General features: G+C 45.8%; 3 protein-coding genes, 1 long non-coding RNA gene and 3 pseudogenes across 6 annotated transcripts; 5 read left to right on the top strand and 2 right to left on the bottom strand.

The window, feature by feature from the left end:
* Positions 1 to 15,628: 15,628 nt before the first annotated feature.
* LOC136496442 (eIF-2-alpha kinase GCN2) lies at positions 15,629 to 36,614 on the top strand. Of its 3 annotated transcripts, XR_010769053.1 has the most exons (31): positions 15,630 to 15,897; positions 16,804 to 16,875; positions 16,963 to 17,022; positions 17,113 to 17,218; positions 17,900 to 18,004; positions 18,210 to 18,668; positions 19,318 to 19,449; positions 19,530 to 19,616; positions 19,710 to 19,796; positions 19,906 to 20,002; positions 20,938 to 21,055; positions 27,298 to 27,352; positions 27,453 to 27,619; positions 28,109 to 28,296; positions 29,628 to 29,776; positions 30,104 to 30,353; positions 30,872 to 31,127; positions 31,579 to 31,675; positions 32,177 to 32,257; positions 32,382 to 32,438; positions 32,638 to 32,769; positions 32,854 to 32,940; positions 33,358 to 33,466; positions 33,548 to 33,687; positions 34,081 to 34,185; positions 34,465 to 34,565; positions 34,673 to 34,775; positions 34,859 to 34,981; positions 35,548 to 35,697; positions 35,989 to 36,031; positions 36,146 to 36,614. XR_010769053.1 is itself a non-coding variant. In XM_066492112.1 (30 exons), exons 1-29 carry the CDS (start codon positions 15,779 to 15,781, stop codon positions 35,656 to 35,658), a joined length of 3,753 nt encoding a protein of 1,250 aa, XP_066348209.1. In that variant the 5' UTR covers positions 15,630 to 15,778; the 3' UTR covers positions 35,659 to 35,697; positions 36,146 to 36,612. The 3 variants fall into 3 exon arrangements, 1 of the variants encoding a protein (XP_066348209.1); XM_066492112.1 differs by lacking the exon at positions 35,989 to 36,031 and having other exon boundaries at positions 36,146 to 36,612; XR_010769054.1 differs by lacking the exons at positions 34,859 to 34,981; positions 35,548 to 35,697; positions 35,989 to 36,031; positions 36,146 to 36,614 and having other exon boundaries at positions 15,629 to 15,897; positions 34,481 to 34,565.
* LOC136495266 (uncharacterized mitochondrial protein AtMg00810-like) lies at positions 25,329 to 26,846 on the top strand (annotated as a pseudogene).
* Positions 36,615 to 38,792: 2,178 nt separating the features above from the next.
* Positions 38,793 to 39,861, top strand: LOC136497235 (probable calcium-binding protein CML17). The gene has a single exon (XM_066493026.1). The coding sequence runs from the start codon at positions 38,799 to 38,801 to the stop codon at positions 39,627 to 39,629; it is 831 nt and encodes a 276-aa protein (XP_066349123.1). The 5' UTR covers positions 38,793 to 38,798; the 3' UTR covers positions 39,630 to 39,861.
* A 10,832-nt stretch (positions 39,862 to 50,693) lies between these two features.
* LOC136498286 (uncharacterized CRM domain-containing protein At3g25440, chloroplastic-like) lies at positions 50,694 to 52,782 on the top strand (annotated as a pseudogene).
* A 2,225-nt stretch (positions 52,783 to 55,007) lies between these two features.
* On the bottom strand, positions 55,008 to 55,486 carry LOC136495278 (uncharacterized). Its single transcript, XR_010768958.1, has 2 exons — positions 55,291 to 55,486; positions 55,008 to 55,186 (listed from the first exon to the last, which is right to left on the bottom strand). It is a non-coding gene; the product is annotated as an uncharacterized lncRNA (long non-coding RNA).
* Positions 55,487 to 60,345: 4,859 nt separating this feature from the next.
* On the bottom strand, positions 60,346 to 62,114 carry LOC136496412 (B-box zinc finger protein 24-like). Its single transcript, XM_066492074.1, has 2 exons — positions 60,855 to 62,114; positions 60,346 to 60,745 (listed from the first exon to the last, which is right to left on the bottom strand). Exons 1-2 carry the CDS (start codon positions 61,407 to 61,409, stop codon positions 60,509 to 60,511), a joined length of 792 nt encoding a protein of 263 aa, XP_066348171.1. The 5' UTR covers positions 61,410 to 62,114; the 3' UTR covers positions 60,346 to 60,508.
* A 2,286-nt stretch (positions 62,115 to 64,400) lies between these two features.
* LOC136495909 (uncharacterized) lies at positions 64,401 to 70,273 on the top strand (annotated as a pseudogene).
* Positions 70,274 to 70,947: the final 674 nt, after the last annotated feature.

The raw sequence follows: 70,947 nt of genomic DNA on the forward strand, positions 1-70,947 counted from the left end.
TTCCTAAGTGTGTAAGGACGTACCGAACGAGCATGCATCATGTTAAATTACCATTCACATAACTACATGGTTCCTCCCCTTATAAAATTCTTACTCGGTTATGTAACTCTTATCCATTATGGCATTGTCTCACAAAAGGGTACATGTTGATGGTGCAGATGGCACGCACCAAGCAGACTGCTCGCAAGTCCACCGGAGGCAGAGCTCCTAGCCGTCAGCTTGCTCCACGTACCCGTCAACGTCACACGTTCCTTGGAGAGTTTGAGATGCCTACACTCTTGTGGAGAGTGCTCAGCTATGTAGGCTATCCTGATGAAATGGAACCCCGCTACTTCTGGGCGAATGAGCAGTTGGGAGAAGGTCTCTTAGTTACTGTGGAGGCCGTTGTTCGTCCCCGAGATGACGATTCTAAGTGGACAGGTTGGTGTTATGAGTCGACTGGCAGGACTGCTGAAGAAGCAGCTGGTAGGGCAGCCTTTGGGATCCTGAGGGATATCATGGATCGTTTTCCTCAGGAGCTGGTAGCCGCTTTGGTTGGAGTCTTTCCAAGAGGTAATCCCTCCACTGACTCATGGCAGCAGGCAAGGGGAAGATCTTTGGAGATTGGTGCCGCGGAAGGGCAGAACAGCGATAACCCTGCCATGAGCGCCATGTTCGCAATGATGAGAGTGTTAGATGGAGTTGAAGGTAGCCTCAGACGTGTGTCTAGTGCTCTTGGTCATGCCCGCGAAGACCGACATCAGCTTTAGAGGGAGCACGACGCTGAGATTGAGAGGCTCACCGAAGAGATGACTCGGTTAACTCACTAGCGAAACGTAGCTTGGTCCAGGGAAGATGTCCTGAGAGCTCGATAGTTTGAGTTGGGACAGCAGCTGGCCAATGCAGAAGAATACAATGATAATCTGCATGAAGAGGTTCATCTACTGAACAATCAGCTCCACCCTTATGTCCCACCTAGAGCCGCATAAATGGATCTAGAAGTGGCACCTAAGGAAGAAGTAGAACCTGAGGAAGGAGACGATTCTGCATCTGACCTCGATAGTGATCATAAGGAGGATTAGATCGCTTAGCACTTAGTGGAAGGATTAATGTATCACCTTTATTCATGTAATGGACCTATAGTTTGAAGTTGGCATTTATAACCAGACTATCATGTAATGTTGATTAATTGCACATTTGGATGAACATCAATGCAATTTCAATCCTTTGTCGGTGATCCCGCTTTAAATTGCATGCGTTATGAGCATGATAAGTGGTTAAATTGGCGATGTCATGTTGCGAGAATGAATTATTATGTCTCTGTTTTTATTGTGCTTTTGAGAAATTTCTCTAGTAATTCAGTTTGGCATGAGTACCTAATTCATCTGCAATCTCTTGGCATCACCCAATAATCGCTTATTGTGGCAACTTCGTAGATGATGCGCACCCATGCTGGAGCTGGTGGCAGCCAGGATGGCAACCAGGATGACTTGCCACCCCCACCGCCACCGTCTGCTCAGGAATTCTTTACCCAGTTCCTAGGGAGCCAAAGGACAATGGAAGAAGCTTTGCGCCTTATCGCGCAAAACACTGCTCGTGGCCACCCACAGCAACCGGGGGCCGAGCCAAATCAGCACAGTTCATTCAAGGAGTTTCTGGACACGAAGCCTCCGATCTTCAAGGTGGCTGAGGAACCACTGCAGGCCGATGAGTGGCTAAATACCATCGAGCAGAAATTTCGTCTGCTAAGGGTCACAGAGCACCTGAAAGCAGAATATGCCTCTCATCAATTGCAAGGACTAGCAGGAATCTGGTGGACGCACTTCCTGTCGTCTCTGCCTGCTAATGCGAGAGTGACCTAGGATCAATTCAAGCTGGCTTTTAGGGGACACCATATTCCCCCGGGCCTGATGCGCATGAAAGCAGCCGAATTTATGAGGCTCACTCAGGGAACAAAGTCACTCACAGAATATATGCACGCATTCAACAACTTGTCAAGATATGCTCCAAGTTTCGTGGATACTGAAGAGAAAAAGATTGAGAGTTTCAAGCGAGGGTTGGGTACCAAATTAATGAAGACTATGGCAAATTCTAGATGTGCCACGTATAATGAGTTTATTAGTGATGCCTTGACCCAAGAAAACCACAACAACATGCATGCAGTTGCTAAAGGTCGCAAGAGGGCATATGAGGCCGGTGCATCCGGATCTTTCTAGTCGAAAGCGCCTATCACAGCTAGGCCATAATTTCATCCACCTGCACCCAAGTTTAGGCCTCCACCACCGAAAGCTCTGAATAATAGGCCATAGAAACCATTCCATAAGGCGTTCACTATTGCCTTACCAAAAGGAAATGGCAATCAGGACAGCTCCACCGGATTCAGAAGTAATCAACCTTGTTTCAACTGCAACCAACTGGGTCATTGGTCTAAAGAGTGCCCCCACCCCAAAAGGAATAGCAACCCAAATCAGAACAATCAGAGGCAGGTGAATGCCAGGGCACGTCAGAGACAAGTGCATTATACCGCTGTGGAGGAAGTGCCCACCGGAGAAGTTGTCACGGCTGGTATGTTTCTCGTCAACAAGCATCTCACTGTTGTTTTATTTGACTCTGGAGCTTCTCATTCATTTATGAGTCAAGCATTTGCATCTAGACATGATCAAGAAATTATAGAAGTAAGTAAAGGGGGTTTTAACATAAGTTCAGCAGGGGGAACTATTACTACCAAAAAGATAGTAAAAAATGTACTTATTTTGATACAAGGGAGGGAGTACACAACAGATTTGATAATATTGCCGGGGTTGTCGATAAGTGTAATCTTAGGCATGAATTGGATGAAGGATCATGGTGTTCTTATTGACACTAGCACCCACACTATTATGTTGAGAGAACCCACGGGAGGGAATGCTTTTCTAGTCCCACTCTCCCGTGATTCCGAACCCCAACATTTAGCCTGTGCTATTCAAACCACCACCATATGTGATATCCCCGTGGTTTGTGAGTTTCCAGATGTATTTCCAGAGGAATTACTAGGTCTACCACCGGATAGGGACGTGGAATTTAAGATTGAATTAGTGCCAGGTACCGCACCCATATCCAGAAGGCCATATAGAATGCCACCCAATGAGTTAGCAGAACTTAAAGTTCAATTGCAAGATCTATTGGACAAAGGTCTTATCCAACGTAGCTCATCTCCGTGGGGATGCCCAGCATTGTTTGTGAAAAAGAACGATAAGTCACTGAGAATGTGTGTAGATTACAGACCACTCAATGCTATGACCATCAAGAACAAATATCCATTGCCCCGCATTGACATCTTGTTCGATCAGCTAGCGAAGGCAAAGGTATTCTCTAAAATTGACTTGAGATCAAGTTACCATCAGATAAAGATCAGACCGGAGAATATACCTAAAACCGCTTTCTCTACTAGGTACGGCTTATACGAGTATTTGGTTATGTCTTTCAGACTAACAAATGCCCCAGCCTATTTCATGTACCTAATGAACTCGGTATTCATGCCCGAACTGTATAAGTTCGTGGTCGTGTTTATCGATGACATATTGATTTATTTAGAAAATGAGTCAGATCATGAAGAGCATCTGAGGATTGTCCTATCCAGATTGAGGGAGCATAAGCTATATGCCAAGTTTAGCAAATGTGAATTTTGGATGAGCAAAGTACCTTTCTTAGGTCACATTTTATCAAGAGATGGAATCTCAGTAGACCCATCAAAAGCACAAGAGGTCATGGATTGGAAAGTCCCAACTTCGGTTCATGAAGTTCGGAGTTTTCTCGGGTTAGCAGGATACTATCGTCGGTTTATTCCAGATTTCTCAAAAATAGCTAAGCCTATGACCAGACTACTTTAGAAAGATAAGAAATACAAATGGACACCAGAATGTGAAATAACTTTTCACACCCTCAGAACTTTGTTGACTACAGCACCTGTGCTAGCACAACCAGACATTGAAAAGCCTTTTGATGTATTTTGTGATGCATCAGGAATAGGTTTGGGATGTGTGCTTATGCAAGAAGGGAGAGTAATTGCATATGCCTCTCGGCAATTGAGGAAACATGAAGTCAACTACCCTACACATGATTTGGAACTGGCAGCCGTTGTCCATGCATTAAAGATATGGAGACATTACTTGTTGGGCAATGTATGTCATATCTATACTGATCATAAAAGCCTCAAGTATATTTTTATCCAGCCAGAACTAAACATGAGACAACGTAGATGGTTGGAATTGATTAAGGACTATAATTTGGAAGTGCATTACCATCCGGGTAAAGCTAATGTAGTAGCCGATGCACTTAGTCGGAAGTCCTATTGCAACACTATGGAAGCACTATTGGAAGATGGATTCAACTTGCTACATCCTGCCGTACTCCACAATATCACAATCAGTTGTTCGCTTGAGGGCAAAATCATAGAGCTACAGCAGACAGATGTAGGAATAAGTCACATCAAGAGAAAAATGTAAGAGCAAGAAACCAAACAATTTAGATTGGACGAAAGAGGTGTATTATGGTTTGAGGACCGGCTAGTGGTCCCAAAAGACCGTGAGCTCAGGAATCAAATCTTAGAGAAAGCTCACTCGTCCAAATTGTCTATCCATCCGGGTAGTAGTAAAATGTATCAAGATCTAAGAACCCGTTTTTGGTGGACTAAGATGAAGAAAAAGATCACAGCCTATGTTGTTAGGTGTGATAACTGCAGTAGAGTGAAAGCCGTCCATATGAAAACCGCTGGATTACTTCAGCCATTACCTATTCTAGGACGGAAATGGGAGGAAATCAGTATGGATTTTATTACAGGCCTTCCAACAACGCCACAAGGTCACGATTCAATCTGGGTCATTGTTGATCGTCTTACCAAGTTAGCACACTTTATACCCGTGAATACACGGTATATAGTTGGGAAGTATGCTGAGATATATGTGTCCCAGATCATGAGATTGCATGGAGTACCCAGGACCATAATCTCAGATAGAGGACCACAGTTCATAGCTCGTTTTGGGAGCACTTACACCAAGCCTTGGGAACCAAGCTAATCAGAAGTTCAGCTTATCATCCGTAAACTTTAGGACAGACAGAGCGAGTAAACCAAATCCTAGAAGATTTACTTAGAGCTTGTGTTATATCTTCAAAAGGATCATGGGAGAAATGGTTACCTTTAGCTGAATTCTCCTATAACAACAGTTATCAAGCGAGTATCAAAATGGCTCCATTTGAAGCCTTGTATGGCAGAAAGTGCAGAACTCCATTGAATTGGATTGAGCCTGGTGAATGGAGATACTTTGGTATTGATTTTGTCAATGAAGCCGAAGAACAAGTACGTATCATCCAACAACACATGAAGGCAGCTCAATCAAGACAGAAGAGTTATGCCGATAGAAGAAGAAGATCGTTTTCGCTGAGAAGCTACGGATTAGCAGTTAAAGGAGTGTCAAAACTTGTCGTCAGGCTCGGCCATCGCGTTTCTGACTAACTGAATCGACCGGCACAGTGGCCGACCAGTGCAGAGCATTGCCGCGCGCGTGGCGTGGGAAACGGCAGCGCGTCGCCGCCGGTCTGTCCACGCAGGCCACGACGCGCCCGAGCGCGCCTTCTTCACGCCAGCACCCGCCCGCACTCAGCCACACTCTGTTTTTGCGTTGCCTCGGCTTTTCTTCCTTGCAGCAGCAGCCGCCGAGCGCCCATAGCTCCGCCGTCGCCATAGCCACGCACAGCTCGCGCCCAGCCACTCCCGCACCACCGCGATAGCTCCACCATCTCCCCAGCACCCCATTGTTTCTCCCCGTGCCCGCTGACAGAGCCTAGTAAGCCACCACAGCACGTGTAAGCTCGCCGGAGTTCCGTCGTGAGCCCCGTCGTCGTGGCCACGCCGCCACAGTCCTCCTCCCGCTCCGTTAGCTAGCGCGCTAGGTCCCCCAGCATTCATAGATGCTTGTCCGCACCTTAGGTCGAGCCGCTGTGGCCTCCTCCGACATGTCACCGTCGTTCCGCCCCGCCGTGCCGCCATTGTAGCCACTGTAGTCGCTAGCTCCGACAAGAAGGCCACCCACGTAGCTCAATCAATGCGCTAGGTCACCTAGGTCATGCCGTGATGATGTCACCGCCGGCGAGTTCGCCGTCGGTGAGCTCTGGCCACGCCAGCACTGTGCAGCGCCGCTGCCCTGTTTCGTGTCACTGACGCGTGGGGTCCCCTGACCACTGGGTCCCACCGGTCAGCGACAGCAGTGTTGAGAGCTAGTTCAAATATTCCAAATTTTGATTTGTTTGGTGAATTTTGTATCTTCAGTTTGGTAGCTCCAAAAATTGTGAAATAAATATGATTGTGTTGCTTAGGAAGTGTAGTATTTAAGAAAAATATGTTCTTGGTTTCAACAGTAGAAATTTCTGGAGATTTAAATAAGGATTTGAAATGTGCTTTTGAATGCATTCAAATTTGTTTATTTTATATCTAGAGTTGCTGTGCTTCAAAAATTATGAAATTTTTGTGGTAAGCTAGTCTTAGCATATGTGAACTCTGGTAAAAATTTGAGGACCAGTGCATGTGTAGATCTATAGTTATAGATTTTTCTTTTATAAATAGTTAATCCTTGCATGAATTTTTATAAATTAATTATGAGTCCAAAATTCATGAAATTTATTGGAGGTAATACTAGTACCATATGGATGTTAAGAAAAATAAGAAATCTATTGCTTGACACTTTTCAATAGGATTTTCCATTTATGCTATTTCAAGCCTTGCTTCCTTGTCATTTTTGTATAGGATGTTCTACTTGGTAAAATGACATGAAATTTTTATAGTAGTCCTTTGATAGCATTAGTAAGGCACTGTAAATTTTTGAGAATTTATGAAGTACATCTGATATATGTTTATTATTTAACCTAGATATCTAAATAAAATAATAAAGGCATTTAAATAAATAGTTTGGACTTCACCATTATATTATCTTAAATGTATTTGGTATGCTTAAACTGTTGGTAGATTCTATGTTGTCAAATTTCGAATGATTACATGAAGTAGAAGTATTCTTACTTTATATTGCATGTTAAATAGTTTCCGGACTGATTCTAGAGTGTGATGAGTTGCATGTTGAAACTGATGTGTACTGTAAAAATGGTTAATAACAAAGTTGTAGAGAATTTGATAAGCTTTCCAGAAAGTCCTGGATCACTGATTTTGGATTTGTAGAACTCCAGTTATGAGTGAATCAAGTAGCTACTATTTGTGGCATAATCGATGCATTGTAGAAGTAGTTAAGTAATAATCGAGAAGAGATATGCACCTACTCAAACAACGTGATGCACTTGTTAACATATATGCATTCGTAATACTTATACCATACTCATACATCTAGGATCGGAGGAAGAGATCAGGTTGCTGGAATTCGAAGAAGCAGAGGAAGGGAACCCGCAGGAGGATCCGCAAGCCGCAGCTCCCGAAGGCGTGGAGCAGAACCCTGAAGAGCTTCCGGAGTGTCCTGACCACCGCCCTACTTCCTTTCTGCGAGGCAAGCCCCGGAGCATTATAAGTCTCCCAGTAATTTACAAATGTTTACTTACGTATTTATGATTGATGTATTAGGTTATAAGAGTTGAATGAAACCACTTGATGCATGTACATTCCTTGTCCAGATATTAACCCTTTAACCGGTATAGGTCCAGGATCGAATATATGCTTAGCCATGCTTAGACCGGTAGAAGTCGGGTGATGTCCTGTCACCTGCGAGATATAGGTGGATACCGGAGCACGGTTGGCTATATCTGCTATTGTGGAACAGAACCATGTGGTAAAAGTAAATCGAGACCGGACGGAAAGTCGATAGAGAAGCAACAAGACATGGAGGTCTTGGGTGTGGACTTATCCCCGTTTGTGTCAATTAAGGACCATACCGTTGTTGGCACTTCTGATAAGATTGAACGCATGCCTCTCACTTAGCTGGCCGGATAACTCGTTCCGACCGCGAAGCCGAGTAATTCAACTCAGGCCGGGAACCGTTCTGTTATGCGCTCCTTCCGGGGAACGATCAGACTAAGCCTAAGGGCAGGCTTGGCCTAAGCATCCTGGCATCTGGTGTTCTAGATTGTGCGGCGCGGTACAGACCCATGAAATGTCTACCTGAGTTGTACCAAAGGTGACCTAAGACTATCGTGGCTGTTAGATCTGGGTTTGTGTTAGGAATAAATTCCCAGCTGGTTGAAATCAATTCGAATCGCCGTCTCTCCCGGATAGTGAGAAACTTGGCTAGTCCCAACATTGTAGCAACTATATTATGAAACATGATGGTTCAGATAAATATAGAACTACAATACCTGCTATGATTACTATTGGATGCTTCTAAATGATATACCATATGTTTGGCACATGATAGTTGCTAATCTAGAAATGGATAGTTATAATTAACTTGATAGAAGAATCATAATTGTACAACGGGTAATTGCTTTTACGCAAAATGTTGTCAAGTTACGCCCACTTATACAGCCTTGCATAATCCTTGGAGTCATTTTATTTCTAGTTCATGACGGGTAAGTCTAGCTGAGTACCTTCTCGTACTCAGGGTTTATTTTTCCCATTGTTGCAGATGGCACTGTGTATCATGGTTATTGCAAGAGTTGCTTCTATCCCGCTGTGGATGAGGAGTAAGCCTTGGGCAGGCTTCTTTAGTAATTCCTATCTTTGCTTTTATGGACCGTGATCTGGCTTGGCACTGTATCAAACTATGTTGGAAACCTTATCTTCGAACTTATTTGCTTCCGCTTTATTTATCAAACTAGGTTTGTAATAACTTTTATTCGTACTCTGATGATGAAAAGTATCTGTGAACTTTATGTAATATGTGGCATGTATGTTGAATCCTGTACGATCTTGGTTGTTGTAAATCGTTTATCGAGACCCGTCGTGGTACTCGATGGACTACCGGGTTTATATGGGTTCAAGTATGACAGTGCGACCACTTACGGATTGCCATTGTACTTGTATTCTTATAAATTGGTCGGTTCTACGACACCTACCAACTACTTAGGTTGTGGACAAGGAAAAACAAGGCACTCAACTCTCAAGCGTCTTACCACGGTCTTATAAGTGTTCTTACCAAAATAACAAGCGGTGTAATCGGTCGGTGTGGGGGTATGACCCCCAAGACATGGGCCACACCATCAGAGGTGGCCAGACCCACAAGATCAAGGCATACACAGCGCTGCTCGGCGTGCATCGCAAGACATTGTATAGTACCAAATATGATTCTTTACTTATAACTCTGTCCCTCCAGACTATATAAGGAGAGGTAGGGGTCTCCTAGTGGACATGATCCATCTAGATCTATCTACTACATCTTAATACAATACACCAAAGACATAGGACGTAGGGTATTACATCGATCAGACGGCTCGAATCTGTCTAAATCGCTATCTCTGCGCCTTGTGTCACAATCCAGTTCCTGATTACGCGCACCCCCACTAACAAATCTACCATCGTGGGATACCTCTCGGTGGACTGCCGAGCATATTCTGTCGATAGTTGGTGCACTAGGTAGGGGAGTGCGCTTGATCCATGGTGAGCCAAATGGACCTCAAATCAACAACACGTTCTCGTCATCAATCTTGTGGAGATCCATGCCGGTCCACGATGATGATTCATCGCTGGCTACACCAGCCCCCGCGACAGTAGATTTGATCTCGGAACCACCTCTGAGGTCACCTTTATCAACAACTCACCGCCCACTTCCTCGCTACCAGAGGAGGCAGATCAACAACGACGATCTGATCGTATCCATCGATCGGGTCAGTCTAAAGCTCGCCGATTGCCTCTCCATCGCCGAATCATCTCTGGACACTCTGGTTCAGCGCCGACCACCCTCTGATCCAGATCTATTGAAGGCTGCTCGAGAAACTCCAGGGGTTACGGCCCTACCCTTCGGGTTCGCCAATGCTGCCGCCGCTTACAAACATGCCCTAAGGGGCAAATTCATCAACCAGATTGAAGACGTCCATCCTCTCACCGACCAGATAGTGCCATACGCCGTCGACTAGACGCTCCATCTAAAGCTAAGTCATGCTTTAATATTCTTCTAAATATTCTCCGATCTTCGTATATCGCCATATTGTTTCTCTGAACTATTTTCTCCATATTTGCTCTCCAAATGATTTTCCAAACCCTCGAACAGTCACGTTGATGCTCGGACGCCTCTAGAGACGACCCTATCTTTGGCTCCTCCCTACACGTGCTACGGGCTCTACGCTCTGTGTTATGGGTGGTCGGCAGTGGCTCCTTGGTCATGTCTGTTCCTCCTACACGTGCACGTGCACGGGCTCCATGCTCGACGTTATGGACTATGGGCTAGCTAGGGCTGGAGACTCAGCTACACACTAACTGTTCGGGCGGTTTATATTAAACATAAATATATTTTCACACTAACTAATCACCGAGCTATTTAGATCGTTTCATCACCATTGCTGATTTTTCTTCGAAGTTTATTTATTTGTGCGTAATGTACTACCCCTTCTACATGTTTGCATTGCAGGATCATCGTCCAGGTGATCAAATCACCTGGTGCTTGGGCTTCCCCACCGATCAACTAGTCAGACTGCTCGGTTCATGGACTCCATCGCCGACCAGTTGATCGGACTGTTCGCCGCTCGTGCTTCATCGCCAGCTACGCCGGTTACTCCTTGACGTACGGATACTTTATGCTCGAGGACTAAGTGGGCACACTTCACCGCACAGACGTCATCAGCTATGTCGGTGCTCGGACCTCACCGCCTACACCAGGGACTCCTCGGTGCTTGGACCTTGTCACCTACGCCGAGGACTCCTCGGTGCTCGGACATCGCCAGCGACGCCGGGGACTCCTCGGTGCTCAGTCATCGCCGGCGACGCCGGGGACTCCTCGCTCCTCAGTGCTCGTACATCGCCAGCGACACCGAGGACTCCTAGCTCCTTGGTGCTCAAACCTCGCCAGCTTCGTCGGGGACTCCTCGGCGCTCGGACATTGCCAGCGTCACCGAGGACTCCTCGGTGCTCGGACATCGCCGCCTACGCTGGGGACTCCTCGGTGCCCGGTCATCACCGACAACACCGAGGACTCCTCGCCCCTCGGTGCTCGTACATCACCAGCGACACTAGGGATTCCTCGGTGCTCGGACATCGCCGGCGACGCTAGGGACTCCTCGCTCCTTGATGCTCGGACATCGCTAGCGACGTCGATGACTCCTCGCTCCTTAGTGCTCGAACATCGCCAGTGACATCGGGGACTTCTCGCTCTTTGGTGCTCGATCATCGCTAGCAACGCCGAGTACTCCTCACTCCTCGATGCTCGGACATCACTACCTACGCCAGGGACTCCTCGCTCCTCGGTGCTTGATCATCGCCAGGGACGCGGGGGACTCCTCGGTGCTCGGTCATCGCCTGCGACGCCGGGGACTCTTCGCTCCTCGGTGCTCGGAAATCGCCAGCTTCATCGGGGACTCCTCGGTGCTCGGTCATCGCCAGCGACGCCAGGGACTCCTCGCTCCTCGGTGCTCGATCATTGCCGCCTATGCCGGGGACTCCTCGCTCCTCGCTCCTCGGTGCTCGGTCATCGTCGCCTACGCCGGGGACTCCTCGCTCCTCCCTTCTCGGTGCTCGGTCATTGCCAGCGACACCGATGACTCCTCGCTCCTCGGTCATCGTCAGCAATGCTGGGGACTCCTCGGTGCTTGGACATCGCCGCCTATGCCAGGGACTCCTTGGTGCTCGGTCATCACCGGCGACGTCGGGGACTCCTCGCTCCTCGGCGCTCGTACATCGCCAGGGACTCCTCGCTCCTCGACGCTCGAATATCGCCAACGACGCTAGGGACTCCTCACTCCTCGGTGCTCGGACATCGCCAACGACGCTGAGGACTCCTCGCTCCTCAGTGCTTGGACATCGCCAGCGACGCTGGGGACTCCTCGCTCTTCGGTGCTTGGTCATCGTCAGCGACATCGAGGACTCCTCGCTCCTCGATGCTCGGACATCGCCAACAACGCCGGAGACTCCTCGCTCTTCGGTGCTCGGTCATCGCCAGTGACGCCGAGGACTCCTCACTCCTCAGATCTTGCTACGTCTCGTCGGTGTGCTATCAAGCTGCTCCATGCTGTTCGGATCAGGGTGCTGATTTTAGGCAGCACGTCTAGGGTCTTGATACACGCATGACAGACGATGTCGGTAAGCTTTCAAACTTCTTTGACCCTGCTACAAGATTTATTCTTCATCTTCTAGCAGGCTCGGGGTCTAAGTGGGCACACTTCACCTTGCGGTGAATGTGCTTGTTCTCATCTCGAGGCTACGCCCGGGAACTGGCTGCCTGCTCGGCTGGTTTTCTACTTTATGACCCTAACACCACATGACTACGTCACCTACTGTTAGGCTCAGAGACTAGCTGTGGGGGTATGGCCCCAAGACATGGGCCACACCATCAAAGGTAGCATAGCCCACAAGATCAAGGCATACACGGCGCTGCTCGGTATGCACCGCAAGACATTGTATAGTACCAAATAAGATACTTTACTTATAACCCTATCCCTCCAGACTATATAAGGAGAGGTAGTGGTCCCCTAGCGAACACGATCCATCACGATCCATCTAGATCTATCTACTACGCCTCAATACAATACACCAAAGACATAGGACATAGGGTATTACGTCGATCAGACGGCCCGAACCTGTCTAAATTGCTGTCTCTGCGCCTTGGGTCGCCATTCGGTTCCTGATTACGCGTACCCCCACCGACAAATCTATCATCATGGGATACTCTTCGGTGGACTGCCGAGCATATTCTATCGACAGTCGATGACTGTGATACCGTTGTAGCTTGAGTGTAACAGTTGGAAGGCGAACCTGTACTTGGTTAGAAAAAAAGTGGAGCTTGGACAGGCACAATATAGTAGCAAGGAATAGCAATATTCGCAACTGAATAACAAAGCTGAATAAGTATCCCGAGTACTTGTCTTAGTTGCTGGCCTATTAACGTTCCAAGTACCAGATGTAGCAAGTGATGTGAACAGCAGGAATATGATTAGGAACAAGGCGGAAATCAGCACACGCAAACATAGCTCAAATGGCGCTTTATATGTGCTCCTCTAGATATTGTTCCACTTTTATCCCTCTTTTTTCTCTATTTTTTGCTGTCGTTGTTTTTTGGGATTCTTTGACTTTTTATTTTTATTTTTTTGATATTTTTTCCTCACTTAGAAGCACAAAAGAAGTAACCATAGAAAATATGAGCTTAAATAAGTGAAAGACGTAGCCTGTGAACAATTCAAAAAACGTGCTCAAACTTGACAAAAAGCTTGTGACCACGAAAAGAGGATCTTGTGACCAGTTTTTAGCCAAAATAAAATTTTTTGAACCCGACGAAGTAGGGGACCGACGGATCTAAATTTTTTTCTGAACGATTTTGATATATGGAACGTCGAAATCCGAGTTCGTATACGAAAACTAAACCAGTTTTAAGAACTGACTCTAAATTAGAGAATAAAATGGGAACAACGTGCATAAAAGTTATTGCAGCACTATGGATAGATGCAAACAGTGAAGATAAGTGTAACAAATTAGATGGCGTGGATTAGGATTTGATGGATACAAAGGAAACATAGCAAAACTTAAAGATGTTCATGGATTATGATAAAAAATAAAGGGAAAGACACAAACTGAACTAAAAATGATCTAAAACCAGCAACCAGAACTTGGCCTAAGATACAAACACAACAACGTGAAACAGAGACGAAATTACACGGCACAACGAGACTATAGGATAGGGAATATATGGTGGTATATTTTTTTGTGCTTTTGTGGACTATAAGTAATGTAAAAACAGTAACAATCTAAAGGGAAAATCAAAGTTATACTTAACTGGCAACAAGGTCTCTAATACCACTTGATGTAGATAAGGCCTGATCTTTCGATAGGTATAATAGTGTCGATTGGTGGAGACTCGACGTTCACGATCTAGGTTTCGAACCAAGACTGATTCAGACCCCACAACCGTTACACCACTGCTCCGTTGATTATCAACCACACGAACGTGATTGACCTCGCCGAGAAGGCTTTCCTGCAAGCGAATCGAGAACACAAGCAAGAACAAAATAAACTCAATCTAAAATTATAAATAAATATGAGGCTTATGAAAATAAGAAGAAGTTCAAGTCTTTATTCGAATGGACTAATCGCCACAGACGAACAAGATTAAGAACTGGGGCCCTGGTTCACAGTAAGCAGCATTGACGACACAGTTATAGCAAAACAATGTATGTTTTACGAGAAAATCAAGAATTAAATAAAACCCAGACCCTAAGGAGAGCCACGATTGCTAATTATAGAGTCTTGGACATCACCCCCTGGATGCACCCCCTAATAGGCCCAAACACGATACACGGTCCAACGGATCAAAAGACGGTGTCGCAGCACACTGGCAGATTCTGGACGCTGACTTATTTCGACGATTCCTGTTGATTCCGAAGGGCTTTTAACGTGAGACCAGTTGCATTGGCTTCCTTATCAAATTAGCTTTCCATCCATATATGGATCGTCGAAAACGGAGTCCGGATGTGCCCGTGTGACAAGTTTTATGACAGACTGGTCCTAAAACCTGAGATGGGCTCTAACTTCGGTTGGACTGGACCTTCACCATGAGAAAGATGAATTGGATGTCCATGCTAGATCTCCTCCTCTGCTTGGCTTGTATGCGACGACGTAGTGATGTCCTCATCATGCAACATCAAGATAAAATACTTACAACATAAAAATGCTTACTAGAACATAAGAATAAACACAAATGAAACATTTTGAACATACTTTTGTAATATAGGTGTGAAACATATGCAACATCTAGATCAAAATGCTTGGAATATACGTCTGAAACAGATGAAACACTTTGAACAAATGCTTGCAACATGTCTCTGAAATACTTGTAGTATATGCAGTATCCCGATCTACTTTTATAACATCTATATGAAACATCTACAACATACCTCTGAACCATCTGTAACACTTGAAATATATGTTTGTAATGTACTCTTTCAGTGCAAAATCTCCTTTCTGCTTGAGAATGGAGGCTCGTTGGTGTGTGGAGTTCATCGGTGTAGAGCTCGTCGATGGCGTAGAATTCGCTGCTCCGGTGGAGAAGGTCGCGACAGGTTTCGTGGAGAAGTCAGCGGCGGGTCCGTGCGCTGGAAAAGCCCGCGGCGGACGTCAGCGGCGGGTCCGTGCGCTGGAAAAGCCCGCGGCGGACGAGAGGCATGATGGAGAAGGAGAAAGACGGGCTGTTGTGTTCCAGTGCGGAGGAGATGCCATCCACGGAGCGAAGGCACACTGGAGAGAAGGCGCAGTGGAGAGAGAAGCGTGGTCGTCGAGGTGACATTAAGATGAGTTAAGTTTTTTTCTTTTTTTAAACGGTTAGGCCCACCGTCCGGCGGACGGACGGCCTGCGCCGAGCATTAGCTACCGCCGATAGCCGTCTGGTACTGTACAGTTTGTACTGTGGGCCTGCGGCGCAGCCGCCGTTTCGCTTTCGATCCGACGCTATCAAAACTACCCAAAAATCTCGCCGCCTCACACTGCTCGCGGCCCGGGCCCACTCGGCAGTCGTTCTGGACTCGAGTCGAGGCGCCCCTGTGCCCATCCCATCCATCCCAAAGTCCCACGGGCCACGGCAAAAGCCGCGCTTCCGCCCGACGCCACGCCAGTGCAGATCTCCGCTCCCGTTTCTTCCGGCGGGCGAGGGCGACGCCCGCCACGCCGCCACGCCGCGAGCTCCAGCTGCTCTAATCGATGGGCCACAGCTCTAGGAAGAAAAAGAAGCGCGGCGCGGCCGGCCGCAAGGCAGCCAAGGACCACGCCGCGCAGCTCGAAGGAGACGAGACCGCCCTTGACGAGGAGCTCACCGCCCTGTAAGTCACGCACCATCACTAAGTTTCTCCGGTTAACCGCTTCTCCTCTCGCTAAGTCGGTTTTGGGCGAATACCTGCTGTTGCGTGTCGTTCCTCATTGACCGCCGCGATGCGCGTAAGGAGTTAAGTCCATGTTGGCGTCTGGTTCGCTGCTTCGTAGTCTCCAACCGCGACTCATGTGTTCTCGCTGCTGATAGTTGTATTCCGGAGTGGTGTTTCACAATCTATTGTGTGCCAGTACTTTTGTTTTCTGGGAGCACTTTGATTTGCCTTACTGTTATTGATACATGATTCCTATCCGTTGCGGATGATTTTGGTGTGGTGTATCGACCACTGCTCTGGCCTTCTCACATTGTCTCATATTTCAGTTTCACTGGTCTTCGTTTCATTTTTTTTTTTTTGGAAACGGAAGTTTCGTCGATCATCCGGCTGTGCTTATGTAGACTTTCGCCGTTTCGCCTAATGCAATCTGTTGCTTTCGAGACTGTATATAATATAATATCATCTCGTTTGTTCAGTTGGTGAGAAAGTTCAGCCTGTAGGGTGGGTGCCCAAGCTCAGCCTCTTCCTTGTCAACCTTATATTCTGCTGATAGTTTTGACAATTGCTCCCCGTCTAATATTTATTGTTTTTATTTTTTCTTGTCATTGCTAGATTTTAACCATTTGTCTTTTGGGTGTAATTGGGTGGTGTTATTTTAATTTGATATTTGTCTATTGTCTGCATGTCCATCAATAGCAGAAAAACCAAGCTAACTTTGATTTATATTTGGAGTTGGGGTTGAATAACCGGTTTACTAATAGAAGCAATCAGAGCTTAGTTCCATGATCTAGTTTGTGCCCCTTTATTAACCCTTTTCTGTTTGTACATGATCTTAACTGCACCTTTTGGTTCTACATCAATTAGGGCTTCAATTTTAGGGGAGGACTTCAAAGTAACATCAGAATCACCTCATACACGATGTAATATGTGTATCAGGTATTTTCTAATGCGCATACACATAGATTTTTTTCCATACTCATGTTCAACAAGTGAAGTGTTGTTACCATTGAATAATTTAAACAGGCCTTATTCAGCCGGCATGGGCTTTGATGATCTAAATATTTCAGCTATTCTTAGTGTAATGTAAGTGTCTTCCTCTAAGCCGTCGTGACTTTACCTATTCTTGTTTGTTGTTAATGGTGCTAGACATTCAACTCTTGATTTAAAATGTAGATGCTTTCCTGGTTACCCCCACAAGTGCCCAAAGTTGCGGATTGTACCTGAAAAAAACTTGTCTAAAGAAGATGCAGATCGGCTACTTTCGCTTCTTGCTGATCAGGTATATTAGACTTCACCTGACCATATTACATGATACGTTTTTTTTTCAAAGAGACCACAGGTATTAGCATTAATATGAAAAATCTCATTAAAATTAGTGGGATTCAGGTCTTTTTTTTTCTTTAAAAAATGACAATTGGGAGTCGACATCCCCCATGCTTTGTCTTAAAGAAGGTGAGTACCGAAACTGATTCTCATTGGGGTACACACATTTTGCGAACATCCAGATTTGAGCCAGGTGGGTGGCCTTCTCGACGTAGACTTTTAACTTAACTATCACTTAGTTCTTAAGTTAGTTTTCCTTTTTTGGTTTTCTGTTAATGTAATAATTTTCCTTGAACTCTATTTGTCTTGCAACTGCCATGCTGCAAAATTATAAGAACAGTTCGGGTTACATGCATGCATTCCACTGGGGAAGGGCAACTGCTGAAGTTGTATATGTTTGCTCTGTTTGTGTTTGAACTGTGAAATAATTGTCCGAGTATCACTTTATTTAATAAAAGCGCAAGTATGTTTTCTAGTATATCTGTCAAGAGAATCAATAATATTGAAGTTTATTGTTTTACATTGTACTTCAAATTATGAGTAATTTATGCCTCCAAATTATACCTTTGTTTTTATATTAGCGAGTTGTGATGATTCATTTTTGCCTCTTCAGCTTTGACTCATGTATTGTTATCAGGCAAACATTTATTCCCGAGAAGGACGTGTTATGATTTTCAATTTGTTTGAGGCTGCGCAAGAGTTTCTGTCTGAGATTGCTCCAGCACATGTTTCAGTGAGCACTGTAAGTTTCCACATTGCCTCTGATAGACTGTATAACAATTTCTTTTACTTTGTTTTTATTGTAAGGCATAGTGAAATTAGGGATGCATCCTTTGCACTGAACCTTTTTCATTGATCTTTGGCTTCATGTATTCATGATATTATATTATTATTTCATCTGTTGCTCTTTGATCATATCTGAGATTTCATATTATCTGTTGTTGTAGGCTTCTTTCTTGGGTTTGAGCTCAACTACTGATGAAGATGTGGAAGTTAGCCTTGGCAGTGATCCTTACCCTGGAATCTCTTACGTATATAACTCCTTCGATCTATATAGTCAGTTATATGATGATACTTGTTGGAGTCGCCAAGGTCCAGATCTGACAACAGATAGTGGCAGGAAAAATATTGTATCTCAAGTTCAATCTAATGTTAGAAGCAAGAGGAAGACCATCATTGAAAAATCCCGTGTCTCAGCTGATAAGGTCAATAATGCTAAAGGCTCATCTGGTGATAAAGCTGAACAGCAACATGCCACAAAGCATGGTGCCATACGGGAGGCAGCTCCAACTTTACATGTTGTGGATGAGGAAACTGAAACTGAAAGCAAAACTTTGTCTGCTAGCAATACAGGAAATACATCAGATACTCCTGAAAGGGGTTTTAGCAGTCTAAATGAACCCGAGGTAATAAAACAGAACTATTGAAGATTCCTTTTGTTTTAGTGTATTTCATGAATCAACTATGACAACACATTTCTATAATTATACAAAGAAATGAAGAAAAGTTTACCTAGGGTCCCTCGAGGTTAGGCCATTATGAGTAATACTGCTATGAAAAAGGCGAAAATGTAATATTGGTATGTAACAATGTTAGATTGAAGGAAAACCATTTATATCGTGACTTGTATGTCAACTGTCAAGTCCTTTTGGTAATTGCCCTCTTGGGTTTGATTTTTTTACTTGTGATGGAGTTTTTCAATTTTACTTGCAATGTTCTTATGTTAACACACTTGACTGATTGCACTGGCATGCCCTTTTTGTCCAGTGTCAACCTTTGTTCCTAAGTAACTCAATTGTTTATCTGATGGTTTGATAGAAGTGAAACATGTGGAGTGGTCTCAAGTCTCAACATATGCATTATTCTAACTGTATAATATTCATCTGCTTGGTATATTGCCATGTCAATTAATTTGTGACCTATTTGTCTTCCGATATTACACTATGTGATTTGTACTATTGCTCCTGCAGTCCTGCTTTTCCTGTCAATTATTGATTTAAGTTGAAAATGTTGCGCTTCAACCTAATCTGACTGCATATTTATAAATACTAGTAGGACACTGACCTTGCAGAGGAACCTTGGAATGAAGAAGATTGTGATTCAGACTTTAGCTCTTCAAATGCACTATCTTATGTTTCAGACATGTTAGATGATGCTTCACGAAACAAGAAAAGGGATTTAATTCTGGTATCTTTTTTCTCTCACAACACCGTCTTTGAGTGATATTTTCTCCTTAAGTAGTGAACCTTGTTTGGAATCTTAATTAGGTACATCTGCTTCGGATAGCCTGTGCATCGAAGGATTCTCTTTCAGCTGCTTTGCCAACAATATCAGCAGAGCTGTGCAACATAGGGGTGCATATAGTCTTGTCTATATATTTGCCTTTTATTTTTCGTTGTTACCACTCCCAACTGAATGGTCATTTTTTCCCATTTTGGTGTTAACAGGTTCTTTCTGAATGGGCTAAGGATTTAATTTCTGACTCTCCTGCTGTTTTTGGGGAAACTTTCAGTCATGTTTTTGGGCAACAAATGGTAAGCCACACCTGTTTATATTCTACTAACTCATGATTTATTTCTACCAATACTATCTGTGTGTTGATCATCTCTAATTGTCACTTGGCTTTCTGATGGCATCAAATAGATCTCTTCAGAGTGCTCTCTATTTTGGAGACCTGATAATTCATCATCTAGGCCAAATTCCCGTTATTTGAATGATTTTGAGGAGCTCCGTTCACTTGGTGAGTATCATATTCCCATTGATAATGCTTCATTGTACTATTTCAGGATGTATCAGTTACAAAGTCAGAAGAATTTGTCTGTCTGTATTGCTGTGAATTAGTGCTTGCTATGTTTAAATACTTCCAAAGTTCGTAAAAATAGATGCTACTTTGGAATACATGCAGACAAGCTGTAAAAACTTTCCTAAAATAAATGGTATATTGGTCACGAAAAGAACTTTCATGTGCTCATAGTCTTCTAATATTTTCTCAGACAATTATCAGAATAGAGATGGATAAAGTTCCATCCCTAAGCCTGCAAGAAGAAAAAAATTGTTTCTCTATTTGGGAACATAGGGAGTTGTGTTTTACAGAAGGAATTATGCAAGGTTGTTTCAGACTGAGGCTGATGCGCTGGTTATTATATGCCTTTGTTAGCTCCTATCCTGATATACTAAGCCCCACTATATGTTTACTAGGTAACTACCAACAGCAGATCTGAGGATAAACCCCTTGATCAATTGTTGTCAATCCTTAAATCTGAACCATTCTTTTTGTTACTATTGGCCTGAGGTACTTAGCCCACTCTATGTTAAATGATGTTATCCGCCTTGTGATTTATTTTAGGGTGGTTGGTGATGTGGTGTGCTAATGTGGGCAAATGTGTATTTACTGTGCGATGATTATTATGAATATGTTTCAACTTTCACATAGAATTCTGTGGTTGGTCATGGTAGAAATGAGCTGGGCCTCAGGCTGAACCTGTTATTGTGGTTGGGCCCATGTTATATTTTTATAGTAAACTTAGGTTTTTGGGCTTACACCCCTGGCTGGATCCTCAGATACCCAGGGTGCGCTCCTAGCCAAATATATGTTAAAGGCCACACCTTCATTATTGAATCGTATTTGTTGGAGTTTAACTGTCTAGCATGACTCTTAAGATATCATTTGTACAGGTCAGGGGGGCTTTGGTCGTGTTGCATTATGCAAAAACAAGCTAGATGGGCGCCAATATGCTGTTAAAAAGATACGCCTGAAGGATAGAAGTCCTCAAGTGAATGAGAAGATTTTAAGGTTTGTCTATAGTCCAGTCAAGTTCTTTTACTCAAAGCTTGTAGTTGCTTTATGCAGTTGTTGCATTCCTTTTATATTATTTGGAGATCATCTTGGCGAAAGCAATGTAAATATCACTTCTAGTTTCACCAGTCAAGCCTCCTCTTTTTTATATATATTATGCATTTTTTACTTGTATTTTTATTTGGTTTGGGCCAATCAAGTCCCCTCTACACGTTGTATCCTCAGATCAACTATTGAAAGGGTTTCTACATGTGACTGCTAACATGTTTTAGAAACTTGTTTGATAATAGCATATATATTATAAACTATGAAGCCTCACTTGTTTCCTTTCTGTACTGCAAGTTTCTGAATCTGTGTATGCACCATTGCTATGTAAATTCATGTCACTTCTGCATTTTGTAATGATCAAATAAGGTGTTGGTTGACTAATGGGTATCTTTGTATTATTATTATATAAACTGTTAGAATAGGCGCCTTATGGGTTGGCCATGGGCCTGGTGCCCAAGCCTATCGGCTGGGCTGCCTCTAGGGATTATGGTAGATGATTATTGGTTAGGCAAGCATCACTGTTGATTGGGTGTTTCTATAAACCCTTCCTGATCTTTGCCTATATAATGTACTCCCTGTACCCATATCAATCTATCACAATTTCCCGAGACCTATTCGCTCTCATGGTATCAGCCGCCTAGGTTTAGGTCTTCCCTTCCGCTGCACACCCCTGCGCGCCGGCCTCTGCCGTGCAGCGCCCGTGCGCAGGCCCTGCCGTGACGCGCATCATGTCTCCCACTCCCCCGCCCTCCCCCAGGTCTGGGGACGTTACCGCTGACGAGATCGCGGCCCACCAGGCCAAGGAGAAGGCGAACGACGCCGCCGCCGCTGCCCAACTTCTCGACAAGGAGCGCCAGGCCGCCCTGGCTCGCGCTGCTCCGGCCGAGGAGGCTGCAGCCGCCGTCAAAGATCGCGACGCGGCTGCTGCCTGAGCCAGCGAAGCCCTGGCGCGCGCAACCAAGGAGCGCGCGGCTGCCCTCCCGACCTCGCCTCAGCCATGCTCCTCCATGAGTCCATGGCACTGCTGCAACTGCACGCCCAGGCCATCGCCGTCAACAACATCCGAAACCACGTCACCACCATCCTCGACGTCGACTCCAGCAACTTCAACCGCTCGATCAGTTCCTGCTCATCCTCGGCAAGTTTTCTCTTCAGGACCACATCCACGAGGAACCTCCGGCCCCGATCTCCCCTGACTGGGCTCGGATGGACTGCGTCGTCAAGTCCTGGATCGTCGCCACGCTCACTGACGGCCTTGCCGAGATCTTCTCCGCCCAGGGCTCCACTGCCCGGCATGCCTGGCTCACCGTCGAGTCACAGTTCCTCGGCAACCGGGAGGCTCGCTCCATCCACCTTGAGACGCGGTTTCGCAACTTCGTCCAGGGCGACCTCTCCGTCACCGACTAGTGCCTCCGGCTGAAGATGGCTGACGACCTCACGGCTCTTGGCGAAGTGATCATCGACAGCACCCTTGTCCTTAACGTGATCCGTGGTCTCAACGAGCGCTTCAGCCACGTCGGGGCCCTCCTACGCCGCAGCCGGCCCTTCCCCACCTTCCTGGAGGCTCGTGATGACCTCATCCTCGAGGAACTCACATTGGAGAACAAGGAGTCCCCTGCCACTGCTCTCGCTGCCTCCACCGCAGCAGGCTCCTCCAGTGCTGCCTCACCCACGTCCAACATGGGCTCTGGGGCGCTGGCGGCCCTAAGTCCTCCAACGGCAATCGCCGCAGCAGGCGCGGCGGCGGTGGAAAGGGGGGCCCTGGTGGCAGCAACAACACTGGAGGCCACCGCCCTCCCTCTGGCGCCCAGCAGCAGCAGCAAGCCGGCGCCCAGCAGCTTGCCGCCGGTGGTCGCCCCTGGCCCAGCGTCTACAGCCCATGGATGGGCTCCATTCAGATGTGTCCAGGGGGTCCTCGTCCTCCGCTGGCACCCATCCCGGTGCCTCCTCATCTGCAGGCACAGCAGTAGGCCCAACAGCAGGCCCTCCTAGCCCAGCAGCAGCAGGCACTCGTCGGCCACCAGCAGCCTGCTGCCGTCGCTGCCCCTGATGGCTCAGGACAGTGGGTCGCCCCGGGGTACAACCCTGTGGCCGACCTCCCTTCTTGGGACCCGACGGCCCTCGCCTCCGCCTTCAGCACGACGTCGCTGACCCCTCCTTCGTCCAATGAGTGGTACTTCGACACAGGTGCTACTTCACATATGACATCTCAGTCTTCCTCCCTTTCACATGTTCTATTCCCGTGGTATCCTACTCCATCTATTATTGTCGGTAATGGTTCCATGCTTCCTGTTGCTGCCACTGGCTCCACAGAGTTGTCCCCTACTTTACGTCTTAATAATGTCCTTGTGTCACCACAACTTATTAAGAATCTCATCTCTGTTCGCCAATTCACTATCGACAACAATTGTTCTGTTGAGTTTGACCCCGCTGGTTGTTCTGTGAAGGTTCTTCCATCTCGGACCGAGATCGTCAGGTGCAATAGCTCCGGGCCGCTCTATCCACTGCGCTTACCTCCAGCACACTCCTTTGTCGCTCAGGCTCCCTCCCCACTGTGGCATCGACGACTCGGTCACCCCGGTCATGAGGCGTTGTCGAAGCTTGCGTCTAGTGTTTCCTGTCACATTCAGGATTGTTCAGATCTGTCACGCTTGTCAGTTAGGGCGTCATGTTCGTCTGCCCTTTCATTCGTCCACCTCTCGTGCGTCTAGCAAGTTTGATCTTATTCATTGTGACTTGGGGACATCTCTAGTTGACAGTGTTTCTGGTTACAAATACTATTTGGTTATACTTGATGATTGCACTCACTACTTGTGGACTTTTTCTTTTGCGACTCAAATCTGACACTTTCAGTACGCTTGCCCACTTCATCGCCCACGCCTCCACCCAATTTGGCGCCCACGTCAAGGCTGTCCAGTGCGACAACGGGAAAGAGTTTGACAACTCTAGCACCCGTCACTTCTTCCTCACCCAGGGCATCCATCTTCGTATGCCCTGCCCCTACACCTCGCCTCAAAATGGTAAAGCCGAACGCATGATTCGCTCCATCAATAATGTCGTTCGCTCACTGCTCTTTCAGGCGTCTATGCCTCCCTCCTACTGGGTGGAGGCCCTCTCCACAGCGACCCTTCTGCTTAACATACTACCCACCAAGACTACACATTTCTCCGCGCCCCACCTTGCCCTGTACGGCACGCCGCCGGCGTATGATTACCTACGAGTCTTTGGCTGCAAGTGTTATCCAAACATGTCCACCACCGCTCCTCATAAACTCGCTCCTAGGTTTGCCTTGTGCGTCTTCCTAGGCTATTCCGCTCACCACAAAGGATACCGCTACCTTGAATTCTCCTCCAATAGAGTCATCATCTCCCGGCACGTCATCTTCGATGAAACGGCCTTCCCCTTTGTTGAGCGCAATGGTCCTAGCATTCCGGCGGTCTTGATGCTACTGATGTTGTGCCCGCTCCTATTGGACCGTTGCACAAGTTTTTGTCTGCAGGAAACACCATCCAGCACCTCTGACGTCACCAGCGCCCCTGCCGGTCCCTCTGAGACTATGCCTGGGGTGCCCTCGACGCCTCCGATGGCTGCTGCTGATCCCCCCGCGCCCGCGCTCTACATCTCGCCTGCGCTGCGGACGCCGGGGACCCCTCCCGCGCCACGCGTGGCTCAGGACGCGCCCAACACGACTGGAGGCGCTACACCTCGCCTACTGTACATCCCGCCAACGCTTCGCGTGAGCTCGCAGTCTCCAGCACCGACCGCGGGCTCCCCGGCGCCGGTGTCACCTCCTCAGGCACCCCGCGGGCCCCCGCCCAGGTTCCCACCTCTTCGTGCAGACCGCGCCTTCACCTACCACTACACGCGCTGGCCTCGACCACCGCCTACTCCAACTGCTCCTGTCACCGCCTCCCCGGCTGCACCTGCACCAGCCGCGCCGCTCCCACTACCCAAAGGTGCTGTTGTTGTCCCTCCTGTGACCAACCAGCACGCCATGGGCACACGTTCGAAGAGCGGTTTTCGGATGCCTGCTGTGTACCACGCTACGTCTATGTCACCGATACCGAAGACCTTCCGTAGTGCTCTTGCTGACCCCATTTGGCGAGCTGCAATAGAAGAGGAACACAGTGCCCTGCTGAAGAATCACACTTGAGATCTCGTGCCTCGCCCCCCTCGGGCCAACGTTGTCACCGACAAGTGGATCTTCAAGCACAAGTTTCAGTCTGATGACTCCCTCGAAAGACACAAGGCGCGCTGGGTTCTCCGCGGCTTTACCCAGCGACTTGGTGTGGACTTTGATGAGACATTCAGTCCTGTGGTGAAGCCTGCCATTGTTCGCACGGTGCTCTCCCTAGCTCTCTCTCGCCGCTGGCCCATCCACCAGCTTGATGTGAAGAACGCCTTTCTTCATGGCAATCTGACAGAGACAGTTTATTGTCAGCAGTCGTCTGGGTTCGAAGATTCAGCTCATCCGGACTATGTTTGTCACCTGAAGAAGTCACTATATGGCCTCAAGCAGGCCCCTCGTGCTTGGTACAGTCGCATGGCCACACACTTGCTGTCCCTTGGGTTTGTTGAAGCCAAGTCAGACACCTCGCTCTTCGTTTACCAGCGCGGATCAGACACAGCCTACCTGTTGCTCTATGTTGATGACATCGTCCTCACAGCTTCCTCACCTGGCCTTCTTCGGCGGATCATCTCAGCCCTTCAGCGGGAGTTCGCTATGAAGGACCTTGGTGAACTACATTACTACCTCGGTATGCATGTTCAATGAAGTGGTGATGGCCTTCTTCTTTCTCAGTGACAGTATATGCTGGTCATTCTTGATCGCCCCGGGATGGCAGAGTGTAAGCCGTGCTCCACTCCAGTTGACACCAATCCGAAGATTGCTGCAGCAGATGGCACCCCTGTCTCTGACCCTTCAGACTTTCGTAGTCTCGTTGGAGCCTTACAGTACCTGACGTTCACCCGGCCGGATATTGCCTATGCTGTGCAGCAAGTCTGTCTTCATATGCACGACCCTCGTGAGCCTCACCTTGCAGCTCTGAAGCGGATTCTGCGCTATGTTCGAGGCACTCTCCACCTTGGTCTCCTGCTTCGACCGTCTACTTCGGTTGATCTTGTCGTCTACACCGACGCTGATTGGGCTGGTTGTCCAGACACCCGCAAGTCCACCTCGTGCTATGCTATGTTTCTTGGCGACAATCTTGTCTCCTGGTCCTCCAAGCGCCAGAACACGGTGTCAAGATCCAGCGCTGAAGCCTAGTATCGCGCGGTGGCCAATGGAGTTGTTGAGGCCACTTGGCTGCGCCAGCTTCTTCTAGAGCTGCATGCCCCTCTTCGGCGCGCCACACTGGTGTATTGCGATAACATTAGTGCCGTCTACATGACCTCCAACCCGATGCAACATCAGCGAACCAAGCACATTGAGATTGATCTTCACTTTGTCCGGGAGCGAGTCGCCATTGGTGATCTTCGTGTTCTGCATGTTCCCACTTCTTCACAATATGCGGATATCTTCACCAAAGGGCTGCCTTCTTCAGTGTTCACGGAGTTCAGGTCCAGTCTAAACGTGCAGAGTGGCTGACGATTCGACTGCGGGGGCGTGTTAGAATAGGCGCCTTATGGGCTGGCCATGGGCCTGGCGCCTAAGCCTATCGGCTGGGCTGCCTCTAGGGATTATGGTAGATGATTATTGGTTAGGCAAGGATCACCGTTGATTGGGTGTTTCTATAAACCCTTCCTGATCCTTGCCTATATAATGTACTCCCTGTACTCATATCAATCAATCTATCACAATTTCCCGAGACCTATTCGCTCTCATAAACCAAGCATTGTGCCTTCCTATAGATCATACGAGCTGTTATAATCAATGAGGATCACAAATATAGTGCTTACTTCCAGGAGTGGTGTGGTGTGGTTTGGGGTGTGTACTTGGTTCCTTTTCTTCTTTAATGAAATGATACGCAGCACTTCTGTGTATTTGAGAAAAAGTATCTAGTGCTTACTTGTTCTCGAACACGCTGTGTATGATATCATCAAAGAAGAAACAGATACAGTATTTAGTTGTCAGTAACTTATGTGGATGTGTTTCTTTTTTTAATTTTGCCTTTTCTTTTTAATGGGTTTGCTCTAGCACATCTGTTATACCTTTTTGATGGTTCTCATGAATGTTTTTGCAAGGTACTCAGAGAGGTAGCCACACTTTCAAGATTGCAACATCAACATGTTGTCCGCTATTACCAGGTGATATCTCCACTGATATGCTTGTTTGCTTCGAAAAAATAATCATTGTATTCACAATTTGTTTTGGCCAATTCTGACTCAACTGTCATTGAGATGCCAGGCATGGATTGAAACTGAATACGGTCATCATAATATTTTGAATGCTGGTGGGTCCCGCACTGCTGAGAGCTCTATCTTTAGTTATGATGAAGTCAGCCTATCGGATGCAGGTGGTGGGAATAAGCAGGAATCCACATACTTGTACATTCAAATGGAGTATTGTCCTAGGTGTGTTTCATTTTGCAGTTGTGCACTAAGGAAATTTGTGCTGCTATTTCTTCATTATTTTTTTATTATGTGAGAAACTAGTCAAACTACTGATGTTTGAGCCGTATAAAATTTTGTTATAGTTAATCAAGGATACACTACACTTATACCATGAAAATTTTCACTCTTCTTGATACTATTAAGAATTCTCTTATTCCCTAAGCACTCAGGCAATAATATGAGATATATAATGATTTCCCTCAATTTTCTTGGTTTTATGAACTCCATGATCCCTGTGTTTTAAAAAGAATTGGAGGGTGTAAGTTACTGCAGAGTTGAAATTGAATTTGTAATCTTGAAAGGTTCTTGAGGGCCTGGTAGTTTGACTTTTGGAACTTTAGACTTGTGATGATCTTTCTTTATGTATTTTCAGTCATTGAATGCCATTCTATTGTAGTGTATTGATTGTAGCTATTCTGTATCTAATTTCTTTTGGACTACTGTTTGAAGGACTTTGCGGCAGGATTTTGAGACATACATCTCATCTTTTGATGTTGACCATGCCTGGCACCTGTTTCGACAAATTGTGGAAGGTCTAGCTCATGTCCATAGTCAAGGAATCCTACACAGAGACCTGACGCCCAGCAACATATTTTTTGATGTCCGCAATGATATTAAAATTGGGGATTTTGGTCTAGGTATGATGTCCAGAACTGTCATATATTTTCAATCTGGTTTCGTTTTTTATTATAATCTTTATCATCATGTACTACTCCATCATAGTCAGATACGATCCTATGAGCTAGTTTCCTCCCCTTTTGGGGTTGTGTGTGAGTTTTGCTGGTCTTCCAGTGAGAGTCCTTTTTGTTCTTTGTTATCTTTATATCTTATCTTCTATGCACTTCTCCACTTGGATTTTTCCTTCTCAATATTGTGATGCACAGTTCTTGTATGCGTTTGAGAAAATAAGTTATATAGAATAAAATGTCATTGTCATTATTTTGTTGTTTCATGTGGTATTGGCAATTACTACTGTCAATGCATATTCCTGTTGAGTAATTACATACTCCCTCAGTACCAAAATGACTGCATATCTCATTTTTCGAGGAGTCACACTTTTTTAAGTTTGACTAGATTTATAGAATATATTATCAACATTTGTCCCTCCTAATATGTTCATTATGAAAATATATTCTACTATTAATCTAATGATACTTATTGTGCACCATAATTCATAAATATCAGTATATTGTTGTATATATTTGGTCAAACTTATTCTTTTGACTTCTCAAAAAGCGAGATGTGCAATTATTTTGGGGACGGAGGAAGTACCCGTTCTTTGTGGCAAGTGTGATCATGTGAAGTTTATGTGACATCCGGCTCAGTTTGGATTTATCACATAGTGGCCCATGTGTATGTTGACGTGAGATTGTGGGGGGGGGGGGGGGGTAGTCCCACCTTGGTTATTGAGAGCGTCAGAGCGGGTTAGATCCACATGGCTTTTAGAGTTCATATCACCATCCCTGGGTTAACCTTTTACGTGAAATGAGGACAAAAGTGTAAGTGAGTTGGTGCTAGTGAATCAGAGCCATTTGTGGTGTTACAAATGGTATTTGAGCTGACCTTCATGGACATGATCGTGTGCGAGAATGTTCCTAGTCATCGTTTGCCCGGTTGTGGGTATGTTGGGTTGACGATGACGGTTGAGCCTTTGAGAGGGTGTATGTGACAGCTGGCCTAGTCTGGGTTTGGGCCTAGCTTGGGTTTGCCCCACAGTGGGTCCGTGTATATGGTGATGTGAGATTGTGTGTGGGTGGTGGTGGTGGTGTGTGTGTGTGGGGGGGGGGGGGGGGGGGGGTTAGTCCCACCTTGGGTTAACTCTTTTATGTGAAGCGAGGACAAAAGCGTAAGTGGGTCGGTGGTAGTGTATGGTTCCTCAGTGTTTGACTTTGTAATAATGGCTGCTTCCTCTTCTCCAAAATTAGTTGAAGAAAATCTCAGCTAAAATATATTTTATCATTGTTGTCAGCCAAATTTCTGAAGCTGGAGCAGCTAGATCATGACCAATATCTTCCTACTGAAGCAATGGGTGTTTCAATGGATGGAACAGGTCAAGTTGGTACATATTTTTATACTGCACCAGAGGTAGAGCAGAAATGGCCGCAGATTAATGAAAAGGTCAGAACAAATTACTTGGACTTTTACTTAACAAATGATAAAAAAAACTTTGTGAAATGTTGTTGATCTCGCCTACTGCCTATGTTTTAGTATTTATTTTTTCCTTTATCATTGCAGACAGTGTATTCTCTTATTCTCAAAATGAATGCTATACTCTTATTCTCGAAATGAATGCAGAGCTCTTTTATTCTCGAAATGAATGCAGAGCTCCTACCAATGGTTTAAAATTTTTGTGAAATATGACTTATTATTATTATTTTTTAAATGGCAACTAGGCAAACTCTAAAATTTGAAGCTTACCTTGCTCTTATTTACTTTAATTGTCAGGTTGACATGTACAGTTTGGGAGTTATATTTTTTGAGCTTTGGCATCCATTTGCCACAGCGATGGAAAGGCATCTTGTTCTTTCTGATCTTAAGCAGAAGGGAGATCCTCCATTGTCATGGGAGTCAAAATTTCCTCGTCAGGCAGTCCTGTTAAGAAGCTTGCTGTCACCAAGCCCGTCTAATCGTCCATCTGCTGTTGAGGTCTTGCAAAATGAACTGCCTCCTCGGATGGAAGATGAGTGGCTAAATGGTAAGCCATTAACTTTTGTGTATGACATCATTACTACCAAAAGAACAGATCATGACCTGATCGTTGATTGAGATTGATGACTGCTAAAAGAATTTGGATTGAGGAATTTGATATTTCTGCTTGTTTCACATGGCCTTCTACCTAAGGGGCCCACTTGTCTGCTCTATTGTGCACCTCTGGCCTTTGTCGTTTGTGAGTTGATTGGCTGTTTATATGTAGACTGGTTGTCTGTGCTCTGTGCATGCGCTTGTGTGCGAACTTGTTTGTGTGTGCAGTGTATTTATGGAATGAATTGGTCCGTTTGCCTCCTTTTGTATATAGGATTTCAACCTAATCTCTGAAGGCTGTTTGTGGTAAACAGACACTGCAACTGTCTTTAAACTCATATTTGAAGTGCTGGTCTGCTGGAGCCATACTAGCCTTCTGTGTCTTGTGCATCTTTAAATTAGCCCTATAATTGAAGTGCCATTTTGATCTATTTGACTGATTTATATTACTACTTTTGGCAATTGATACAGATGTACTTAGAATGATACAAACACCAGAAGACACATATGTTTATGACCGAGTTATATCTACAATATTTAATGAGGACAGGTTTGCTAAAATGCAAGGCCAACATGATAGCAGCAAAAAGTCCACTGTTAACATTGATAACAGTGAACTTTTGGATACCATCATTGAGGTTGCCAAGGAGGTTTTCAAACGGCATTGTGCTAAAAGGTTCCAGATCTCACCTTTGCATACTTTGGAATGGAATTTTACCAAAAATAGGTAAGTTATTTCCAGACTACTTAAATGTATGATGTTTTGTTTGGAGTAATAGTTGATGGATGTTTGATGATCTCATAAGATAGAAACCGACAAGTGATGCCAATTTTTTTGCCTAATGCTTTACTCTGAAATTTGGTCTTATTGCTATCATGTGTAGTCAGCTTGGCCTTACGGGCCATTTCAGTAGTATGAGAGGCCCATTAGGGTTAGGGTTAGAAATAAGATTAGCCATCTTGCTTAGAACTTAGAAGTCAAGTGAGCCTCTCTATATATGGAGAGGAGATGTAACAATCAAATCAAATAAGAACAATATCAATCTATTATCCCAGTCCGTTCTTGCTTCTATCCTTCCCTTGTGGTGTGGCTGCCGCCTATCCGCTGGCTGTTGTTGTGCTGCATGGGTTAGAGCCATCCAGATTCGTGTTCATAACAATTGCCTACAATTTTCTAGGGGAAACACAGTGAAAATCTTAACTCAAGGAGGAGAGATGCTAGAACTTTGCTATGAACTGCGAACACCATTTGTTATGTCAATTGCTGCTAATCAGGTCTGTGACAAGTTGTCCTTTTTCTTTCCTCTTGTGTGAATGTTTATGCTTCTATTTTTGTTCCAATTTTTATATTATGCATATTCTGAGTTTTTAGACTAGTATATGGATCATTGCCTTTTTTCTTACAAAATAATTTAGTTGTTAAATTGTTATGTTTCATCTAACTCCATTTTTGTTTTAACTTGTCATTGTGGACATAGGTCATACTATCATAGATGCAGTCTGCATTATATGTTTAGATCATTGATTTTTTAATTATATGCACATTTTTTAAAATATATTAGCCAATTTTTTTTAATGTGAATGTGCATGCTATGTGATCGCATTTGCTAGTTCACCTTCTAAGGGGTTTAGTGATCCAGGAAAATATTCATTTGATCAAGGTCAGGTCAACCAGCCAGCTGTCTAGCCACTGTTTTGGGATTTTCTGGAATAACTTGACACCGTTTTCCTTTCTTTCTTGTCTCTCTCCCTACTTGCTCACAAATTCATCTACAGACATCATCATTCAAGCGTTATGAAATATCATGGGTTCATAGAAGAGCCATTGGCCATTCAACTCCTTATCGTTTTCTTCAGGTAAATTCTTTATGAATTTATATTGAAACTCGACAATTTTATACTTCAACCTCCATTTTCTACTCTTTTGCTCTCGAAATAACTGAAGAAGTCCTTCTGAAACATAATGTTGATATCCTGTTAGGGTGATTTCGACATTATTGGCGGTACTTCACCAATTCCTGAGGCTGAAATCATCAAGGTAGCATATCTCCACATGGCAGCCCATCTTGTACCTCCTCTCTGCAACTATATTCTTGCTATCATTTTGGTTATAGTTTGTCTTCCATTTTGTAATAAAATCGTTTGTAAAGAGACAATTATCTTGGAAGGTCCATTTTAATGTTAAAAATGTAGTTTTGTATTGTCATATAAATAACTCTGTATCCATACGATGATAGGTGGCTTTGGACCTTGGGACCCGTTTTTATGATTCCAAGACACTAGTCATACGCCTGAATCACGGTAAACTTGCTGAAGCAATTTGCTCTTGGGCAGGGGTTTCTCAGGATCGAAGACAAAATGTCGCTGAGGTGTGATGTTCTGTCTTTACCTGTTTCTGAAACTTTTGCAATTTTTGTCTTCAGCTAGCTGAAATATTTCGTTTACTGTTTCAGTTTCTGTCTTCAACTCTTGTTCAATATTGGCCAAATGAGGCTGACCGCAAGTCACAATGGAGTTTGATTAGGGGGCAACTTTTACAGGTAAAAGAAGCATTATTCATAGTGATATAGTACAATGCCATATCAAAGGAGTACTTTTGTAGCTGTTCTTTTCTCTCTCTTTTTTAAGAGCATCCTTGATAGCACTACAATATGGAAATTGCAATTAACACACTTGATGAGTGGTAAATGTGTTCTTTTGTGTTTCTCGTTAGATAAAGGTGCTTGCTTCTCCATCCCCAACCTGTCCTGTTTACCAATGGCCAACTAAAAGATTCGATTTGGACATGTAGAACTGTGCTTTTGGCATTTTAAATGCTTTTTCTTGGGAATCTTTTTTGTTTATATGAAAGTGGTTGTGCTAGATTATTATGCATATCAGCATATGAACATCATTTAGTGAAATTTAGAATTTCACTTAATAGTTGATGACATTGGCTGGTTTATCAAATGTTCCAGGATCTTCGGCTTTCTGAAGAAGTTGTTGAGAAGCTACATAAAGCAGATCAGCGGTTTTGTGGCTCTGCAGATGTAGTACTTGCTAGATTAAGAGGGACCCTGTTCTATGGTAGTGGTTCTTAATCTTTGTTTTATTAGCTGCTAAAGCTGGGAACATTTAATTGTTGCTACTGTGTGTTTCTTGTTGTAGATAAATCTGCTTGCAAGGCTCTTGATGATCTATCCTCGCTTCTGAGATGTTTGAGAGTATGGTCGGTAGAACAACCAATTACTACTATTGATGTACTCATGCCTCCCTCAGAATGTTACTATACAGATTTGTTTTTCCAGGTGAAATACTGTAACCTTACATCCCTAAATTGTTTTGGAACATTTTATAGAACACACTTGGGAGAGAACCCTATTTTGTTCCTCATTATGAAAGACCGTAGCATTCTAATGTCATATGTATTCCTTATCTTAGTTATTTGAGAATAAATATAGTTGGAAAAGAATAGAAAACAAAATATTGCAATTTGCAATGTTCTTTGCATTCACTAGGTTTTCCTAGTTCAGTCTTCAGTCATACGAAATAATGGGTGGTGTGTCAATATTTAGGAGATATTTTGCAATGTTCTTCACATTTTCTATGCTTTCCTTTTATAAGTGTTGATGCTTTGCTCCTTTGAAATTTATATATTTCTTGATATCGCACTGCAATTTATCCATCTCAACACAACACAGGTATACTCAAAAGAAGGTAATCATGGACCGAGTTTCCATGAAAAGTTGCTGGCAGTTGGTGGACGATATGATCAGTTGGTGGAACAAGCTTGGGATAAGGCATATGTAAGTTGTACTTGATGCCTCCTGTGTGTTAAAGGATATACCTTGAACCATTTATCTTAACAAATAACTACATATAGATGCCACAAAATCTTAGTTTATAATTGTATAACGACCTCTTTCAGACGCTGTATATTATCCCATACTTGTCCAAGGAAGATATATTGTTGTTGCTGCTGCTGCTGATTTGTCACAAAAATACCTTTCTCCTTTCATTTTGTGAAAAGAAAATATAGAGATATTGTCCATGATTTCGGTATTTTAATTGTATAACCTGTGCAGAAATCTAAACCCCCAGGTGCTGTTGGTGTGAGCATTGCACTTGAGAAATTTCTTCCTAACAATCCTTCATCTGATCTGGGGTTGCGAAGGTTACTGTCCAGGTGATCTGAATTACGAATCCCAATGTCACTGATTCTAAAAACTCCAATAATTTATGTGATCTATGTTCTAAAAGAATAACTTATAAATTAATTTATGTGGCCTTCAGGATTGAACCTAGCATCAGTGTACTTGTCTGTTCAAGGGGTGGTGGCGGTCTGTTAACTGAACGCATGAAACTTGTTGCAGAGCTTTGGAAAGCTAACATAAAGGTGGTTCTATAAGGATCATGGGCAAAGATTAGTGTGGAGACTGAAGCTATTATGATCACTACTGATGGATTTACTATTTTCAGGCTCAGTTTGTTCCTCAGGAAGATCCAAGTCTTCAAGAACAGTATGAATATGCCAGTGATCATGATATTAAATGCCTTGCATTTATCACTGAATCAGGTCTGTCACAAACAGATCTTGTGAAGGTACATACATTAAAGCTGCCACTGTATTTCGTTTTTGCTGTTTCAACTAGTTTCCATGTATTAAAAAAATACATGGTAGGAAAGTACCTTGCTTTTATCCAACTACTATGCATTTTATTTACATGTGTGCTGTTTGTTTCTGCTGTATGAACTTTTAAAAGCATTTCATATCTGACTATATCTCAACTGTACTTTCTACCTGGCAAAACTTCTATAGTATGTTGAGCTTGTATGACCAATTTCAGAAGCACTGAATCCATCTGCTTGACTAGGATTAATGATAAAATTGCCAGTTCTATACTTGTATCACGTGTTCACAGGAACTCGGTTTGAGGCATCTGAAAAATGTTAACACTTCCATGTTTTTTGCTGTTATTCTAATATAAAAATGTGAGGCAGAAATTATCTTATGAAATAGTGAGACTCTCATAGATACATAAAAAGATGATCATTCGGAAATTGGAATGAAAGATATCTGCTGTTTACTTATTGCTGTACAAACCTCCAATAAGTATTCTAAGTGTGGAGGAAGTTCTGATCGATTCTCCCTTTGTGGCATGCCTCAGGTTCGGCATCTTGATTTTAAAAAGGAGAAGGATGTTGAAAGAGAGGGACTAATAAAGTTCCTGTCTGATGCAATATGTTCACAATTCAAAAATCCTACGATCTGGAGCTGACCAACGGCCCACCCAAGTCCTTAGTCGATTTGTTTTCAGGTTCTAGCATGGCATCAAAAATTTTTAACTTTTTGTCTACATGGTTTGTGTAGAATCTTTATTTATCTGGTATTAATTTCCGTCATGAAGGGCGGGCCTGGTGCAAGCGGTAGAGTCTTACCGCCTGTGACCGGAAGGTCCCGGGTTCGAGTCGCGGTCTCCTCGCATTGCACAGGCGAGGATAAGGCTTGCCACTAACACCCTTCCCCAGACCCCGCACAGAGCGGGAGCTCTCTGCACTGGGTACGCCCTTTATTAATTTCCGTCATGTTATAAATCCACTCTTTTCAGAATGAGTCAGGTTTGTGGTTACCAGTGTCTTTCGAACTTCAAGGTGAAAGCAATGTTTGCTGTTCGAACATGTGAAGGCACACCACATTAGTACATTACAATAATGCATGTTGGCTGCTTCCGTGCATACGGTAAGGTGGTTGTTGGCTCTCTGCAGGTTGTTACCAAACGTTATGCCCAAAGGCCTTTACTGAAGATGGGTGCGGCCGCGCGGGTGATTGACCAATTGGTGTAATCCTGGACCTCCTGATTGTCCTCCTGAGGAATCAATGCCATGCAAGGTTGCTTCAGACACAAGGTGGCGGGTAGTTGGTGCAATTCTGCAGTTTTGGGGCTATTAGTATTAGATGGATTGGAAGGTGTGCGGTTTTCTACTACAGATCCTCCGGTTTTGCCATTTTTGCCTGTGTTCGCTTTTGTGTGCGTGTGATTTTTTTCCCCATATAGGAACACCTTGTACATAGCTCGTTTAGCAAGATCCACCATGTACAGGAAAAAAAATTACATTGTTGGGTTGCTGATAAGGAAATGCTCGAATTTGCAACTCCCTGAGCTAGGGCAAAACAAGGTGTGTTTTGTCATATATCATATTCGATTGGGCAATGTCGGCTGTGGCCAACTGGCCATACATTCCCCTTGTACGCAGCACGACGCGTGCTTACCGCTTGGACTCTGCTGTGACAGGCATATCTGGGACTGGACTTCGCGGTGGTCTGATGAGCCATGGCTGGGCTGAAAGTACCATTGATTGATTTATTGCGAGAGAAAAATATTGTTTATTGGCTGAAAAAGTACGGCTTATAAGTCAAGCGAACATGACGTGTAGCAACCCTGGTGTAAAAAGGCTGGTCGCACTGTTCCATTGTTATCCACTGTCCACTTCAGTGTGAGCACTCTCGTCAAACTTCTTGACGCCTCGCTGTGTTAATTTAGGTAGGCCGCTGTCTCCGCGCTTGATTGAACAACCAGCATCACCAGAGCACAGCCAGTGGTCGCCTGCCTCCGAGAATTCTACACTGCTACTGCACGCTGCACATGCAACGACTCGGATGCGGGAATCGTGTACTGGCATCTCCTGTATTATGCTAATCCACGATGTCCAAGAGATTCTGGGCACGGGGGAGTAATCTACGAAGCCGTGAAGTCCATGCACGCCCACCCCAGCTCACGTCCAGCCGAGTGCCGCTGCCGCCCACTTCAATTTGAAGCCTCCACGATGGAATCCCAAAATGAGCTGCAATCCAGTGAAGCCCTCTCACCTGTCATCACTCTCCAGTCACCACCCGCCATCGCAGGCAGACCTGCCGCTACTCATCGGCCTGTCGGCACGTGCGGCCCGCACGGGGCCCCACGTGAGGTTGCGCGCGCACGTGTCGCGCGGCCGGCCGCCCATGCCCGATCCGACGGCGGACCGTGCTGGCAGCGATCGACGACCGAGATCCGCACCCGACGGTCCCGTGAGGCCGTGGCAGTTTGATCGTCAGACGACGCGCGACGCGCTTTCAGTTGACCTGTAGTTCTCATTGCAATTCCTCTCTCTCTCTCTCTCTGTTTTCACCATCGGCGCTTTAACTTGGATTTAAAGACTGCAGACCAACTACCAGCAAGCTGCAAAAACGCGTCCCGCACGCTGCACGCATCATGATAGGGGGGCAGTGTTGGTGTATGTTTCTCACCTGTTTTGTCCTGTTCCTTCAGATCAGATAGAAAGCGTAAATGATGTGCCAAGCCCAACTGCGGCTGCAGAAGCTCAGTTTTTCTTACCGTTTTTCATTTGGAGACGTGAGGAGATGATGAACAATTTAAATTAGCCTACAGGTGGGCTGATAGCTACAATACGAGTAGTGTATTTCAAGCTGAAATTGTTTCCACAAATTTGTTTTTAGTTGACATCGGGGAATCGAGGGGCTTAAGTGCTTAACATTTCCACTGCCCTTTTGATTCTCTGTATTAAGCATGAACGTGGAGGCAAGTCTTTTAGTAGTAAAGAACAAAATTGTCGGATGTGTTGTGTGATCAGGTTTTGCTTTGAAAAATTAAAGTCAGGTAGGGCAAATAGCTGTGTTTTTTTCTTTATCTGGCACCCCCATGTATATGTTTGGTTCAGCGAGTTTCAACGTGGCATCAAGTATGAGGAAATATTCACAGCAAATTTGTACGCCTCTCAGAAAAACAAGTAGGAGCATTTGTTAATTATTAAGGGATAAACACAAAAAAGGGGCAATGATACCATTTTCGTCAACAGATCAGATATATAGTAAGCATGGTGTTTCCTGAAGTTTTGTCTTCTAGATAGTCATAAAAATGGGGTCTGAGAAAAGGCATGTCACATGCCTTTTTCTCCAGAAATATGTATTAATTGACTTATTTGACATGACTATATGTTTTCGTAGCATAAAACACGATTCCGGCAAAGTACAACAGTACATGTACATCTATCATAAGTCAGACCGAAGGAGCGCAAACAGTTGAAGACTCAGTAACCCTTTCCGTCTGTTTCATTGTAGGTTTTCACATGAAACTTTTATCTTCCTCTTCGGCCTCTAAAGAACTGCAAAATGCAATACCCCTTACATCCCGGCGAATAAGAGTCAATCATGTCGTGTTTACACCGTCTTTTGTGGTATAATAGACTTCTACTTTTATTTATCACAAAGTCAACTCTTGATTTAGAAACAAAAAAAAAAAGGTTCCTGCTGCATCGGCTCTTCTGACATACGGGTAAAGTCTAGTGATTCCTTTTTGTAAGAAAGACATTAAAGTGGAACAAGCTGAAATTGTGATATAAATACAACCATGGTCCATGGCCCATGGGAAAGAAAGCTTTGCTTGTAGTTGTAGCACACCACCGCCACAAGGCAAATACAGTGGCAAGCAAGCCCACACGGTGTCCATCCACCATGCTATCATCGTCCTGCCCTCTCGTTAAGCTGCCCCTCCTGCCGCGCGGCCTCCTCTCGTACCTCCCCACATCCATCCTCCCGAGTGGCCGCGAGAGCACTGCCACGCCCACGCCCACCGCCGGCGCACCCTCCACGCCGCCGCCTTCTCCCAAGAGGATGTCGTCATCGTCTGCACAGCAGCAGCAAGCGGGGAACGGGGGGAGCAGCAGCAAGAAGGCCGACTCGGCGGAGCTGGTGCGCGTGTTCGAGCTGTTCGACAAGAACGGCGACGGGCGCATCACGCGGGAGGAGCTTGAGGAGTCGCTGGGCAAGCTGGGCATGTCCGTGCCGGACGACGAGCTGGCGTCCATGATCGCGCGCATCGACGCCAACGGCGACGGGTGCGTGGACGTGGAGGAGTTCGGGGTGCTCTACCGCACCATCATGGCCAGCGACAGCAGCGCCAACGGCAACGGCAACGGCGGTGCCGGCGCCGGGGAGGGGGAGGAAGCTGCAGGCGCGGAGGAGGACGAGGACATGAGGGAGGCGTTCCGGGTGTTCGACGCCAACGGCGACGGGTACATCACCGTGGACGAGCTCGGCGCGGTGCTGTCGTCGCTGGGCCTGAAGCAGGGCCGCACCGCGGAGGAGTGCCGGCGCATGATCGGCCACGTCGACCGCGACGGCGACGGCAGGGTCGACTTCCACGAGTTCCGCCAGATGATGCGCGCCGGCGGGCTCGCCACCACGCTCGGGTGACCGTGTCCGTCGTCCTTGCTGCACCTGGCTTGCTATGGAGCGCCGTGCACTGCATCTGCTGCAGGCTTGATTCGTACTAGAACCTGTAGATATTGCTTGGTCTTGGAGTGGAGGGGAGCTCACGTAACCACGCTGTTCCATTCCATCTCCCTTCTTTTGTTGCTTTGTTCGTTAGACTTGATTGATGGGCTTGCTAATTAACTACTATTGTGTTGGTTGTTGCTCGTAAGAATTGCTCCGGGACAAGGTTAATTTCCACTGTTTTATTCAGGGCTTTCTTCTATCATGGCAACTGCCAATCTGCAGACTGCGTGCATGGCTTATGACCATGACCATGAGCATGAGCAAGAACTATGAATTCTGAACATGTCGTCACAATCTTGCTGATACCTGTTAGCACGCTACTGCATTCAAGTAATGACTTGAGAAAAACGCCACTGTTCCATCCAAGAGCAGTTGACTTGTCCGATCATATCATCCATCCATTCTTCTTTCCTCTCAAGCAACACGCGCGCTTCTGCTTAGCTTGGCCGCTTAGGCTTGTGATGTGCACGATGCGTCACGACGAGCAACGGGTTTGGCCTCTCCAGTTTCAACGGAGCGGAACAGAGAGATATCGAATGAGCCCCCGGCATCCCGTTTCCCTCGAAAAAGCTTGGTTTGTCCCTGGGCCATACGGTGGAATCACTGGGATCCGAACCAGAAAGCGACGAGATCCCCTAATCCCCTGACCGAAGAACCTGCCCCATCCTGGTCCTGGGCTCCCGGCGCGCGGCAGCGTACCATCCACGCCAGTGCTTCCGTGGCTGTGAATCTGCGATCCAGCGCGCACCTGCCGTCCGGTGCGGCTCCCGTCCATCCCCACGGCCTCGCGGCGCGGCACGGTCGACACCAAGCACCCACACGGCCACACCACGGGGACCGCAAGCCGGCCGTGCGAAACTAAGACTAGCCCACGGCGTCACCGATGCTGAAAAACCATCCCAGTATGCCACCTCATATCTATGCCCTGTAAACCATACATGACCATAGTGTCAACATCTATGCTTCATTGTAGATGGGATAAGTTTCAGAACCCTCTCCTTCCTTCCGAAGTCCTTCGCACACTAGACCTTTCCCTTGCCGTCGACACCGATGCTCTAGGCCACGTTTAGTTCGCTGCTGATTCGGCGTTAGTACAGTGTTCGATGTGACGGCGAACACTGTAGCAATTTCGTTTGTATTTGGTAATAATTGTCCAAACATTGACTAATTATGCTCAAAACGTTCGTCTCGCAAAGTACAATCAAACTGTGCAATTAGTTTTTGATTTCGTCTACATTTAGTACTCCATGCATGTACCGCAAATTTGATGTGACGGAGAATCTTCTTTTTGTATAGTGTCAAATTCTGCAATCCGGAGGAACTAAACATGGCCCTAGTAAAATCCACCCAAATCGATCTCTCCATCTACAAATCAAGGTCCTCCTTCTTCTCCAAATCTTGAATCCATACTGCTCCTAGGTGGATCTACTTGAAATTGACCCTTGGAATAACCACTTCACACATACATAGAAGGATAAACATCGGAGACTTCTTCTCCTCTATGCCACGCCGTGGAGGCCGTGGTCACCTGCGCTACGCTGAGCCACGGAGCCCGCCGTCACCCGCGCCTATACACCATGACGCAGGGCTGCCGTCGCGCCACGCCTATAGGCTGCGTGCCTACGCCGAGCCACGGAGGCCGCCGTCAACGCGGCGCCGTGGGCTGCAGGCGCGCCGCGCCTGTACGCAGCCGTGGAGGCCATCGTCGCCTGTACGTAGGGTTCGCCCAGCTCTGGACCGTTCGCTTGGAGGAATTCTGGAGGAATTTGTGAGAGAAAAACATGGTTTCGGATGAAAAAAAGAAGCGGATCAAGCCGAGTTTAAGAGCACGTGAACGGGGCCCACGTAGCACGGCTAAATGGTGTTGGTGGATAGGTGAAGAAGGTGAGTGCTCAGTGCTCACTGTTTCAGCGTGCGGAGGACAAACAGCTGGCTGAAAAAAATAATTTTTTACTCTTTCGAAGGAACATGTCTCGGGTAGAGAAAATTTGAACTCGCATCCATAGCCGCAGTGGTCGGCACCGATGCTCCATCGCTCTCTCTCTCCTCTTTCAGCATTGCAGAAAACAAATGTTGTGGGTAGTCTAACCAACAGCGCGCGGGGACGTGTCAATGCCATGTGAGCGGTTAGCACCGCGCCCCCGCCCACGTGCCCACGCCACGGCCCGCGCGACGCGATGCATGTCTCCAGCGCGCGCCGGCCGCGCGGCTCGCTCGGCCTTCGCCACCAGGCTGAGCGTTGGGACGGCCCGGGGCCGTGCGGCCGGCGTCGGAGGGCGGCGGGTCCGGCTGAATAAAGACAAGAGAATTACGTAACTTTGTGCTCGGTCGGTCTGGCTTGCTGGATCATGGAGACGTGGCAGCACTTGACTTGGTCGCCGGATGCCCGAGCGAGCCGGACCTTTTGAACTAGGGCGCCGCGCGTCAACCTTCTGATGGAGCAGCGGCGGCCGCCTGTGCCGGGCATGGTGCAGAATCCGTCTCCTGGTTGACCACCGTCCGGTCTCTTGTTACCGTTGAGCTTTTGGAAATAGACCATCATGGAAAGTGGATTTCGGTAATATGCTATCCCGCAATAGGGGTTGTTAGCTTACCATTATGGAACACCATTCACCCGCTAGAATGTCATCCGATGCCTTTATGATCCTTTTATTTCTCTTCTGCCCATGCCCCTTATCTTTTTTTTTGACCGAGCAGCCACTGGGACGGAACGGACGTACGCAAAACGGATCGAGCGTGGGCGCGTGTGGCAGAACCGTCCGAAATAAATGTATGTTTCAAGTGTTTCAGATGTAAAAGTTTGGAGCTGGCCAGGCTAGTTTCAAATCTCCCCGCCACGTCCTACCCCATTCGCTTGATACGTCTAAAACAGATGAAACACTTAAAATATGCGCCTGACACATTCGTGTATAGCCATAGCATCACTAGTACAGAAAAGATTTTTAGAGGCGGTTAAAATCGGTTTTCAGACGCGGTTTGAAAAACCGCTACTACGCCACCGATTGTAAAAATTAGTGATTTTTAGACGTGATTTTAAAACCGCCTCTAAAAATCGATTTCCAGGACGGTTCTTTTAAGACAACCGGCCATAAAAATGGATTTTCAGAGACGGTTGATTTAAGTCAACCGCCCCTAAAAATGATTTTTGGGAATAAAAAAAGCTCGTCGACGCCAGCGAGCACGCCATTGCCGCTCCGCCACGTAGCTACAACCGTCGGTGCCGCACCGCTGATGAGTTGCTACGTCAGGTCGCCGCACTGCCGCGCCTGGCCAGCACACCGATGCCGAGCTGCCACACCCGCTCATCTCGCCAGCTCGCCGTCGCCGCACTGCCGCGCCTGCTCAGCCAGCTAGAACGCTGCAAGTTGAGGTGTTGGGCCATACCATCGCCATGGCTGGCTCCCCTTCACTATGGGCCAAGGCCGTAGTTGATGCAAGCCAGCACCGCATGTTGTCACCGCCGCTGCCTGAGAAGTAGGACGTCCGGCGTCCATCCAAGGCACGAACAAGAAAGGGAGAGAGAACAAGAGAGAGGAAGCTGGCGAGAGTTCGAGAGATGAGAACCAATGAGAATGAGATAAGGTTGTTGTTGCTTCGTGAGAACTGAGAAGATAAGGATACAGCTAGGAAGAGATCGACGAGCGTGGGTCCCATGCACATGGGTATTGAAAACCAGGTAGTACATGTTCCAACTGCTTGCGCACGAATAGTTTTCTCTCACATGTGGAATTGCATTGCCGCGCCTTCTCCATGGCGCGTCAGTGCCGCGCCCAGATCCGCGGTGCGGCAGCCCCGGCCACGTTAGCGTTCAGCGGCTCTTGTCGCTGCCACGTCATCGCTCCTACCGCGCCCCCATGCATAGCGCGGCAACGTGATTTCGCCGCGCCATGCGAATAGACGCGGCCAAAAGTGTTAATTTAAAAAAAAAACAGTGTCTTATTTGAAAATAGTTTCAAAAAAATGTTAAAAAAAATCCCGTTGGACGGGTCTGCGATGCGAGAGCTTTCTGTGACGAGGCGAACCCATCTTTCCAGCCCGCTCTGGTACTGCCCGATTGGTCAGCGCCGCGAGTGTCCTCCAAGTCAGGGCTCGTTGACAACGACGCTTACATTGACTCCACTTTCATGAATCATGAGAACATTTCAGGTGTATGACCACGAGAAGGTTTCAACTCCCTGGTTTACCGGTTCAACGGTCAGGCTTCAATCAGTGCCTTCCCAAAAGTCTTGGGTGGTCTGGGGCTGCGCATCATTTTGCTTGTCCATCTATCAACATCAAGGCATTAGCAGGTGCACGAGGGCAAGTATAACAACAGGAGGCTAAATGCTCAGACGAAGGAGAGAGGAGAGATGAGAGGAGAGGAGAAGCGAGCTATAAATTTACAACTAGCTTAGACATAAGAATCAAACAACTCTGTGAAAGAGATAAGTGGATCATATATTAGTAACGAAGAGGTAACTATTATGGGTCGGCTAAGAGGTAGGCTCCAAAGATCATTATAGCCAGCAGCGTTGCAACGCACGAGCATATTTGCTAATAGTAATAAAGCTACAAAATAGCGTCAACTTACCACCATGCGTAAAAGGATTATCCACAATCATAAATGTCTCTGTTATAGCCATACCTTAATTTCTCCTTCCTGGTATAAATAACCCTATTTTATTTCTCTGTCCTCCCAAATTTACTGGAAAGTGGCAGCGGCGCCTCCCCTTCACCCGATGGTGGTCTCTCTCTTCAACCTCGGTGGTCTCTCTCTTCAACCTCGGTGGCGACACGGCCTCCACTGCTCTTTGGTTGGCGGATCTCGCGGATCCATCGGCAGGCGGTCGCACTCCCCTCCTGCGGCTCCCCCTTCGGGGAGTCAAAGATGGTATTTTTAGGTCTATTGTCAGATGTAATCTCAGAGCCGTCACTTGCATATTTTTCCAAAGCAAGTCAAGCTAGAGTCAACAATAATAATAAAAAACTAGTCATAATAACAGTTAAAATGGAAGAAGACCTAATTTTGTTGTGCACGTACTTAATTAAGATTAGCCCGACAGAATCAGCTTTTGCAGACCGAAGGAGTGCATTAAGGATATGCTGGTAGACCAACGTTAAGAACACCGCTGCCAACTTTTCCAGACTTCGTTTCTTCATGTCTTTCATTATTATCACCTCTTTGTTAACCAACGCCTCCCCCTGGTTCCTGCATTCGGCAAATAGCAGCATGTTCGGCTGGGCTTATACGATCGTGGATTATAAGTTGAAACAGTGTTTTTCTCTCACATCAAACCAGTCAAACCAGCCAGCAATAAATAATCCACGATCGTTTACGACGAAACAAACAGGCTGTAGGTGGTCCAGCAACCGCGTAATGGTATCATTAAATGAGCACAAAGTATCTTTTTCTTTTTCCCCTTTTTTCCTCGCTTATATGTACGTCGTCGCCGCCACCACGATTCCACGCTGAGACGGCCGACACTCTCACCACGTCAATATAAAAGTGATATACGGTTAGCCAAGACCTCTTGCTGTCCTGTGGTCCTACTGCTCACATCTAGTCAGTGAAGGATTTAGTTCTTGGAACCATGCTGTAATTCTATTCCCTTGTTCTTGATGTTCTTGGGCCATCATCTCAACCATGTCCTTATTCTCTGTGTTAGTTCAATGGGATTGGATTGAATTACAACGGCATAATCAATTCAATACCAAGAGCAGTTGCTGCACAAGTGAGAGGAGCTCGCACCCTTCTTGATTCAAGGTGAGATAATTCCATTTCGTGCACTAACTTCCTCTAATCTCTGCACTTGCATTAAAATTATTTTATTCTCAATTTATTGGAATTGCTGTCATAGAGAATTTATTTACACTAAAAATTATTTGCACTTACCTGGATTTGTTGCTACAGATCACCTGCGTTTACTTTTAGTATTGAATAAGTTACTAAATATTGTGTTCCAGAATTTATTTTGATAAATGCCCTGCAAATGCAACATGTGCACTCATTAGCGATGATGAGTTCTTATATACTACATTTCAACATCAGGATTCTGCTCTTATCGCGTTTGGAACACCTTATTTATTTGCCATCAGGATTTACTTAGGATGCTCCACACTGTTCAGTCTCATCTATATTTATTTTGATACTATTTGTGTTGGCATTGATGGTGTTACCATTGGACGCTGTCTTCATCTACCTTTGACAACTTTGATACCAGAATTTCATATGCCATCATCTTTGGAGTACCTGTTTACTATTAGGTTTCAGTTGGTATAGGTGAATAAAGTGTAATGCAAACTCATTTTCCCTGTATTGCATCCTACAAGCAATATATGGTAATTTATTTTCTCTGATGAATTTGTTAGACAGTTTGCTTTTACATCCATGCTGTGTACAGCATTGATCAGTACATATGTGAGACAAGCTACTTACCTGTGTAGGCATCATTAGAATGTTATTTTGAGGAATAATTTGAACAAAAGTTTTCTTACTGTGATTAGAATCTTAAGAGACTCATCATTCCTTAAATGCTTAAATGATTCTTCTCGGCTCGAACTGCATTTCTCCACAAATCATGCCTTGATTTTCTGGGTCATCCACACTTAATGGTTGCCTAAAACATAGGAAGAGGAAACCTGCGCTCATACACTCAGTTGCAGGTGAACCTGTTGCACTACTATAGGGACATTTACGATGACATAGCTTAGTGTTGAGCTTCCTGCTACTCGTTGTATTAGTTTTGTAACTTTATTGTAAGTTTACAAACAAGGATTCTAGCCACATGAAGTATTCAATAAATGAATAGATATATTATTATTTTAGCGATATTTTGTGTTCCCAATATATCTACCACCTCAGTAATAATTTAGTATATATTTGATGGGTAATAGTTTGAATGCCTTTTGCCAAATAGTTCAGCACATGTTTCAATTTCATGGATAACAATTTTATGCCTTTTCAACCAGTTGTAGTCGCGGCTCACCTCTTGGATTGTTTTCTAATGAATGATGTGCACCTTTTTTCAGCTGTCCAGTTGATCCATGCTCTTGAGCTGTCCAATTGGTCCGCTCTGTCTGAACTGATATATATTTTTGCCTGCTCGAAGTGATGCTCAACAGTTATCTATGGCCCTTATTGAAAGTTTAGGTAAACCAGAGATGAAAGAAAACATGCTAGATGGAGAGAATATTTGCTTAGTTGTTGATTGATTTGGATATAGTGCCCGTTTTCACTTTCTGCATTACAATGGATCAGGAAGAGATAAAGCGAAGTTTTAAGCCTCACAGTTCTTGCTCCTAATCTCCTACGTTTTTTTTTATTTAATCAGCACTGGACTGCTCAAAGACTTGGCGCGGCAACGCCGCGCCTTGGGTTTTCTAGTAGTGTACTAGATAGGTATGCGTGTTTCGCCACGGCGCCGTTGCCTCACACATTCGTGGTATCTGCATGGAGGTGTGCCTCACACAAATGTTGGCTATGCGGAGCACATACCATGTTTACTGTTTCGTGTGTGATAAAATTGATGATAAAACTTATCTGAAAGAATGCCTACAAACTCGATTGGTTTGGCTTCACATTGCGCTATTAAAAATTTAGCTGATAGTGTGATGCCTACCAACCATGCGGAGCTGAATGTTGCCACAGTCAGCTCTATCACGGCAAAAATGAAGTACGTACGGAAAAGATTGGCACAAGAAAGGCCATCCGTACAAAATATGTCTTTCAGGCTAGGATTCCTATACAACAGAAGAAATCCATTCTAAGCGCAGTGGACTTCCAAATTGGGGCAACCGAATACCAGCGCGTGGGGAGAAAAATGAAGACAATAGTACAATCAGGCTTCGTTTGGCTGTGCGTGTGTTTCATACACGTCTCCTAGCCCACACGTGGATTGGGTTAAACCATCCTACCCACCCAATCCACGTCTTAAAACCACGGGAGATTTCCATGCCACATCCAGCCGAAGCCACGAGACACGACAGACGGGATTGGATGCCCACCACGAGACGTTCTGGCGCCAGATCGTTGAGTCGCACGAGACTGAGTTCGGATCCCAAAATGAAAAAAAAAAAACACAGAACACCAAATCTAAGCATCTATCTATGACTAAAAAAAAGAGAGGAAATAAAATGGGATTTCCACCCAGAAAAAAATTAAAAAAAATTAATATAAAAACTCTTAAATTCTAAAAATCTAGGAAAAGGAAATCTAGTGGATAATGAGCATAGTCATCAGCTAATATGAAGTCTGATGGTCTCATCTTCAATTTAACAGATCATTTTAGTTAAAAGTCCAAACACCATACATACACCCATGCTTTTTAAAGTCTGCGACATAAGTATAATTTAAAGTCGGTATTCCAGCTATGAAGAATTTCTAAGTATTTGGCAGCAATAGATAACTTTAGAGACAACTCCAGTACCAATCCTTCCATAAAAAATCCAGTACCAATCCTTCCATCAGAAATCCTTTCCCTGCATCACATGAAACAGAACTACAAGACAAGATTCATTGACATTGGACTTCAAAGATAATTGAACCTGATAAATGGCACTAACATATGCGAATTCTATAAAACATTGACAACCCATTAGGATCCCATGATATGTAAGAGGCTAAAACCATGCTATCCATAGTAAAAAACAAATGTTGTATGTTCCTGGAACATTGCACACCCACTGAGAAATAATTTGCTTTTCAATGGTTAAAAGACAGGCAGAGCTGACATCCCATTTATAAGTTGTTTCTTTTTTCTTTGTTGACTTGTTTGTAGTATAAAGTCATGTTGTAGCCACAGCAGGAGCTTGGCCTAAACATTGTTCGTAGTATAAACATTGCACACCCACAGCAGGAGAAAAGCACAATTGCAAACAGAGAGGATCAATGCAGCACCCATGATACCTGCATATCAGTCAGCAGTTCAGCACTGCTCTATAGTGATGTGCAACTAGACTGCTGTTCGCTTCGCTGAAAAGAGAAGCTGAAAAGTACTATTCGCTGATTTGTTGTGAGAGAAAATACTATTTCTTCGCTGAAAAAGTACGGCTGATTTGTAGGTGCAGTGCATGCTGGACCAAGCAATATAACGTGCAAGTCATTGCAGCAATATAAAATTCAACTTGTGCAATTCTGCATCTATATGTCAAACAGGCTACATATATGTCACAAAGCCTACATATATGGTCTACTAGTACTAAGCACATGTCTCTATAAAAATGGATACAAAACATTTGGCCTTTCATTGCAATGACATGATGTCTCCTACTCCTACATATCACATAAGCAATGACTTCTCTACCCTACTAGGCATCCATAGTTTTGAAGTTGGGATCATGATTTAGAGAACCTTAACCACTCAACTCGACCACTTATCAATCAAATCGATTACCAGACCCAAGAGGGACAAGATTTCAGATTTGTACCTAACAGATGGCTATGGCGAAATAGCTGCATTTTTCTGGATTTATTCTAAGATTTAAAGACGTTATTCTTTCAACGGTAAACTACCGCAGCACAGCGCCAACATGTTGAAAAATATTAAAAAGAACTCCTCATAAAAAAAATAAATCAACGGAAGTTCTTCTGCATCCAGAAGCTGCTCGTGAGAGCAGCTCCAGTGTGGTCAGTAAATCGAACCGTGGGCAGCTGGAACCAAACCGTAGACACTGCAGCCATCGAACTTTACTTGTCAGAGCTAAAATCGGCTGTTGCAGACGGGCCGCACCAAGAGCAATTACATAAGAGTTACTTGTAACCATGTGTCATATACGTCTATGAACTTTAAAAATGCATTTTTAGGTCCATGAACATATTAAATGGTGCATCGCAGGCCTATACCAGTCATGTGGATATTTTCTGCTGACATGGCATGCTAACATGGTAGGTATTTTTCATCAACCCCTCATATTTCTTTTTGAGTTAAATGCACCATAGGTACATGGACTTGTCTTGGTGTGCCAAATAGGTCCATGGACTCTAAAATTGTATTTATAGACCCTTAAACTTGTTTATCTGTTCACTGACGGGCCAATCTGCCGCGTCGGCCCAATCTACCGCGACATCGTCTTTTTGCCGACGTGTCCTGGCCAGCGTGGACCGAACCCGTTTTCTAGCCGCACGTGACGGGCGCATGAGGATGGTTGGACCATGGATTTATGCAGGTTGCCCCCCTGGTTGTCTCCCTTCTCATTTCTGGTGTGGGGTTTTGTTCCTCGAGTTGGTCACGCGCGGGAGGGAATGGGTCGGCGAGCGACTGAGCGGGAGGGGTCACCAAGCGAGGCGATTAACGGCCACACTAGAGAATCAGGCTGTGAAGTCGGATCCACCTTCCGTTTTCGAGGCTAGGGTGCCTCACCACTAGTGAGAAAGGAGCACGATGGTGCTCAAACCGCGGCGGAAAGGGAAGCCGCCCCCAGATTATGGTAAGTTCCTCCAAGATCTATTCTTTAGTGTATTTATGTTCTTTGGAGTGTAGTTCATGTCTTGGGAGTGTGGATTGGGCCATATCTTTACAGTTTTGGCTAGGCTAGGGTTTCTGATTGCGTCCTAGGTGTGCCATGTCCAAGTTGAATTAGTTCTGAAATTGTTTTGTTGCCTCAAATGTAGGTGCTGATAGTGATAATTTCACAGTTGAAATACATCATTCTGGGTTTTTAATGGGTCATCATAATTATCGGGCTTATTTAGATGAAAAGGTGGCTTGCTTCGACAATCTATCAGCACGTACTTGGTCTCCACTGTGGTTTGAAAAGTTGAATTTTGCCCTTCGTTATCCCAAGAATCCCGCTCTGCATGTTTATTGGCTACTTCTTGGAAAAGAGATGCCAGATGGACTTAGACTGATTTTATCAGAGAAGGACACAACAGTGATGGCCTCTATTGTGCACAGGGTGAAGACATTTGTGTTGTACTTTGATCATGAAGGTACCGTAGCACTCACAGATTGGGATGATGTGGTTGCTAACCCTGTTGCATCCTTGCCCAAGGTTATTCAAAGAATGACTGTGGAGGAGAAGATTTTGTACAAACTGAAGCTAGTAAGTTGTGTTGCCATTCCCTCCATACCTATAACTTTTTTTATTTGATAGCAGTGATTCTTCAAAATAAATAATTGAAGTTTGCTTATATTATGTGAGGTAGCTTGATGCCCAATGTTCCTATTTCATCCTTTGGCATTTGTTGAACCTTTCACTCTAGCAAGAAACTACTTCTTATCTCCTATAATTCATAATCACTCTATCCTGAATGTATTCTATGTTTTCATGGATTTTCCATAAAGGCTCGAAAGAAGGAAGAGCGGCTTGTTGCAGCACTGGAAAAAAAATTGAACCAGAAGATCCATCAGAACCTACACATGATCCCGAGGTGCTTACACCTGAAGAGCACTTCTTTTTCCTCAAGATGGGCCAAAAATGTAAAAACTATGTGCCTGTTGGAAGACGTGGAATTTACCAGGGAGTGATCTTGAACATGCACTTGCATTGGAAAAAGCATCAAACTCTCCAGGTAATTGTGAAAACATTCACACCAGAGGAGGTCAAGGAAATTTGCACTGAGTTAGCCAGACTAAGTGGGGGATTGTGCTTGACATTCAAGATGGGAACACAATTATTATGTACAGAGGGAAAAACTATGCACAACCACCACCAGAAATCATGTCTCCAAAAGTTTTACTCTCTAGGAAAAAGGTAGTCTTCTGGCATCATAGTGCAAGGAAAAACATATCTACATCTTTACCATGGGATGTATGTTATAGTTGGGTAGAAAACATTAGAACACTAGTAATAGGACAGTTCCATGAAGTTCAAGCAATATGAGCCACGGTAAGGCTTCCTAAATTTGTTGATTTGTTTCAACAAGTCATCTATCAATGTCACTGTATTACAGAATTGGAAACATATCCAGCCAATTTTATCTAGGTAGAGGCAAGGGTGTTTTGAGGTGTAAATTAATGATATACTAAAGCATAGACAAATAGTTGTCCTTTTTCTCTCTAAAAGTTGTTCTTTTGTTCATCATATTTTTTGTTTTGGAATTTTCAATTAGGCACTGGATAAATCCAAATATATGGAAAAGCTCAGAGCTCTTAGGCGGTACATTCCTAGGCTTGAGCAGGAGCTTGAAGATCTTTATGCGCAGATGAAGTTAGATGGAGAGCATAAAGGACAAAGTGTAGGGAAACATGTTGCTTCAATTTCACATAATACAAACAGTATGCCAGCGAGAAAAGAACCTTGTAGTTCAGTTCACAGCAAAACCATATCTGATCTCCTGTCAGGAAGTGTAGAGGGATCCAAGAGGTTAGAGGACGAAAGTTCTGAGGTTGAGGACGACTCAGCTTCAGAGTCTTTGTTATTTTCAGAGTCTGAGGATCTCTCTGACATTTTTGAGACAGAATCAGAGGAGCAGGAAGAGGACAACAAGGATCGCCCCTTGTATCTCGATAGGCTGGATAAGTTTCCCTAAAAAAAAAATGATAATGAACCAGATGATTTCGAGGCACATCTACGGAAGATCGCTTCACTTTCAGATAAGACTGATTCACCTTCAAAAGAACTGAAAGTGTCAGAGCTTGATGAGATTGATAAAATCTTTCTGAGAGCCAGTTCATTGTTGAAGAAAAGGTGAAAAAATTGGGATTTGTGTATGACGATCTTCATATTTATGTACACTGCAAAAAGAACATTGTGCAGAAAGAATTTACGATCGTCTAGTGATAGGACCAACCCTCACTATTGTTTTACAGTGATCATAATATAACTGGAATTTAGTGGGGTCATTTGAATTCGATGACTGATAGCTTTGATGTTATAGCGCATATTCTTATGGTTTCATTCTTTTGTTGAAATTCCTGGTGTTAGCTGTAGCCCTCCTTTGTAAGTGCTAATTTTTGTAAAGCCTTCAAGATATGCGAGTATCCACTCATACAAAACTGGTATTGCTTCATTTGGTTCTCTTATTAATATTTCTTTTACTGGAGCTAGATTGTGCGTAGTGCCGGTTGATCTCCCTGTATTGTTAGCATAACATTTCAGGTTTTACCAGAAATTAGCTAATTTGTAATGATGTCTTGTGATTGTGAAATAAACTGCGCAAAGACTGTAAAAGAATAAATTATCAAATGTTCAGAATAAATTTTTGAGTCGCGGTCTTCTCGCATTGCACAGACGAGGGTAAGACTTGCCATTGACACCCTTTCCTAGACCCCGCACAGATCGTGTTCAGAATAAATTTTCGAGTCGCGGTCTTCTCGTATTGCACAAGCAAGGATAAGGCTTGCTACTGACACCCTTTCCTAGACCCTGCACAGATCGAGAGCTCTCTGCACTAGGTATGCCCTTTCAGATCTTTGATGCTTCCGAATGATCTCGGTGCACTGCATTTTTATTCCATTGGCAAACCTATCTCTGTTAATCAACTTGTTAGTCAACTCAACCGTGTTCAGGCGACACAAATGTTTAGCTGATGCAAACACGATATCACTGGTAAACATCTGATAGAATGGTACGCCAGCTGAAGAACATTTGCACCAAGTGAATTCATCTCATACATCTAAAGATGGCAATGGGGAATTCCCCATCGGGTATTGACCCACCATCCCCGTCCCGTCCCCGTCCCCACGAAGACCGTCAGGGGACATTTGTTTCCCATCCCTGTTCCCCGCGGGGAATTAGTCCCCGACGGGGATCCCCGTACCCGACGCTCAACAAGATGAAAACAATAGCACAAGAGTAAAATACACCGGAGGTCCATTAACTTTCGGTGAAATGTCATTTAGGTCCATCAACTTTGAAACTGCATGTTTGGGTCCATTAACTTTCGTTTTGTGTCATCTAGGTCCATCAACTTTGACTCATGCATTTTTGGTTCATGAACTTTTAAAATGGTTTACTGTAGGTCCACGCATGCATACACGCACGTTGACTTTTTGCGTCGGTGGAGCCATGCCTGCACTCGCCGCCAGTTTCGCTTTCACCTTCACCCAAGTACTGTAGGAGAGGAGTAACTAATTACTACTGTAATTACACATTGAGAAGAAGGCCGTGAGAAGCCCATGCTGGTGTACGTCTCCCATGAGAAGCGGCCCGGGTTCAACCACGAGAAGAAGGCCGACGCCATGAACGAGCTGAACGCTGCTCCGCCGTGATCTCCAACTCGCCCTTCATCCTCAACCTGGACTGCGACCACTACATCAACAACTCGCAGGCGCTGCGCACGGGCATCTGCTTCATGCTCGGCCGCGACAGCGACACGGTGGCGTTCGTGCAGTTCCCACAACAGTTCGAGGGCGTGGACCCCACGGACCTGTACGCCAACCACAACCGCATCTTCTTCGACGGCACGCTCCGGGCGCTGGACGGCATGCAGGGCCCCATCTACGTCGGCACCGGGTGCATGTTCCGCCGCATCACGCTCTACGGCTTCGACCCGTCGAGGATCAACGTGGGCTGGAGCTCACCACCAAGGCCGCCGTGGCGAAAGGCAAGCACGGCTTCCTGCCCTTACCGAAGAAGTCGTACGGCAAGTCGGACGCGTTCGTGGACACCATCCCGAGAGCGTCCCACCCGTCGCCGTTCGTGGACGCAGACGAGGCCGCCGCCATCGTGTCCGACGAGGCGACCATCACCGAGGCCGTGGCGGTGTGCACGGCGGCGTACGAGAAGAAGACCGGGTGGGGCAGCGACATCGGGTGGGTGTACGACACGGTGACGGAGGACGTGGTGACGGGGTACCGGATGCACATCAAGGGGTGGCGGTCCCGCTACTGCTCCATCTACCCGCACGCCTTCATCGGCACCGCGTGGCGAGCTCCGGCGGCCGTGCATGTGCACGTGGCTGCCCGCACGGGCTGCATGCGCGTCAGGTCAGGGTAAAACAGAGCGGCGCATCATCACTCAGTAGTCATCAGTAGTGCCGGACACGTGCCACTGCCGACTTGCCAAGTTTGTGCAGTAAGTAGTGTCGACGACGCGGCGGCGGCTTCTTCAGTGACCTTCAGTGTCTGAAGTGCCGGACGCCGGTGAAGACGAGGGCCACCCCGTACTTGTTGCAGCAGTCCACGGCGTCCTGGTCCCGGATGCTGCCGCCGGGCTCCGCGATCAGCGATGCCGCTCTGGCACGCCTCCTCCACCGCATCGTTCCAAGCTGCATCATCATTCCGGTTCAACAACACATTAATTAGCTAATAGGAGTAAATAACAAACGCTGTTTTTAGTGTTCTTTGTTGCATCCAGAACCATGTGATTGCTTGCTTCTACGTACGGTTCAGGAACAAGATAAAAATTGATCGAAATCAACTAGTACTCGATAAATGCTTCAATTCCAATTTTTAAGCCAGCACTTTTTGGTTTCTTTTTCCCTTACCAAACGGGAAGAAGGCATCGCTGGCCAAAGCAGCTCCCATGGCATCCTCCCCTGCCTTCTTGAAAGCAATCCTCAGGCTCTCCCGCCGGTTCGGTTGGCCACTGCCCATGCCCAGCATGCAATTGTTCTGCAGAGACCAGCCATCATCAGGCACAGAATCAATAGACTGTACAGCTAGCTATATCGCGCTCCCCACATAACCTAAAAGGTATGCATGTGTGCACTACTGACCTTAGCGATCACAATAGCGTTGCTCTTGACGTGTGACGCAGAGGCACGCGAATTTCGCGTCCGAAAGCTCACTGCACCCAGGAGTCCTCTCTGACATTTTTGTGAAGGTGATGTCTTCCGGGGTCAGATCGTCCGACTCTTGAGCCAACCAGCCGCCAGTCACCTGTCGCAGCGACAGCATTCCTTTCCCGCTCCTCTTCGCCTCCAGTATCCTCAGCGTCTTAGATTTCGCAAGAGGTACGAGCTCTACGGCTGGCCCTGAGGGACCGAGCAACCAGCCGCCGCCGCCCAGCATCGTCATGCATGCACATACCTGCCCTGATGATGATGATTCGAGCACGAAACACACATGCATGCCCGGCAGACGAGCGACGGCGGCGAGTGCAGGCATGCCTCCACCGACGCAAAAAGTCAACGTGCGTGCATGCATGCGTGGACCTGCAGTGAACCATTTTAAAAGTTCATGGACCAAAAATGCATGAGTCAGTTGATGGACCTAGATGACACAAAACGAAAGTTAATGGACCCAAACATGCACTTTTAAAGTTAATGGACCTAGATGACATTTCACCGAAAGTTAATGGACCTCCGGTGTATTTTACTCATAGCACAATAAGCATTAAACAGTTCAGCACATAATATGATAAACTCTAAATTGACAAGGCATCTAATAAATCATGATAGATGAATATATATGACTATATGAGCACATCAGCACATGACTAACACAGTATTATCAATTGCCATCCAAAGTTCATACACACATCATAATCATAGCATACAACCATGCGCCCATACACTCATACAATAGTCACATTCTCAGTTTCTCGGTCATAGATTCATAGTCTCCCAGATCATGGCATCTAGCCATCCAAGTCCAAGTGCAATGGCACTAGCATTGGCACTGGCACATTGGCATATGATACAAACACTAAATAACTAAAAGAAGTGAGAACTGAGAACACTAAATAACACTGAGCAGTCCTCCAGAGAACAACAGTCCAAGACTTCACATCTTCATAGAAGCGCAAGTCCCTGCATGCAACAAGCAGCAATGAATATATAAATACATATTGGCCAATTATTTCATAGAGTAACAATGCATGCCAATTATCATTTTTTGCATTTAATACCTCCATCTCATCTTGGATTTCTTGAAGACAACTCCAAAAGCTGGCTGGTTCTCCCTTATCATCACCTACAGAAAATAATTACAAAGGTCATGCAACAATGACAGTAGAAAATATATTAATAACTATCTATGAATGGTATAGCATGTATACCTCGATATTTGTTTCGCAACTAGTCTTGTGAACACATTAAGGCCTCCAAGAGATCTGGAGTGAGGCGGCTGCGGTGCTCACTAACAACCCTTCCACTAGTGCTAAATGCTCTGTGCTAACTGGAATAGCATATATATCCCTTGCTACCTTCCTCAATACAGGATAAAGTGTCCCAGCTACCTTCCACCAATCAAGAATCTGAAAGTTTTCTGTTTGGATAGGGACCAACTCATCCTCCAAGTACCTATCTAGCTCAGATTTGAACCTAACTAATGTAGGCCTTCTACTAGCAACACGTGCACTGATTGAAGACAGCACACCTGAATTTGCAAGTGCAGGGGCTGATGATTCTGTGTTATCTTCATCATCATCCATTTCATACTCTTTCATCAAATCATAAAGAGTGTTTGTAACATCGCTAACTCTCTCTGCACACTCCTCACTTGAATCACTAGTGTCTCAATAAATCCAAGGAGGTAGTCAGTCTTAAACCGAGGATCAAGAATGGTGGCCAATCCCATAGGTCCTTGAATTTCCTTCCAGTACTTGTTAAACTTCTGAATCATCTCTAGTGACATTTCTTGTATAATATAATTCCCACATGCAGCCCATTGCTTCATTTGCTCTTTAGCCTCACAAATTTTAAGAAGTTGAACATTGGTTGTCACATAATTTGTTCTAGAAAATACTTCAGTTATGTCATTAAACAACTTCAGCCTATCAACTACCTCTAGCAAAAGTCCATTCTTCCTCACTAGGAGCACAATCAAAAAGTTTCTCAACACGTGTTGCACGGTTAAAAACTGCCTTGAGAGGTAGAGCAATGCTAAGCATCTTGTAGGTAGAATTCCACCTAGTTTTGCAATCAAGGCCTAACTTGTGATCGATTTTAACTTTGACATGCTTAGCAATTTTCTCAGAATTCTCTACTCTTTTAGGTGTGGCTGTCCAAAAGGCAACACTGTCACGTATTTTTGCTATTGAACTCTTCATAACTTCTAGACCATCCTTCACAATCAAGTTGAGAATGTGGGCAGCACAATGCATATGCAACAATTTCCCTTCTAACATCAGTTTTGGCTTTCCTATCTTCTTGATAAGCTCAGGAATTACCTTATCATTCGTGGAACAGTTATCAAGTGTCACAGTTGAGATCTTTTCATTAATATTCCATTCCACCAGTGCTTCGTAGAGCTCTTCACTAATAACTTCAGCTGTGTGAGGTGCAGGCACATAAATGAACCTACAAATACATAAAGGCAGGAAGACCTGATTTCATTTCCTAAATAAAATTGATGGCAGTAAGAACTGATTTCATTTGTACCACAAGTACCTCATTATAATGTTTCTAAGTAGCCAAGAATCATCAATAAAATGGGTTGTGACAGCCATGTACCCCCTTTTTTGGTTCTCAGAAGTCCACAAGTCTGTAGTTATGGCCACTCTTAACTTAGTAGCAGCCATGTAGTCCAAGGCCTTCTTCTTTTCTTCAGCATATCCATCCATAATATCTTTCCTAAAAGTCATAAAAAATGCGAATAAGAAAACTGAAGTATAATTGCATACATGCATAATAAGATAACTAAAGCACTGAACCAGCCTAAAATATTACCTAATAGTGTTCCGAGTCACCATATTGAATAATGGCTGAAGAGCACTCACAAACCTTCTAAAGCCAGCATGGTCAACAATAGATAAAGGGTACTCATGCAGTACAATCATAAATAGCAAGCTCTCTTCTAACAACTTCAGGATCAAATGTATAATTTTCTATATATATCCCCCCCCCCCCCCCCCCCCCCCCCCCCCTCCTAGGAACTGAACCTCAAGGCAGATTGAGCAAGTGTTTTGTTCTGACTATTCAACTTGATCTTCCTCAACGTGCATATCCTCAAATGGTCATGGAGATGTTTAGTCCCATTCCTGCTGCTCCCTCCAAGCTGCTTGTGACAATGCTTGCATTGAGCCTTGACATCACCAGATACTTTCACTATCTTGAAATAATTCCAAATAACAGATCTTAGCTTCCTCTTTGTGCCAAAATCCTGATCCTCAGTCTCATCATCATATTCAATCTGTATTGGCTCAGTATCATTAACAGACTCAGCTTGTGGGGGGAGTTGTTCTGATTCTTGTTGGCTACTGCTTCCACTACCCGGAGTTGATCTCATAGTGAACCTAAATATAAAACCACAAAATGATCAGGTTCAGCGTACATAAATCACATGGTGAATGTAAAATCTGCAGCAATTTAATTATGTACTCATGCAGAAATTTAATTATAAAACCACATATGTATAGGTTCAGCATACATACATAAATCAAAACCCCACATATAAGCATATGCAACGAGCAACATGCAGCAATGTAATATAAAAATCAGGAACACACACTTTCTCAAGGCTGCAGCAATTTAATTATAAAAGATACATGAATTGCAATCATTCATAAAAGTATAAAACATCGATCGTACACAGTTACACATGCTAAATTGTTAGAACAGATAAAATACATAAAAGGGGTGGCGTGCTTGAAATCAAACCCCGGAGATTTTAATAGATGAGCGCCGCCACCGGAGGATGAAGCTTCTAGAGTTGTCAGAGCAGACGGAGCTCCTTCGACTGCAAGACGACTTTTTGTCTTTGTAGCCATTCTTTTCACACGAGGCTGTGAGATCTGCCAGCGGGCCTTTGCTTTATAGCCGGAGGAAACTCCGGTACCAGAGGTGACAACGGGCGCAACACTTGGCACAGCGGCAGATGCATCAAGCACAACAGCAGGTGCAGCTGCAACAGCAGGCATAGCGGCTACAATGCTCGTTGCGGGTGGTGTCCGGTTGGCGTCCGATGCGGCGTCCCTTCGCAAGGACCCCCGGACGTGGGTTAGTTAGGCACACAACGATGGAAATCAAGTATACTACGAGCTCGACATAGCTATTAGCAAGGTCCGGTCAATATTGATTTATGGAACAAAGAGAGTTGTGCTCACTGCTCACTGCTCACCTTGCGTTGTCGTTGTCGCCGTCGGAGCTCCCTGTCGGCCGCTCAGGGGCCGATAGGTGTCTGTGAGAGAGGAAAGGAGGAAAGAGAAAAAATGGCTCCGGTGTACAGTACCGGGTGTCGGCCGCTCAGGGGCCGACAGGCCGAAGCCGGAGCCGCTGGAGCCCGGCCAAACGGGGCCGAAGCATTGGGCAAATCCATGTTTAGGAAGAGGAAGCAGGGGGCGGGGGTGCTACACACGACGTGTACCTCTGGAGCTCGAGCTCGATCTACGGCAAGTCGACGATGAGGCGTCGGCGGTAGTCGACGGAAAGGTGCAGATGCGGCCTGCGGGCGTCAGAGTCGGAGACGCGCCGCTCACCCGCTCCGCTCGAGCGCGGCTCTCGCGGTCGCGGTCGCCGGTCGCGGTCGCGGCTGGGAGCTGGGTCGCCGCTGCCTCCCTGGGAGGCTGGAATGGGAGCGACTGGGTGTTGGAGTGGATAAGATTAGGGTTAGCTGGTTGCATTTGCAATATATACTCCTTGCTAGTTGGGCTGGATGTTGGACTTGGGCCTCCGCATCCACATTCTGTACATGTATATATATACTAGAGGGGCGGGTATGCGGGTTTCGGGTACAGGGACAGGGGAATGTCCTCAAACCCGCCAGACCCTATGGGGATGAATTTTCTCCCGTTAGCCTCCCCGTGAGGAGCAAGTTTGCCCCATCCCTGATCTCCAGTGGAGGAATTCCCCGTGGGGAATCGGGGAACGGATCCTCATTGCCATCTTGAATACATCAAACCGATTTCATTTATCAGGCTGAAAGTATGGCCCTGCCTTATTATATAATTACATATGTCCAACGTAAGCGTCAGTGCATCTCATGATGGCATACATACATATTTTGCATACACACACATCACATGACAGGAGAATCATGCAAAGATCTCTCATCTCAGCCAAGATCAGGAACGATGAAGTAGTCCTCGTCGTCCTCAGGCACCTCCATCCGTGGCTTCTTGCTCTGGCGCGCTACTCCGTTCGTCTTGTAGAACCCGGCGTTGCTCGCTGGCTGCGGCGAGGCGAAGAACTCGGGGACCTCCGCCGTAGCGGTTTTGGCGGGCGAGTGGGCGTGGAACAGGTCGATGTCCGCGAACCACTCCAGCTCCTTGAACCCAAGAGGCGAGTCTTTCTGCAACACCAAACACAAAACAGATGAAACACTTGTGGTAGATTTCTAGTCCTCGCTATCAATCAATAACAGAAAAAGAAGAAGAGGTTTTGGATGGTTAGGTTCTTGCCTTGTCGCTGGATTCGTAGTCCGACAGCTGCAGGAGGTCCTCGACGGCCCAACCGGACGGTGGCAGGAACGGCGACGACGGCACCTCCTGCGGCAGCGGGTCCTTGACCGTCGTTGTCTTGGTGGCCCCGGCAGCTGGTGCGCTGACGGCCGCGGGCTTGTTGGAGCTGCCCTTGGGCGGCGCCGGCGGCGGGATGCCCTCAGCCCTGGCGGCGCCGCAGACGGAGCTGAATCCGACGCGGATACCGGTGGCGAGGTAGCGCTGGTGGTTGCCGGAGAGCGTGCCTGGGACGTGGATGGGCTCGTCGCAGTCGCGGCAGAAGAGCGCCCTATCCTCGACGCAGAAGATGAAGGCCGGCTTCTCCTGGCAGACGTCACAGCGCGGGAGGCTGGCCGTGGCGGCGGCGGGCAGCGCGAGCGGGAGCCGCTGGTGCTTGCCGGCGAGCTTGTTGGCGGCGTGGATCTCGACGTCACAGCGCGCGCACAGCGCCGCCTCGTCGGCGCAGCACACCACCGTGGCCGCCGCGGCCTCGCACGCGTCGCACTGGATCCTCATACTGCCCACGCCCCTCTCCTACTCCGATCCTCGCCTCAGCGGCACGGCGGCGGCACACCCCCACCCCACCCAGCTCCCAGGCAGGCCTCACGTAATCCGGAGCTTCCCGCTCGAGACAGGCAGGCCAGCAGGCACCTAAAAATCAGCAGGGAAACGGGAGCAAAGCAGCGACCAACTGGCGTGGTTGGCGCGTATAAATCGCGCCGCGCGCGTCACGCCCCGCCTCGCCCCGTTCCGGCCCGGACCAGCCGGACGGGGCTGGCTGTGTGGACGAGAGGCGCTCTCGGCTCCGCCGGTTGCTTGGCGGCTTCCGCTGCAAGCGGGAGTATCTCCTCGGGACCGCGGGCGCGGCCGCGCGGGCCAAGATTTTGATTTGATCGGCAGATGTGTGGCCGTGTGGGGCTGATGGGCGGTCCGCGGTGGGGCCGCGCGTGGGGATGGGCGAGACGATCTTTCCGTGGAATTGGAGACGAGGAAATTGTGGCCACTTGCAAGTTGCAGCTTTGCACTTGCACCGTTGCACGCGAGCGGGACCGCCGTACCGGTATGCGGTAGCGACCTGGCTCTCCGTTTCGGGCGGGGATTTTCTGTCCATGTGCATGCATGGTCCGCCAGTGTACCTGGTACGGTGTGGCCATCGACAGGGGAAATCCCGTACGCGCCACACGTTTGAGATATGTGCCATAGTGTCCACACGTGAGTGCAACATGCTCAGCTTTATGAACACACTTCGAGCTGGTTCGATTTCGCTCGTGAATTGGAGATAGAAAAGGATTGAGGGGGATTAAATCTGCTGTAACTCAAGTCTTACTCATCTTCTATGATCTTTTTCTCTTTTTTTTGAAAAAGTAGGAGAGCTACCTGTCGGTGTTTCGAGTAAACACCAACGAGTAAATTTGTATTTGTTGCGTGTTGGGTCCGGATGGTGTGCGGTTTATACTGATTCGGGCAGAATATCCCTACGCCCAATTTACGGCTACTGCTTGTGTTATTAGCACTGAAAGGCTCGTAGTAGGGGTACAAACGGACGAGAGATGGACATGTCCCAAGTCTCTCTGATAGAAAGGTCGAAAGGGTGTTGAGAGCTTGGATGCTGCTCAGCTATGTGTTATGTGATGCGGGGTGCATTTAATCGATCCGTCCCTTTAGTGGGGTGCCCTGCCTTTCCTTTTATAGATCACGGGAGAGCAAGGATTATAGATGGGAGAAAAAAGAAAAACCAGAGGTCAAGAAGGTCCTTCGAAGGTGTCGGGTCTTCCTTTTCCTTTGAGCCTGCCCTACTGATACGACAGACGGTGCTAGGGATAGCACGTTCACTAATACTGATAGGACCGTGCTCTAGCTTCGTTCAGCAAGTGGTCATGTTTCATCCCGCCCCGACGGACGGCGCGACGCACCAAGGTGCCGAGCCACGACCCTACAGGGAGCAGACGGCATAGAGGCCCCACGTTCGTTATTGTAGATGACATTAGTTTCCTCCTGGACCGTAGTGTTTATCGTATGTCTCCGTCAGGATTTGTGTCCGAGGGCAAATGTCGGCGCCCATAACACTGTAGGACAAATGTCGGGGCCCATAACACTGTTTGGGTTCTGACATGCCTGGAAGGGCTTAAAGCGCCCGTCTGGTCATATCCTGATAGTACTTTCCTACAGACGTGCAGGGTATGGTCCTCGATATTGTAGTTGACTTGAGTGTCCTGCCTTATCTGCGCGCGCGTAGTTATGAAGGAGCAGTGCACAGATGTCAGCTGAGGCAGAGTCTGCCCCTGGACGTCGGACGAGGCGGAGTCTGCCCCCGGACATCGGGCGAGGCGAAGCTAGCCTTGGACGTCGAGCGAAGCGAAGTCTACCATTAGATGTTGGGCGAGGCGAAGCCTGCCCTCGGACCTCAGGCCCGACGGAGCCTACCCTTGGACGTCGGGTGAGGCGGAGCCTGCCCCCAGACCTCGGGTGAGGCAGAGCCTACCCTCGGACGTCGGGCGAGGCAGAGCCTGCCCTCATGGGTCGAACGAGGCGGAGCCAGCCCTTAGGGGTTGGATGTGGCGGAGGCAGACCTTAGGGGTCGGACAAGGCGGAGTTACATTGGGCAAGAGGTGTAGTCTCATTTTTGTCTGTTCGGAACCATCAACGTTTGATGGTTATTAGCTCCTCGTCTTTGGGTACCCCAGTATTCGGTCCCCGACAGTAGCCCCTGAGCCCCTAGGTGATTTGGATAGAATCGCCCGGGGGTGATTTGACTCGCCAGAGGGTGCGCGCGAGAGCACCCAACGGGTGTAGCCCCCGAGCCCCTGGGTGATTCAGATAGAGTCGCCTGGGGGGATTCGACTTGCCAGAGGGTGTGCACGAGCGCACCCGTCGGGTGTAGCCCCTGAGCCCTAGGGTGATTCGGATCGAATTGCTTGGGGGGTGATTCGGACCCTTCGCGGGTATGGCTATGAGATTTGGCGGTTTGTTATTCGAATAATTCAATTGGGATCCTAACATCCCGTTCGTGGGGATCCGGTCAGAGTCAGCCTGGCTGAGACTCGATCGTGGACCGAAACTCTCGTGAAGCTTGTGTGCCTGACTTTTGGCCAATCGTGGGCCCATCCTTTTATCATAAGGGTGCCTTGGGACGGTCGTCAAAACTGTTAATGGGCCAACCCTAAAACTCCTAGGCCCAGTCATGTTGGAGGAACGCTTTTTGACTCGTATCCTTTTACCTATAAAGAGTCCTGGTCGGCCCGGAGAGGCGAAACGTCCAACGCGACTTTAGAGAGAAATGATAGGGATTAGGGGCGCAAATCCCACGTGGTGACGTGGTGGTGAATCATGGCAGGCGTGGAGATCTAGGCTGATGGTTGCCTTCCTTGCATCCGTCGCCCCTATAGAACCAAAGGGTTTACCCCCAGGGACCGCCGTACCGGTATGCGGTAGCGACCTAGCTCTCCGTTTCGGGCGGGGATTTTCTATCCATGTGCATGCATGGTCCGCCAGTGTACTTGGTACGGCATGGCCATCGACAGGGGAAATCCTGTACGCGCCACATGTTTGAGATATGTGCCATAGTGTCCACACGTGAGTGCAACATGCTCAGCTTTATGAACACACTTCGAGCTGGTTCGATTTCGCTCGTGAATTGGAGATAGAAAAGGATTGAGGGGGATTAAATCTGCTGTTACTCAAGTCTTACTCATCTTCTATGATCTTTTTCTCTTTTCTTGAAAAAGTAGGTGAGCTACCCTTCTTTGTGTTGATAAGGTAAGTATAGTTTGAACTTACACGAGGCGAGTCAAGGCTTCGCTACCGAAGCTAAACAGACTTAAGTTACACCACATGTTTATACAACGTCAAAACATAAGTTACACCACATGTTTATACAACGTCGAAACACAATAGACTACTCGCTAACTAATAAACTACACGAGCGTCTCACGTCTCCTCTTGACCACAAGTCGGCCTGCTATTTGATTTTATTGAGCGGATCTAACATAGCTGTTGACTCTCCTCAGAAGAGTCGGGCATTGCACTTCTTTCAAATCTCTAGTGATGACAAGCGCGGACAAAGTGTCGAAGCTATTTCTTAGCGATATTGTAGTTGACTCCTAATATGAAACCACTGGTCTAACAAGGAGACTATAAAGTCTAGAGCAGTGACCTAAATTTGTAGTCTGTCGAAGATGATCTCCCAAATCTCTTTTTTGAATGAGGATAGCATGAAGATGTGATCCATTGTTTTAGCACCTCTTGATTATAGAAGAGGCAAGTGGTGTCTGGTGTGCAACTCCAGTATATGCCTAGCCCTTGCTTTCTAAATGCAAGCCAAAGGAAGATCTTTACTTTGAGGGGTACCCGAGTTTTCCAAATTAGCTTGTAGACATGAAAGTACTCTGCACCCTGATGAAGGTTAAAGTACGCCGACCTTGCCAAGTACATTATGTTCGCGGTCCATTTCCATACCATCACATCTTCGGTGTTAGCCTAAAGATAGACTGATTGTAGTAGCATGTCCTAGAGGTACTAGTAGAGAAACGATCTTTGATTCAGCTTGAAATTTGGCTTTAGTTCCGGTATTTTTCGCGTCCAGGACTAGAGAGACCTTTAGTCCTGGTTTGTAGCTCCAACCGGGACTAAAGGTCCATGCCCAACGGCTACTGTAGCAGGCTTTTGCTGTAGGGGACCTTTAGTCCCAATTGAAGCTACCAACTGAGACTAAAGGTTAACTTTTACTCCCGGTTGGTCCCTCCAACCGGGAGTAAAAGTCTACTCTTGGCTGGAGGCTCCGTCCGGGACGAGAAATGGACCTTTAGTCCCGGTTTCTGTCTCCAACCGGGACTAAAAGTCCCCTCCTATATAGCCCTTCTTTCTCTCCGAGTACGATCCACTTCGAGCTCAGTGTTCTTGCTTCATCGCCGGCCTCTATTCTTCCTCATTGCCGGTAATCACAAGATTTCTTCGATTCCTCCATCGATTCTTTGTTTCTAAATGTTACCAACTTTATACTCTCATGTTTCATCAGTAGTATATCTCATTTTGTGGACTAGATATATGTGGTTTTTTATAGTGGATTTTTTTATTTGTAAGCCATTTAAGCTCAAAATCACTTTAAAGTTTGCATATTTGGATGAAGGAAGGTTAAAGTAGTTATTCAAAACTAGTATTCAGCTTTCATTTCTAGCATGCATAGCACATTTCATGGTTTAGAGATATAGAGAATTTTAGAGTTTTTTTAATTTTATTTGTTTATAAAATGAGAAATTTATATTATATTAAAAATGAGTATAGAGAGTAGATGACAACTGCTTTCGGGTCCTCGGCCTCTCATCGGGTTCCAAACCGACTGAGACTGGACCTCCCTCTCATTGCATGCGGTAAGTGTGAGGAGAAGATTGTGATGGAGTACCGGGTGAGAAAGGAGTGTCCTAACAAGGGCCGTATCTTCTATAAGTGTCCAGATCGCAATGTGAGTTATTTTGTCACATTTGATGATTATGGTTAATTTATACTTATTTTCATGATGATTGTGATTAAAGTTCTAATTTTTTGTTTTAATTTCAGTGGGATGGCACACGATGTTCAGGCTGGTACTGGGAGGAAGAGTATGTTGAACACATGCAAAACTCTTTTGCACAGGCGGCTACGGCGGCTGATGAGGCAGTGATCATGTGGAAGAAGCCTATAGATATTGAACAAACGCATGATCTATCTGTTTTAGTTGGGATTGGTCGCGAAATCCTTATGCTGTTGAACTACATTTTAGCTTTAGTTTTTTAGTGGTAGTTGGGATTGTCTACATTGTAGCGAGACTTTCATAAATTAATACCTTGTGTGGTGGCTTGTGTATCATATAATTAACTAATTATGTTCTAAGTTTTAATATGATATGTATGTCATGTAATGCAGATAAGCCGACATTGGATGTACAATGCGGATCGCTGCTCCCAAGAGTTCATTGAGGGCGTGCATTCTTTCTTACGTGTGGCCGAGGCAAATAAACGTGATGGTTTCATGTGCTGCCCATGTGCCATATGTAAGAATTTGAAGGAATATGCTAGCTCAAGGAGTCTTCATTCACACTTGTTGAAGTCAGGTTTTATGCCAAACTATATTTGTTGGACGAAGCACGGAGAAACCAGGGTTGTAATGGAAGAAGGTGAAGAAAAACAATATGACGATGATGACATTATTGTTGAATATGGTGCCTTCAATGATACTGCAATGGGGGAAGCTGAATAAGAGATAGTGGTAGAAGATGAGCTCGCTGATGATTTTGGTCAGGCCATTCGTGACGCACAAAGAGAATGCGAAAGTAAAAAGAAGAAGATCAAGTTTGAGCGCATGCTAGAGGATCACAAGAAATTGCTATACCCAACTTGTGATGCGGGACAGAAAAAGTTGGATACCACACTGGAATTGCTGCAATGGAAGGCAAAGAATGGTGTATGTGACAAGGGATTTGGGGAGTTACTAAAAATCCAAAAGAAGATGCTTCCGAAGGATAACGAATTGCCTGTCACTACGTATGAAGCAAAACAGGTAGTCTGCCCTTTGGGATTAGAAATCCAGAAGATACATGCATGTCCTAATGACTGCATCCTCTACCGTGGCGAGGAGTACGAGAAGTTAGATGCATGCCCGGTATGTCATGCCTCGCGGTATAAGATCAGGCGAGATGACCCTAGTGATGTTGAGGGCAAACGTCCCACGAAGAAAATCCCTGCCAAGATTATGTGGTATGCTTCTATAATACCACGCTTGAAACGTCTGTTCAGAAACAAAGATCATGCAAAGTTATTGCAATGGCACAAAGAAGACCATAAGGTAGACAATATGTTGAGACACCCTGCTGATGGGTCCTAGTGGAGAGCAATCGATAGAGAATTCCTGGAGTTTGCAAATGACGCAAGAAACTTAAGGTTTGCTTTAAGTACAGATGGTATGAATCCTTTTGGGGAGCAGAGCAGTAGTCATAGCACTTGGCCAATTACTCTATGTATCTACAACCTTCCTCCCTGGTTATGCATGAAGTGTAAGTTTATTATAATGCCAGTGCTCATCCAAGGCCCAAGGCAACCTGGCAACAACATCGATGTGTACCTGAGGCCACTAGTTGAAGAACTTCTACTTTTGTGGAACAGACTAGGTGTACGTGTGTGGGATGAGCACAAACAGGAGCACTTTGACTTGCGAGCATTGTTGTTCGTAACAATCAATGATTGGCCTGCTCTAAGTAATCTTTTAGGACAATCAAATAAGGGATATAATGCATGCACACACTGTTTCGATGATATTAAAGGTATATTCTTGAAAAAATGTCGAAAGGTCATGTACCTTGGCCATCGTCGATTTCTTCCTGCGAATCACCCCATAAGAAAGAAAGACAAGCATTTTAAAGGTAAGGCAGACCACCAGACTAAGCGGGGCAACCGAACTGGTGAGGATGTACTCAATATGGTCAAGGATGTGAAAGTAGTATTTGGAAAGGCACATGGCAGTGAACCTGTTCCGAACGACATCGACGGTCACATGCCCATGTGGAAGAAGAAGTCCATATTTTGGAAGCTACCCTATTGGCAAGTCCTAAAGGTCTGTAGCGCGATTGACGTGATGCACCTAATGAAGAATCTTTGTGTGAACCTGCTAGGCTTCATGGGTGTGTATGGAAAGCCTAAGGACACACTTGAAGCACGACAGGACCTACGGTGTTTGAAAGAACGAGACAACCTACATCCAGAGAAGACAGATGATGGACGCCATTACTTAAGTCCTGCCAGCTACACTCTTAGCAAAGAAGAGAAGGAAAGCATGTTTGAATACCTAGAGAGCATCAAGGTACCATCTGGATTCTCCTCGAATATAAAGGGTATAATAAATATGCCAGAGAAGAAATTCCTAAACTTAAAGTCCCATGACTGCCATATGCTTATGACGCAATTGCTTCTAGTTGCATTAAGAGGAATTCTACCTCCAAATGTATGTCTAGCCACCATAAAGCTATGTGCATTTATCAATGCAATTTCTCAGAAGGCAATCGATCCAATGGATCTAGCTAAACTACAGAATGATGTGGTTCAATATCTTGTCAGCTTTGAGTTGGTGTTCCCTCATTCCTTCTTTAATATCATGACACACCTCCTAGTTCACCTGGTCAAGGAGATTAGCATTTTTGGTCCTATGTTTCTGCACAGCATGTTCCCCTTTGAGAGGTTCATGGGAGTCCTAAAAAAATATGTTCACAACTATGCTCGGCCAGAAGAAAGTATCACCAAGGGCTATGGAACAGAGGAGGTCATTGAGTTTTGTGTTGACTTTATTCCCGACCTTGACCCGATTGGTGTTCCTGAATCACGACACGAGGGGAGACTAAGTGGAAAGGGGACACTAGGGAAGAAAACATATATTGGTACGTAGGACAATTATTTTAATAAAGCATACTACATAGTTCTATAAAACTCCTTTTTGGTGGATCCGTATATCGAGACACATAAAGAGTTGCTCCGATCCGAGTTTTTAGAGAAGTCTGAACCTTGGATTACGCGTCAGCACATAGAAACTTTCAGCGACTGGTTACAAAAAGAATGTCAGGGTGGTGAGAGTATTGATGAGCAACTGTATTTATTGGCTAGGTAGCCATCGTGGCATATCCTCATATACAAAGGGTACGAGATAAATGGGAATACATTTTACATAGTAGCCCAAGATAAAAGGAGCACCAACCAAAACAGTGGTATCCGCATAGATGCCACCGACCCTAATGAAAATAAGCAAACATATTATGGCCGCATAGAGGAGATATGGGAACTAAACTATGCACCTACTTTTAAGGTACCTTTGTTCAAGTGCCAATGGGTAAAGGCGACTGGAAGCGGGGTAGCAGTCAACAACCAGTATGGAATAACAACCGTGGACCTCAACAATATTGGATACAAAGATGAACCGTTTGTCCTTGCCAAGGATGTGAATCAGGTGTTCTATGTCAAGGACATGTCTACAAAACCGAAGAGAGGGAAAAACAACAACGACCCAATCAATGAGCCAAAGCGCAACAACAACGACCCAATCAATGAGCCAAAGCACCACATAGTTCTTTTAGGGAAAAGAAACATCATCGGAATTGAAGACAAGTCAGACATATCAGAAGATTATGAAAAGAATGACCGAATTCCACCCTTCACAGTGAACAAAGACCCAAGCATCCAGTTAAATGATGAGGACACTCCCTGGTTAAGGCGCGATCATAACCAAGGAATATACGTTAAGAAGAAGTTCACTACTGTGCCCGCTTGATATATATAGTGTATTCATATTTCTATCGTGTATTCATATTTTCTATGATTTAAATGAATTTTCAGCTTGATGGTGGATTTCCTGTGGAGAATGTGTGATGAAAAAACAAATGATCAACGTCAATAAGATGTGAAAACTAATTTCCTGTCGAAAAGCAATAGTTTTAATGATTTTAATTAAGTAGTACATTTTTGCACAGTGAAAATTATGATTATTATTTACACTATGTTAAATATTTATACGGTAAAACAAAAGAGTTTAGGTTATAGATTTTTCTTATCTACAATAATGCAAAACCAGGTCCCAGAATTCTTTTTGTAATTTTTTGCTAATATTTTATTTACTAGGCAATTAACAACTCTCTGCATATTTATATAAAAGAAATATATAAAAAAGGGGAAACTTCTAGAAACTGGCGGGAAGCCAAACTACAGCCCATCTTTACTCCTGGGTGGACCAACCACCCAAGACTAAAGGTCAGACCTTTAGTCCCGGTTCTAACCATCACCCGGGACTACTAAAGATGAGATGCATTTTCGTGGCCCGCCAAAATCTCCGTTACTCCCGAGCCGTGGCTACACCCGGGACTAAAGGTCAGACCTTTAGTCCCAGTTCTAACCATCACCTGGGACTATAGGTCCCCCTTTATAAACCATGCCCTTCTCCCTTAGTTCCCTTCCTCCCTATCTCCACCGCCTTCTTCTCCAACCGGATCCAGTAGCCGCCAAGCCTTCTTCTCCGTCGCCTCATCTTCTCCACCAGATTGATCCAA

This window comes from Miscanthus floridulus, chromosome 12, assembly GCF_019320115.1.
Source record: "Miscanthus floridulus cultivar M001 chromosome 12, ASM1932011v1, whole genome shotgun sequence".
NCBI classification, from domain to species: domain Eukaryota; kingdom Viridiplantae; phylum Streptophyta; class Magnoliopsida; order Poales; family Poaceae; genus Miscanthus; species Miscanthus floridulus.

Excerpts from the sequence above, each read along its gene's own strand:
- LOC136496442 (XM_066492112.1), top strand. The coding sequence starts at position 15,779 with ATGGGCCACAGCTCTAGGAAGAAAAAGAAGCGCGGCGCGGCCGGCCGC. Across the intron at positions 31,128-31,578 it reads TGGAATTTTACCAAAAATAG|GGGAAACACAGTGAAAATCT; the intron begins GTAAGTTATTTC and ends ACAATTTTCTAG. Across the intron at positions 34,776-34,858 it reads TTTGGAAAGCTAACATAAAG|GCTCAGTTTGTTCCTCAGGA; the intron begins GTGGTTCTATAA and ends TACTATTTTCAG.
- LOC136496412 (XM_066492074.1), bottom strand. The coding sequence starts at position 61,409 with ATGAGGATCCAGTGCGACGCGTGCGAGGCCGCGGCGGCCACGGTGGTG. Across the intron at positions 60,746-60,854 it reads ACTACGAATCCAGCGACAAG|AAAGACTCGCCTCTTGGGTT; the intron begins GCAAGAACCTAA and ends TTGGTGTTGCAG.
- LOC136497235 (XM_066493026.1), top strand. The coding sequence starts at position 38,799 with ATGGGAAAGAAAGCTTTGCTTGTAGTTGTAGCACACCACCGCCACAAG.